Raw genomic sequence first — 72,089 nt, 5'->3', positions numbered from 1 at the left:
CAGTGGGAGCACGCACTCGTGCTCTTCTGTGCATGTGCAGAAGCTTCTGCGCATGCACAGATGACCCATGATAACGTCATGGCAGGTGGGTGGAGCCTCCCGCTGGTTTTACTACCGGTTCTATAGAACCAGACAGAACTGGGAGCAACCCATAGCCAACTAAAGAAACTTGTTAGTCAGAAGCGACCCAGCAATAAAACCCAGTTAACAGAAGCAATCATTCACTCTTTCACATAATGGTTTCACATTACAACAGCTGCAGAACTAAAAGACTTGGTTCACTCCATGGGAAGACGTTGTAAGGCCGTAATTCATGCTAAAGGTTACCCAACTAAGTATTAACTGACGTGATAATTTTTGTATACTTTGGTTTTTTTTATGGTGATCATTTTTGTATATCTCGTTTTTTCTGTGATTCACTTTTCTTCTTTATATTGTAACTTCTATTCTAATAGCAAATCTTTCATAAAAGGATTGTTGTATTACATTCTTGACTAAACTATCTTTCCATTGATATAGAATGGTACTACTCAAAAAAAAAAAGTGGTGTTATTAGCTAGTTTTAGAAAATACACTTTTCCCAAAAGGTTTCCACAATTTTGGCCACTACTGTATTATTTCCAGGGCGCACCTACTTTGGAGATAGAATGCTGAACTAAAAGATTCTATGGCTTGATAGAACAGGACTCTTCTTATGCTGCAGTACTACTACATTTCCTATGAGAATAATGAAAACATTCACAGGGTTTTGTAATTGTCATCTCCTATTTATCAGCCTCTTAAACCCAACACTCAAGAAATAAACAACTGCTGAGAATCAGGCCCTGACAAATTCCTTTTAGGCTAAGCCTCAGGAGAACCTTCCTTGTTTTTAATTGTTGGTACGTATTATACAGAAAGTTCCAATGAGAAGACAGAGTGACTTAATGGCCTCAGAGTGAATAGTAGTTTCAGATCAACAGATCATTATTTTCACAGCAAGCCAAGACTGATTGACTTATTGACTCTCTTTCTGCTTCTCTCTCTTCCTTTGCTGCTGATTCCAGTTGGTGCTGTTTGGAGGGGAAGATGTTGTTCCTGAAGTCCCTCATTTGTGGAGTTCCACAGGCTCTGTTCTCTCTCTTCTCTTATTCAACATATAAATAATACTGCTAGGACACATTATCTGCTAGTTTGGAGTTCAGTATCTTAGTATGCTGATGATACCCAATTTTATCTTTCAACCCCAGGCCAGCTAAGTGAGGCTGTTGAATATTTCTCCCATCCCTGGAAGATGCATGGTCATGGATGTGGAAAGGCCGTCACTGCTTTAATGCTACCAAGACCAATTGACTGAGCCTGTGGTCATTAGAGCCATTGGTTAGAGCTATCTTATTAATATAATATAACAACAGAGTTGGAAGGGACCTTGGAGGCCTTCTAGTCTAACCCCCTGCCCAGGCAGGAAACCCTACACCATCTCAGTCAGATGGTTATCCAACATTTTCTTAAAAATTTCCAGTGTTGGAGCATTCACAACTTCTGCAGGCAAGTCGTTCCACTTATTAATTATTCTAACTGTCAGGAAATTTCTCCTTAGTTCTAAGTTGCTTCTTTCCTTGATCAGTTTCCACCCATTGCTTCTTGTTCTACCCTCAGGTGCTTTGGAGAACAGTCCGACTCCAAAGCACCTGAGGTGCTTTGCACTTCCCCATTCAAGAGTGATGCAGAATCTCAGTGTCTTCTTGGGGTCACAGCTCCTGCTCAATGACATGGCAGGTAGCAGCTATAGCCAAGAGAAACTGCATTATTTCATTAAGTGTGCAACTTGTGCCTCTCCTGGATCAAAAGGCCTTCAGACTGTTACTCATGCCCCACAGTAGTTACTTCACACTTTGACTTCTGCAATGTGCTCTAGATGCAGCGGTGGGATTCAAATAATTTAATGACTGGTTCTCTGCCATAATGACCAACTCGGTAGGCATAGCTGGGTGGTCATGTGACTGGGTGGATGTGGCAAACTCGACACCACTCATGCAGTGGTGGGATTCAGCCAGTTCACACCACTTCGGGAGAACCGGTTGTTAACTTTCTGAGCAGTTTGATGAACTGGTTGTTGGAAGAAATCATTAGGGCAGAGAACCGGTTGTTAAATTACTGGAATCCCACCACTGCACTCACGTCGAGGGGCGCTTTGCCCCACCCGGCCTCTCATGACTGTGGGGATGCTGCAATGGTTGCAAGTGTGAAAAATGGTCATAAGTCACTTTTTTCAGTGCCATTGAAATTTTGAGTGGTCACTAAATGAACTGCTGTAAGTCAAGGATTACCTGTACAAAAATACAAAAAGCTTCTTTGCTTGCAAAAAGCTGCCCAAAATACCAATCATTAGATTAGAAATGGGGGAATACACACTGAAGATTAATGATAGCCACAGCCGTCATGGAAACCTAAACCATTCTGTCTGAATACCTTCCTTTTCATTGGTAATACCTGCAACCTGGAGTTACATCTGTCTAGATGGGCTTCGTGAAGACCACTCAGAAGCTTCATCTTGTCCAGAATCCAACAGTGGTCATGGTGGGCATGGCCAGGGGTTGTGACAGGCAGCACTCAACCTCCTGCACCCCCCTGGGAGCAAAAATGGGCCACGGGGATGTGCTACACCCCTTTGGGAGCAAAAAACAGCCACAGGGATGTGCTGCATTCCTGCGCCCCATTTTGGGCCTAGTAGGCCTCAAGGCAATATTTATGCCTTGATATACATAAACTTTGATGTATGTGTTGCACTGGTTGATTCAAGATGCTGGCTATAAGCTATAAAGCCTTGTATGTAAGATTAACAAACACATGAACAGGCAAAAGAGGGTATAAACTATCAAACAGGAGGACAAAGGAAAGTTAAAGGAGGACATATTGTTTAATATTTGTCTTTACATTCATTGGAGAGGAAGAAATTACAGGTGAATAAACAGGCACACAATGGGAAATACACATTGAGAGGAATTGGCTAACAATGGCTGCTTGCTTAGCATCTCATGGCGGTGAGCTGTTATCAGTGAGGAAGCAAAAGTCTTTTGGAATTCTGTTCTTCCTAAGATCTGGGTGGCTTCCACCCTATTAGCATACCAAAATGACATAAAGATCTTGCTATTCTTCCAGATCTTGGGCTAGGATGGATGGAATCTCTTATGGGATGATTTTTCCCCCCATGTATTGGTCAGATCACCATATGTTCTTTATTGTGTTATTATTTTTATTTATTTCATTATTTATTATTATTATTATTAATATCTCATTATTCATATTATTTTTTCATTGTTCATTATATTATGAGTTGTCCATAGACATCTGGAGTTGGGTGGTACCTAATATGAAAAAAACAAATTGAGAAATTGCATTACATGCAACCAACAGTTCTATCATCCATGATAGACGATCTGCATTACCCTCTTTCTGTTGCTGAAACACTTGATAGGAAAGCTGAAGTTGCAGGTCTCTTCCTTCACTTTCTCCTGATGCCCAGATCCCCCTTCCCCAAGCTTGTCACATTGTTTTCAGAGGTGGTATTCAGCCAGTTTGGACCAGTTTTGGCGAACTGGTAGCTCCAACGATCAGTTGGCCCCGCCCACCCGCCCTCGCTCTATCCTGTCCTTTATTTCCTGCTTTATAGCTCATCTCAGTCGCATGGCACAGCTGATCCCCCCCCCGGCTGTTCTACTTACAGTTGCTGACTTGGAAGGTAAGCAGCTGACTTCTAAATGCTCCACTTTCAGTGCTGTGCACAAGCGCCTTAGGCACGGGTGCGCAAAGCGCACGCTCACTGAACCGGTTGTTAAACTGGCAGTATCCCACCACTGATTGTTTCTGTCCAAATGGATCAGACAGTGGCTCTTCGGGATTTAAAACACAGGTCTTTCCCAGCCCTATCTGAAGTGCCACATACTGGACTGGGAAATTTTTGCTTTCTGCTGAACTATGGATCTTTTCCTCACTGTAGGAAGTGGTCTACAAGCTGCAGATTAAATAACTATAATCCTATCATTGAGGTTGACAGAACAGAGGTTGTTCTGAATTTGCAAGACAGAGATCTTTATTCTCCTGTTGTTCTTGATGTGTTGCCTTTCTTTTTTACCATTTAAATCCTATCTATTCTTCCCTTGCAGCATTCTATAAACAGGCTATAAATACTGTGTGTTGCGACCTAGGTTTACTGAGTCATTACAAGACACAATTAGTCCCAAATAAACCTATTTTATTGTAACAGCTGGGAATTACGTTCATTCCCAGCTGAGTCCCAATTAATTGCAAAACAAGTCCTTCAGAAGAAGTCCTTTGGGATAATCACCAACCTTTATCTTCTTTGACACCCTGCAAAAGGCCTTACTTGGCAAAGCCCCACAAAGTTCAGAAACAAACAAGAGACGCCAACTGGAAACAGAGTTAGCAATGTTGCTTTCCTGCAAAAAGGTCCAAGTGCCTTTGTTTCTCTTTTAAGCCTTATGGGAGGGGCCAATCATCTCCTGGACTTACTCCTGAGTCATCCCTTTTGCTTTAGTTTCTCTTGCTTCTGGCAGCTCTGTACATCTGTGCCCTAGGAACAGGCTCCTCCTTTTCCTCTGCCTCACTACTGTCAGCCTCTGGAGGCTCCGGAGTCCGCACCTCACTCACAGATGGCCCGGGCCCCATCTCTGCCTCCAATGCAGAGCCCTCATCTGGGCCTTCCCCAGCTTCCAGGACTGGCCCATGTTCCTTCCCAGCCTCCTCACTGTCTGACTCCGCTGCCAGCTCCATAGGCTGCTGGTGGACCACTACACTGTGCAGCAAGTTGAGGGATTTTCCACTTTTTTCTACAGCAAGTCCCCTTTTTTTCCCAGTCTTAAATTTCATTTCCACAGAATAATAATTAATACAGTATCAGTAAAAGAGAATGTTTGTAGCTCAGGGTTGAAATAAGAGCTGAAATAATAATTAATAGAATGCGGTACATTTTATATTAAACTAGGATAATGTAGAAAAATGTGCCTGATTTTTTTTTCATTTTGAAGTAATTTGTTTGGGAATTTTATGAATGGTTAAGCTGAATTAACATACTTCTTTTCTATTCAATAAAGCACCCTTCTCTCCCTATCACTTATTCAATCTTCAGAGTGCAGTACTATTAATACAGTAAATATTTGCCACAAAACATAAATATATTTATCTCATGGTATATTTAAATTGTAGTTATCTGGCATGAAATAAGTTGAGATCTTCTTAAGTTTCTTTTTCTTATTGCTCAGATAAACTAATATCCAATATATTGCATGTTCTGCTCAGGCAGAAAAAAGGTACCACAAATGTATGTTATTCAAAATATTTGTCCTGTTGCAAAGGTCACTGAAAAAAAAAAAAGAGAAGCTTTGCAAAAAAAAAAGTGTCGTTAGTACAATAGTAATAGTCTAATCTTACTTTTGTTTCTTGGCCAAACTGAAAATATTTTTATTTTTTTATTTTTATAGAGCAGTTAGCAATCTTTTTCAGGGCTGCTTCACCAGGCAATTGGGTTGTTTTTTTTTGTAAAGTTTTTTTTTATTTTTTACACACAAACAACAACATACAATACCTCTTTTCTGAACAAAATATCAGCCAGGTACATGTTTAGAATAGAATAGAATAGAATAGAATTTTTTATTGGCCAAGTGTGATTGGACACACAAGGAATTTGTCTTGGTGCATATGCTCTCAGTGTACATAAAAGAAAAGATACGTTCATGAAGGTACAACATTTACAACACAAATGATGGTCAATATATCATTATAAATCATAAGGATTGCCAGCAACAAAGTTACAGTCATACAGTCATAAGTGGAAAGAGATTGGTGATGGGAACGATGAGAAGATTAATAGTAGTGCAGATTTAGTAAATAGTTTGACAGTGTTGAGGGAATTAATTGTTTAGCAGAGTGATGGCCTTCGGGAAAAAACTGTTTTTGTGTCTAGTTGTTCTGTTGTGCAGTGATCTATAGTGTCGTTTTGAGGGTAGGAGTTGAAACAGTTTATGTCCTGGATGTGAGGCATCTGTAAATATTTTCACAGCCCTCTTCTTGATTCGTGCAGTATACAGGTCCTCAATAGAAGGCAGGTTGGTAGCAATTATTTTTTCTGCAGTTCTAATTACATCCAATTAGATCTTTTCCAACACTTCTTACATGCTTTCATCAATATATTTTCTCTTATTTTTATTTCCCTATTTGCATTTCTCTTAAAAATCCAATCTTACCCTTCACCCCCAATTTTAATCTTTTATCAAATTATACCTCTTTCCCCCCTTTTTTTCTGTTACCATTTATGTTAAACCCAGGCAATTGTGAAGAGCAGAATGAAAGACCAGGGCCGAAACTTGAGACTGAGAGAAAACTGGACAGGAAATACTTGTTTGAATTTTTAGGGCCGCTTTAATTTAATCTGAAGTTTGGAGTTTCTTGTTGATGGTGTGGCCAACTTTCTGAATCTTATCTTTGAAAAATCCTGAAAAATGTGATCACTGAAAGAAGAGAAATGTTTCTATTAGTGTTACTAAACATACATGCATACATACATACATGCATGCATGCATACACACATACACACATACATATGTGTGTGTGTGTAACTATTACATCTTCATTTCATTAAAACATTGACATAATGCTCCATGATATTCTATTTAGCTACATGTGGGCCAGATGGCATGACAAGTCAATGACTTGGAGGGAGTACGGTTGACACAAATTCTCCAACATTTTAATTAATTATTAAGTTATTCATTTAAGTTTTTAATTTAAAAATCAGATTCACAGTTCAAAGTTGAGATGGAAGCTTGAGGAGATGGTCAAGCTAACAGTCAGAGGTTGTTGGTGTGAGGTTAGCATGCAGGACTTCTCATCATTTACACACATTTGTCCGTTCCAAAAGGCATAACACAAAATTTGACTTCTTTACTGCTATTTAAGAATCAGTGGGATTACATAAAATACCTTAACAGCAATTGCCTGTCTTTTGGTGACTTATGTCATAATATAGTCTGATCACATTATGGTATATACATAGTCATTATTTATGTTTATGTATATACTGTAGGTACATCCATTCCAATGAGTTCACTGCAATACTCTAAGAATAACACAATGTTCTCAGATGTTCTATTTTCAAAGGAAGAAATAGTCCTCTCCCTTCACAGAGGAAAGAGATAGCTTGGAAAAAAGTTGACAGTTTAAGAAAAGTGTAAATGTGTTATATTAAAAGATGGATAAGTCATACTCATATGACTATAAAGTAGAAGAGGTAGCTCAAAAGCTGTCAGCAATAATGAAGCAAAAATAATATTTATGGAAATATGATGCAAGGAATAGCAGGTCTATGCTAAATTGAGTCTTCCTCTTAATTTCTTCTTTTACCACTTTAGGTGTCGATGGAAACTGAGTGCTTTGAATAACAATTTTTGAATCTTTGGGTGCAGCATCTACCTGTTTATTTTTGAACAAATAATTTGACAAAGTAGTGAGGAAAAAGTCTAGTGTGGAAAGGCCAGTACCTGAAGATTTAGTGCCTGCAACATAGGTAATGGAGTGCAATATTGAACTGTGAAACATTCCTTATTTTGTAAATATACACAATTTTTGCAATTATAACATGAAGCAGGTTTTGTACCATCAAACATGGTTTTTATGTTGAAAATCATGGTCTCTCCCACAGTATATTTTCTAGGGTCTATTTTTAAGCAGTTTTTCAAAATGGTACTTTGAAAAATCGATACAGATTTAAACATTGATCTCACTGATATAAGCTGTCTTACATCAGTGAGATCATATATACATTCACGGAGCCAAATCAGTGGAAGCTGAAGAAGTTTTGCATTTGAATCCAGCTTTCCTTCATTTGATGGTATAGTTCATTTGGTCCAGATATTATTGATAGAAGTATGAATTATTCTGATGGCAGCTGTCTAACTTTCTATGCATTGCTACACAAGCCAAGTAGAATTGGTACTCTTTCTTTATTCGGTCACATCGGTATCATTCAGCAATGATATATGGATAGGATGTTTGTCGCTATATTCTTACTTGATAAGATGGATTATGAGATGAATATCTACACTTCAGTAATTTCTCCCATTCCAATGTAGAGCTTATTGATTGTACTTGTAGCCCTGCTTAACAAAGTATTTGTGCTGTTAAGCCATAATGGGAAGCATAGTGGATGGCAGGTTGTTGATATTAAAGACGGCATTTGTGTGTTTTTAGTCTATTGTATTATTACAAGGTCTACTGCCTTATTACCTTTCATATGAATAATGCTTAAAAAACCTTCTAAAGTTTCTTTTCCTTTCTCTATCCCAAACAAGGATTAACTGCCTGTTATTTAGCTTATTGTTCTCATCTTCAGGGATGGAAAAAACACTTCAAACATTATTCTATGCATAAACAGAGGGATAGAATCAAGATCATGTGAAGTGTTAGTGGCACTTTATAATGCCTTGGTAAGGCCACACTTGGAATACTGCATTCAATTTTGGTCACCACGAAAAAAGATGCTGAGACTCTAGAAAAAGTGCAGAGAAGAGCAACAAAGATGATTAGGGGACTGGAGGCTAAAACATATGAAGAATGGTTGCAAGAACTGGGTATGTCTAGTTTAATAAAAAGAAGGACTAGGGGTGACATGATAGCAGTGTTCCAATATCTCAGGGGTTGCCACAAAGAAGAGGGAGTCAAGCTATTCTCCAAAGCACCTGAGGGTAGAACAAGAAGCAATAGGTCGAAACTGATCAAGAAAAGAAGCAACTTAGAACTAAGGAGAAATTTCCTGACAGTTAGAACAATCAATAAGTGGAACGACTTGCCTTCAGAAGTTGTGAATGCTCCAACACTGGAAATTTTAAAGAAAATGTTGGATAACCATCTGTCTGAGATGGTGTAGGGTTTCCTGCCTGGGCAAGGGGTTGGACTGGAAGGCCTCCAAGGTCCCTTCCAACTCTGTTGTTGTTGTTGTTGTTGTTGTTGTTGTTGTTGTTAGATGTTTGTACAGCTTTAGTATTTTATGTTCATAGAACTAAAAAATCTAGTCTGTCCCTCAAACTGTTTTTTTGTCCTGTGGGGAAAACAAAGAAAGAATTAGCAGTTTTTCAAATAGATAATCTGTTTAGATCAGGGTGTCAAACTCGAAACTGCATTAGGATTGTGTTTGACCTTGGGGGGCAGGGAACATGGCCAGGGTGGGCATGGCCAGCTCGACATCATTCATGTCGGGTGCGCCTGTGGTGGCCCGAATGCTCTGCCAGCGAAAATGGTCTCCTGAGCTCCGTTTTCCCTGTGATGGCCTCCCCTCTGCCAATGAAAATGGAGCTTGGCAGGGCTGCACATAGCCCTCCTGAGGTTCCATTTTCACTGGCAGAGGCACCATGAGCCGGTCCTTTGCAATTTCCAGAGCGGCCCTATGGGCCAGATCTAACCATCCCGCGTGTCGGCCTGTGGGCGGCCCTATGGGCCAGATCTAACCATCCTGTGGGTCGGATTTAGCCCCCGGGCCTTGAGTTTGACACCCTGGTTCAGATGATAACTAAAATGGTTACTTCAGCAGGTCTTTCAAAGCAGTAAGGTCTTGGTTTTAAATGATTTAGTTGTGGAACCTTTGTCATGGTCAGATCATTTTCTCCTTCGCCTAGACTTTCTGACCGCTACCCACCATCGCAGGGAGACGGAACCAATGCGTTGGTTCCGTCCCAGGCGCCTGATGGACCCGGAGAGGTTCCTGACGGAGCTTGGGCCATTTCCCGAACACCTGTCCCACGACTCGACTGAAGAGCTAGTTGCGGCCTGGGAACGGGCCACGGCTGGAGCTTTGGACCGTGTCGTGCCTTTGCGGCCTCTGACCCGGCGTCGGTCTCAACCAGCTCCTTGGTTCTCCGAGGAGCTGAGGGAGATGAAGTGCCGGAGAAGACGCCTAGAGGGGGGCTGGAGATCCAGCCGCCTGAGGTTGACCGACACTAGTTAGGTCCTATAGTAGGACCTACCTAGTGGCAATGAGGGCTGCGGGCGTTCCTACGCTTCTCCTCATTGCGCCGGCAGATAACCGCCCGCCGCCTGTTTCGGTGACCCGCCTCCTCCAACAGGAGGGGCGGAGGACCCCTACAAGGCGTGCCGGGGAGTTTAACGGTTATCTATACGACAAAATCGTTCAGCTTCGGGACGGATTGGATCAAAATTGGGTAGATCCAGGCGAGGGTTCCGAGGCCCGCCTTGTTGAGGTGGTTTGGGATGACTTTGATCCTGTGACTCCCGAGGACATGGACAGGTTGCTGGGCAGGCTGAACGCCACCACATGTTTACTGGATCCGTGCCCCCTGGTTAGTACTGGCTACTCAGGAGGTGACACGAGGCTGGCTCCAGGGATTACAAATGCTTCTCTGCGGGAGGGGTCTTTCCGCGGCCTTGAAAGAGGCTGTGGTGAGACCCTCCTCAAGAAGCCTTCCTGGACCCAGCTGTTTTAGGAACTATCGCCAGTCTCCAATCTTCGCCACGGCGAAGGTTGTAGAGTGTGGTGGCATGTCAGCTACCCCAGTACCTGGATGAAGCTGTCTATCTAGACCTGCTCCAGTCCGCTTCCGCCCGGATACAGTACGGAGACAGCTTTGGTCGCTGGTGGATGATCTCTGGAGGGCCAGGATAGGGGTTACCTCTGCCCTGGTCCTATTAGACCTCTCAGCGGCTTTTGATACCATCGACCATGGTATCCTGCTGCGCCGGTTGGAGGGGTTGGGAGTGGAGGCACCGCTTATCGGTGGTTCTCCTCCTACCTCTGATCGGACGCAGACGGTGTTGACAGGGGGCAGAGATCGACCCAAGGTGCCTCATGTGGGTGCCAGGGGTCGATTCTCTCACCCTCCTGTTCAACATCTATATGAAGCCGCTGGGTGATATCATCAGTGGCTTTGGGGTGAGATACCAACTGTACGCTGAAGACACTCAGCTGTACTTTTCCACCCCGGGCGACCCCAGTGAAGCTGTCGAAGTGTTGTCCCCGTGTCTGGGAGCCGTACGGGTCTGGATGGGGAGGAACAGGCTCAAACTTAATCCCTCCAAGACGGAGGGGCAGTGGATGCCGACACTACGGTACAGTCAGCTGCAGGTGTGGCTGTCTGTCGGGGGTAAATCATTTGCCCCGATGGAGAAGGTACGCAACTTGGGCGTGCTCCATGATGGCCGGTTGTCCCTTGAAGACCATTTGGCGACCGCTCCAGGAGAGCATTTTATCAGGTTCGCCTGATCCGCCAGTTGCGCCCTTCCTGGACCGGGATGCCTTATGCACAGTCACTCATGCCCTTGTTACCTCTCGCCTGACTACTGCAATGCTCTCTACATGGGCTCCCTTGAAGAGCACCCGGAGACTTCAGCTAGTTCAGAACGCTGCGCTGGTTATTGAGGGAGCGCCTCGAGCTCCCACATAACACCTATCCTGCAGACTGCACTGGCTACCTGTTGTTTTCCGGTGCGCTTCAAGGTATTGGTTACCACCTTTAAAGCGCCCATGGCTTAGGACCGGCTATCTACGGGACCGCCTACTGCCGGCTTCTATCTCCCATCGTCCGCACGCTCCCACAGAGAGGACTCCTCAGGGTGCCGCCAGCCAAACAGTGTCGACTGGCGGCCCCAGGGAGGGCCTTCTGTGGGAGCTGACCCTGTGGAACGAACTTCCCTCGGACTTCGACAATTACCTGACCTTAGGACCTTTCGCCGCGAACTTAAAACTTATTTATTTCATATGGCTGGACTAGCCTGATTTTTATTTTTATTGGATGGGTTTTTAAAATTGTGTTATTTTACAGGGGAGTATGTTTTTTAACGTTTTGGGCATTTAAATTAGTTTTTTAAGGGTTGTTTTTAAATTATTGTGTGTATTTATATTTTATCTGCCTGTTCACCGCCCTGAGTCCTTCGGGAGAAGGGCGGTATACAAATTAAAATATTATTATTATTATTATTATTATTATTATTCCAATGTAGAGCTTATTGATTGTACTTGTAGCCCTGCTTAACAAAGTATTTGTGCTGTTAAGCCATAATGGGAAGCATAGTGGATGGCAGGTTGTTGATATTAAAGACGGCATTTGTGTGTTTTTAGTCTATTGTATTATTACAAGGTCTACTGCCTTATTACCTTTCATATGAATAATGCTTAAAAAACCTTCTAAAGTTTCTTTTCCTTTCTCTATCCCAAACAAGGATTAACTGCCTGTTATTTGGCTTATTGTTCTCACCTTCAGGGATGGAAAAAACACTTCAAACATTATTCTATGCATAAACAGAGGGATAGAATCAAGATCATGTGAAGTGTTAGTGGCACTTTATAATGCCTTGGTAAGGCCACACTTGGAATACTGCATTCAATTTTGGTCACCACGAAAAAAGATGCTGAGACTCTAGAAAAAGTGCAGAGAAGAGCAACAAAGATGATTAGGGGACTGGAGGCTAAAACATATGAAGAATGGTTGCAAGAACTGGGTATGTCTAGTTTAATAAAAAGAAGGACTAGGGGTGACATGATAGCAGTGTTCCAATATCTCAGGGGTTGCCACAAAGAAGAGGGAGTCAAGCTATTCTCCAAAGCACCTGAGGGTAGAACAAGAAGCAATAGGTCGAAACTGATCAAGAAAAGAAGCAACTTAGAACTAAGGAGAAATTTCCTGACAGTTAGAACAATCAATAAGTGGAACGACTTGCCTTCAGAAGTTGTGAATGCTCCAACACTGGAAATTTTAAAGAAAATGTTGGATAACCATCTGTCTGAGATGGTGTAGGGTTTCCTGCCTGGGCAAGGGGTTGGACTGGAAGGCCTCCAAGGTCCCTTCCAACTCTGTTGTTGTTGTTGTTGTTGTTGTTGTTGTTGTTATTAGATGTTTGTACAGCTTTAGTATTTTATGTTCATAGAACTAAAAAATCTAGTCTGTCCCTCAAACTGTTTTTTTGTCCTGTGGGGAAAACAAAGAAAGAATTAGCAGTTTTTCAAATAGATAATCTGTTTAGATCAGGGTGTCAAACTCGAAACTGCATTAGGATTGTGTTTGACCTTGGGGGGCAGGGAACATGGCCAGGGTGGGCATGGCCAGCTCGACATCATTCATGTCGGGTGCGCCTGTGGTGGCCCGAATGCTCTGCCAGCGAAAATGGTCTCCTGAGCTCCGTTTTCCCTGTGATGGCCTCCCCTCTGCCAATGAAAATGGAGCTTGGCAGGGCTGCACATAGCCCTCCTGAGGTTCCATTTTCACTGGCAGAGGCACCATGAGCCGGTCCTTTGCAATTTCCAGAGCGGCCCTATGGGCCAGATCTAACCATCCCGCGTGTCGGCCTGTGGGCGGCCCTATGGGCCAGATCTAACCATCCTGTGGGTCGGATTTAGCCCCCGGGCCTTGAGTTTGACACCCTGGTTCAGATGATAACTAAAATGGTTACTTCAGCAGGTCTTTCAAAGCAGTAAGGTCTTGGTATTAGCTGAATTGAGTTCAAGGTAACTCAGTAACAGATATAGAGTGCTGCTTGGTCACAGTCATTGCCTTTATCAAGGTTACTTTTTGTCAAGGTCAGTGTTGACTAGTGTTCACAAGTGAGGCCACCTTTGGTCAAATTGTGATGCCTTCAATGTTGACATGACTTATCCTGCCTCCAAAATGTAAACTTGGTCATACAAAGACCCCAATAAAGAAGAGCAAGTTTCTAATCTGTAAGTGCTGTAATTTAAGGATTATCTGTGCATTCAGACAACCTACCAACTTTCCTTTTTACAGGTGTCTACTTTTATTTTGAAGAGATGCGATGGGTTCTTGACACTCTATCAGTCTTGGGGAACTGAGGGTAAAGTGGAAAGAAGCCCTGACTGTTCATAATGGGACTACAAACTTCCTGATAAAGTATCTTCCCCAAAGATGGGCAACTATTGAGATCGAAAGTGGAAAACGGGCTTTATATCCAGTACCTCGCTGTCTGTATCAGGGTTTCCTTGAAGACAGTACACTTTTTCCTGGGCTCACATGGTAACCATTCAATCCCAGATCAAAAACAAACAAACAAAAATACATGTAGATGATTGACTTCAGAAAGTAGCAAGTAGATGTAATCATATATATTTGGAAATTTCATGATTTGGAATCTAAAATCTGATTGCACCTTTGTGTATTGGTTTTGTTGGAAGAAATATCCATTTGGGTTCAGTTCCAAGTGGGGAAAAAGACACTGGAAACATGGGGACTGCTTGGAAAGATGGTTTAATGGTGGTCAGGATCACATGGCTTGAGTTCCTGAACAGAAAAGGGACGAGATCCTGTGCGCTCCCTAGCTTTATGCTTTTTCTGAGGTTTGAACTTTCTGGAGCACAGGAAGAGTATCCTGATTGGTTGTCAGACTCCCAGGGGGTGGGGGTCTTAGGTAGCCTTGCTGGCTGATGTAATCTTCCCAGGTGCCATGTGGTGAGTTTCAGTTGCTAGATGGGTCCTATTAGAATTATTATTATCTTATTAATAAATTACTATTTATTATTTACTACTAATAAATTACTATTATCAAGAAGAGTTCTCCATTCCTCTGAAAACAATAAAATACCTTATCCCACCAGACTTGAAATCCTAGGCTTAGAAAACTTGGAACTCCATCGCCTTCGACAAGACCTAAGTTTAACTCACAGAATCATCTATTGTAATGTCCTTCCTGTTAAAGACTACTTCAGCTTTAATTGCAATAATACAAGAGCAACCAATAGATTTAAATTTAATGTCAACCGCTTTAATCTAGATTGCAGAAAATATGACTTCTGTAACAGAATCATCAGTGCTTGGAATACTTTACCTGACTCTGTGGTCTCTTCTCATAATTCTAAAAGCTTTAACCAAAAACTTTCTACTATTGACCTCACCCCATTCCTAAGAGGACCATAAGGGGTGTGCATAAGCGCACAAACGTGCCTACCGTTCCTGTCCTATTGTTTTTCTTTTCTTCTTTGTATATATATATATATGCTTATACCTCCTTATATTTACTCATATATGTGCTTATATACTATATAATCTTTTTTTATATGATACCTACATATATTGTTGTGACAAAATAATAAATAAATAAATAAATAAATAAATAAATAAATAAATAAATAAATAAATAAATAAATATTGTATTGCAGATGATGGCCCATTGACAAAGGTGTGGAGAATGAGTTTCTACCTCTGACCCATTGACAAAGGTGGGGGGAGTCAGAAAGCTGCTTTGTGTTTAAAACAAGTTTCTCCATTTCTCATCCAGGGAAATATATTCTGTCTTTTAAAATATTTTCTAAAATATTTCATTCTTCTAGGAGGGGGATGGGTACTAACTTCCTACAGTTTAAAATCTTACTGTTCTATTGTGCAAATATCTGTAAATGCAGAGTCCACCTGAAGAACAATAGTTACCGGTAAGATACATTTTCTGTGAAAATAGATTTTATAATTTGGCAAAATTGACGTGTTTTTAATCCATATCAGAACAGCAATTTCAAACAGAGCCCATGAAAAACAATCAAAAGCAGCTGAACATAGAGAGTACATAGTCTGTATCTTCTTTCTATGCTACTAGTTGTTTAACCTAGATTTAAGCTATGTTAGCAGTTTTATTTTTATCTTTCTCACATCTGAGAATTCAGGCCATCATGGTTTAAATGAAGTCAAGATAGATGTGGTGATCACACAAGGGCTGTAGGCACAAGGGAACTCAAGCTAGGCTTTCAATCATAGAAAAAAGAGATTGTGATATGCTGAAAGGTATCTATGCATTTGCCCAGGATATCATGATAGGTAAAAACAGAATGTCAGGCAGAATCAGTGCGTGAGTGAGTGTGTCAGACAGCTCCAGGGCATAGTGAATCTTAGTGAACAGTGAATCAAGAAAACCACAAAGCTCAGAGAACATCAAGAGCCCCCTAGTGAATCTTTTGCATTTGGCTGAGGGAACTTCATTTTATCTTTTCCTGAGAAGTTCCAATTCATCAAAATCAAATTAGACAGAGATGGAGAATAACAACCATGAATAAGAACATTAATGTTAATTGCAGTGAAGTGACTCATATTTGACTCAGCAAACCAACAGATCAATGCAAAGCTAATGTGATAAGAAAAGGAATGTGTGATCAATGCAGCTGGCAAAGAATAAAAGAATAAACTATACAGGTCTCTGTTGAAAGAATTTATTGTCTCTTCACCTGTGTTATGCAGATTCTTTCCTAATAATTCAGATTGAGCTGTACCAATTCAAATGTGGGCATATTGATACGAGTAAGCAAATATATATTCAAATAGCTGTTGAGCCATTGTTATAAATCCTGTAGTTTCACTGGATAAAATTTCAGAAGTGATTGGCCATTGTCTTCTTCCTAGAGCTGGAGAAAGTGACTGGCCCAAGGTTATCCAACTGGCTTTGTGCCTAATGTGGGACTAGAACTTACGATCGTTTGGTTTCTAGTCTGATGCCTTAACCACTACATCAAACTGGTTCTTGATTAGCAAGACTGAAAAAAATTGATGTTAGCCCTTCGAGGTAGTCTAGGTAAGAAGCACAATCAGGACCATCAGCACTATCTATACAACTCTATAGTAATAGTAATAGTAAAAGCATTTAGACTTACTTCATGGTGCTTTTAACAGCCCTCTCTAAACAGTTTACAGAGTCAGCATATTGCCCCCAACAATATGGGTCCTCATTTTACCGACCTTAGAAGAACGGAAGGCTGAATCAACCTTGGGCCTGGTGAGGTTTGAACTGCTAAATTGCAGGCAGTCAGCAGTCAGCGGAAGTAGCCTGCAATACTATATTCTAACCACTGCACCATCATGGCTGTATTGCAAAACAAATAATTTCCCCCTTCTCTCTTTTTAGTTTCTAGAAAACTAGGGAGGGTGCCTTCTGAAACACTTCCCATGACTTTTTTTCCCTATGAGAAGTCACCTGAGATTGACAGCTATATCAAATTAAATATGTGCACATATATGGAATTTTAGTATTTTGAACAGGTGATATTATCTATATCTTCTGTCTTCGATATTATATAGACTAAGATGACAAACATTCAATATCTAAAAGTTACTAAATTGCGTAGTAAATATTTCTTTTTTAAATGAGTAATATTGAACAAAGGTTTTACATTATCTCTCTCTCTCTTTCTTTCACTCTTTCTCTCCCCCCCCCTCTCTCTTTCACTTGCTCTTGCTCTTGTTCTTGCTCTCTCCTTCAGCACTCTATCTCCAGTCTTGTCAATTGGGATTGTAGAAGTTGTAATCTAAAACCATCTAGGAACCAAATGTTATAAAGTCTAACCCCAACTGAATTAGTTTGGTTAATGGTCAACTGCATAAAGTAGATGATTGTTAGGAAATTGTGCTCAAAAATAATTCCTTCAATCTCGAAAGGGATATGCACTCAAATTTACATCTAGATGCTTACAATCAATATGGGTCACCAAACAGGACTGATTTATTTCTCTGCATTTTTGGTACAACTCAATAAGGTGGTCCTGCCTCTTATTTTCTCCACAACAAGCCAGTAGGGCAGATGGGCAGTGAGAGAGCAATTGGTCCCAAATCACCTAGTCAGCTTTCATGCCCAGGGGAGAAGTAGAACTCATGATCGCCCAGCTTTTAGTTCAGCATCTTAACCATTACAGCAAACCAGCTTTCGCATATAATAAAAATACAATAAACACTTCTTTTTATTTATTTTTTATTTTATCGTACAAACATTGACATACTGGCTGTTGAGCCAGCTCTCAAAGTAAGGAGCACAATACCAAGGAGAAATTGCCAGCATTTTACTTAGGGATCTTGGGAGTCTGCTGACCATGGACAATAGAAAAGCAAAGATTTTTCTTTTATTTTCTTTTGTTTTTTTTTAACAAAAGTTGAGAGCTATGGGGCAGAAAATCTTATTTTATATGTTGGGCAGTTTAGGGAAACTGACCTTATCAGGGTACCAAGGGTTAGTTCTATTGTTAAGCAAAATGGGTCCTTCAGAAGTTGGTTGTTAAAGAAGATAGAATATTGAGGTCACTGGGCTGATTGAGGATGGAATGTTGAGGCTTCTCTAGATTGAAATTTCCTTACTAGGGCTGCCCTTTGGGTTGGGTTGTGAATTGTGAGCGTCTATTTTTTGGTTTAGATGGCTTTGCAGGAGGGCTTTGTCTGAGGTCAGGAAAGATCTGATAGGATTAGAGAAAGAGATGAACTGTTTCTGACCCTGATTGTGACCAGAAGTTGGGGGTGGGACATTGCAGTCCATTTTGTTTGTTAGATTTATTTTTGTCTCTATGTGCCATCTTCCTACTTGATAAATTGCTTCCTCTCCTTCTGCTTGCTGGGACAACGATCCCAGGTCATATACATCCTTATTTCCACAGTGCCATTCTGTTTTAGCTTTCAGTTCATTTGCTTGTACAAACACAGCAGGCCGCCTGAAATCGAGGAAAATCAAAGGGCTGCTTTCTCAGGGTAATTCTGTAGTAAAAGAATATGGTTTTGGAAGCCACTAGTTGATTCTCATAAGATACCATCTGAGAATCATTGAAATAAGGATTATTATATGGTAAATCTAGTACTATTCTTTGGAAGACAAAACCATTATTTTATCATTAACAGACATGCATTGTATATAAGTTAATGAGTAAAATTTTCTATTTTTAGGATTAATACATGCATAGATTAAATAAATTGAATTATGCGGTTAAAGATACTAAGCCTGCCAGCTGGAAAGTTGACAGCCTGGATTCGAAACCTGAGTTCCACATGGCAGGGTGAACTCCTGTTACTTGCCCTAGCTCCCACCCATCTAGCATAGTCTCAGCTAGTTCAGCCACAGTTGTGTCAGATGCCGTGAGAAGAAACAAGCCAGCTTGGTTTTCTTTTCCAACAGTGATTTCATTTATTGGGTATGCTACAAAACGGGTCTCAGTAATAGTCGAGGTCTTTCTGTACAAAGTCAGCGCTGAGAGCTTCTGCCTCTCAGCCCCTTTTAAACACCCCACGCTGCTCATGCCCCGCCTCATGGCTGAACTGCTCCATTGATTGGATGCCCGGCCGCTCTCTCCCTCCTTGTCTGACAGCCTCAGCTGCCACATCATCTGCCAAATCCTGGAACTAAAGCAGCTCTTCGTGATGCCCAGCCCTCATCTCCCTCTATCCAGGCTGCCAGTGTGATGATCCCCTCCTCCTGCTTCCCAAACGCAGATCCCTGCACCGCTCGAACAAGTCCTCAATAATTCATCCCTTTGGATCTTTGATTAGGGGCTGCTCCCGTGATCCAGATCTCTGTAGCATCATGTGTTGAGCCGGAGCTGGGCTCGACACATAGAACATAGAATAATAGAGTTGAAAGGGACCCTGGAGGTCTTCTAGTCTAAAACCCTGCTTAAGCAGGAGATCCTATACTATTTCAAACAAGTGACTGTCCAGTCACTTCTTAAAAGCCACCAGTGATGGAATACCCACAACTGAAGGCAAGGCATTCCACTGGTTAATTGTTCCCACTATTAGGAAATGTCTCATTAGTTCTAGGTTGCTTCTCTCCTTGATTAGTTCCATCCATTGGTTCTTGCCTTGCCTTTTGGTGCTTTGAAAAGCATGTAGATATGATTAGATAAATAGGTACCACTTTGTTGGCAAAGTAACAGCATTGCATGTGCTTCGGCCACATGATCGTGGAAATGTCTTTGGACAACATTGGCTCACTCAGCTAAGAAACAAAGATGAGCACTACCTTTAGAGTTGGACACAACTGGATAGGGGAAACCTTTACTTTTATGTGATTTGGGTTTAGGCTGAGTTGTTTAGTTTCTAGTCTGACTTACCAATAGAGCTGCTAATATTTGGAGACAGAGTGGTTTAAGTTTCTAAATATATATATTTCCTCCAAGGAAAGATTGAAGGCAAACAAGGTCCAGGCAGAAGAAGAATGTCATGGCTTGAAAATCTAAGGGACTCGTTCGGACAAAACCCAATAGCACTTTTTCGTGTAGCTGTTGATAAAAATAGGATCGCCAATATCCGATGACTGATATGGCACAAAAAGAAGAATAGATGATAGACAGACAGACAGACATATATATACATACATACATACATACATACATACATACATACATACATACATACATACATATATATATATATATATATATATATATATATATATATATATATAGGTCTTTGGTTGTTCGGGTTTTCTCCTGTGTAAAATTGGAAGTGTCTTGGCGACGTTTCGACGAAGTCTCATTCGTCATCTTCAGGCTTCAGCTTCGTGCTTCTGGGAGCAATGTGTGATCGCAGTGTGATCGCAATGTGGGAGCATTGCTACCAGAAGCACGAAGCTGAAGCCTGAAGATGACGAATGAGACTTCGTCGAAACGTCGCCAAGACACTTCCAATTTTAAGCGGGAGAAAACCCGAATAACCAAAGACCTTCATATATATATATATATATATGTATATGTATATGTATATGTATATGTATATGTATATGTATATGTATATGTATATGTATATGTATATGTATATGTATATGTATATATATGATTGTCTAATCCTATCAGACCCTGATATGTATGTATGTACTGTATGTATGTATGTATGTATGTGCAAGATTTATTTATATCACTTTCCATCTAATCTCAAAATATAATCAGTTGAAACTTGACATTCTGGATTTCTTTTGCTGGCTCGGGAGGCTTTTAAGGATATGTGTAACATATCCATAATATCTTGTCCATTCATTACCAAGGAAACACTGATTCAAGAAAATATATTAATTCATAATGACAATTTCTTATGAAGCATATTGACAGTTCTACTCGAATAAAGCTGTTTATGAAAGCACTTGTAAGATTGTAGCTATATCGCAGCGGGGTGGGGAAAGAAAAAATATGAAACATAAATTTCTAATTGTTCATCCATAATGAATGTTCATAAGTGAGCTGTTTTATTGTTTACTGAGATTTTTTTTTCCTTCAGTGGAAGAAATATGATATGAAATACTCTGGCATTTTATGTACAATGCTTAATAAAGACTTATAATTGGATGTGCATCGTTAAAAAAAAACATTCATTCACCTGGAATAGCATTCATTTAATATTCTTCCATAATAAGGCTGAAAAAGGAAATGAATCATTTATTCATGCAAAACTAACTCACATGAATAATTTATTTACCTATGTTTGATGATGCGGAAGAATTCACTTTTCTCTGGTATTGAGATTGTGGCAGTGATGCTTTCATCACTGCTGAAAGCTGCTTTCTTTTCAGTGATTTATCTGGAACTGGTCTTAAAGAGGCAAAAATGTTCACTTATGGGCATCATTGCCTTCACTTCAATGGGCTTCATTTATCTTGCTGTCAAACTCTTTTGGTTATATAGTATTATGATACCATCACATCTCAATGATTCTTGCATGGATGGGATCAGTCTAGGAAAGTGATGGAATTGCTAACCAGTTTAAATGACATCAAAGCAAATGAAAGGGGGGGAAAAATCTAGTAAAATATGAACCTTCATTATTTTATGTTCTTCATATTTCTGCTACTTTTCCAAAATACTTCTTTGAGCCCAAACTTTAAGATGACACTCTCACATTGCAAAGTGATACATTCAGGTGTCCAAGATATTTTGCCTTTGGTAATAGAGATGAATATATTAAGCATATCTTCAGCCTATCCACCTAGCATAATGATTTACTTTCATACATGATGCTTAGGACCTATATTTGCAAAACACTGTAGATGTGATACCTTTAATAACCAAACAAATTAAAAAAAACAAAAAAACAACAACAGGAGTTTTTCAAAATTATTGTACATTTCATCTAAATGATTGGAACTGATATTTCTAAAAAAAATCCTAAGGTCTTAAATCCATACTGTTTCTTTCCAACACACTTTGTGAAAACATTGGTGGCACCTAAAGCCTATTTTAAACTTGATAGGTAACCTAATACTTTAAATTTAAAGGAGAGTTGAGGGGTATGGTAACATTCTTCAAGCGGTCAAGGTCGGATGGTGTTCACATCTGCAGGAGGAGTGGCGGGAAGATATTCGAATGAACTGGGAGAATGTGGGACCATGTGACCAGCAAAGGGGTTAGGCGGGTGGGACTCTTGGGGTTTGTATAACTGGGAAAAGAATCCGGAAGTTCAGTTTTGGAATTTCACTCATCGTGTGCCAGTTTCCTCATGCTAGTAAAGAACTCTGAAAGACAATGGCTTCTGAGGTTTTTTTATGTAGAAGAGGTTTTTCTGGAACCTTGACAACAGAATGTGAAGTCTTTCCATCACTCCAGGTAAACTGTCTCTCTTTTGTTAACTAGGTTGCTTAATGAAAAGTTCTTAGAGCTCAAAATCTTGCAACAATTTTGTAAAACTAATTGACCCAATACAATACTTCTATGGGTTTTCTTCCCTACCCATAGTACAACAAAGTTACTATTGTGCTTTTTATTAATGTTTTTATTAACTTTTCTATTTTGAGTTACAGGCATATGGAATATGATGTTATTAGTAATGCTAATCATGATGGCTTTGAGAAGCTGTCTTTGTGATTCATGCACATCACTATATACAGTATAATCCAGTTGGTCACCAGTTCTTGAGACACAATGGATCCCAAATTATAATTTTTGTTGCCTAAATCATGATTGCTAACTAAGCACAAATTTATTGTCCAAGAAACAGAGGCATCATTGTGTGAAGAAAATAGCAAAAGTTTGTGATAAGGCCGAAGGACTTTTTCTGAAGGACTTGTTTTGGAATTAATTTGGACTAAGCTAAGAATGAAGTAATTCTCAGCTGTTCTAATAACATAGATTTGTTTAGGACTGATTGTGTCTAGTAATAACTACTTGGGCCTAGGTCACAACAGGTAAATGACATTGAGTATATCATGATTTGAACATGTAAACTGATGCAAATAATGTACTTACATCATTTGTCTGATGACATCACGTTACACTACATGAGAAAAGGATCTGGTGTCATTCCAGTCTCTCTTGTGCATATCAGTGCATACCGTTCCATCATTCCCTTTCCATTCTCAATACACCAAGTGAGATTGCTGAGAAAAGTATGAATGAATGATCCCAAATAGCCAGGTATTAGCTGAAGGGCAAATTATGGTTACAACACACATGGAGGTTAGAGGCATGAAGAGGTGTTCTTTCCCCACTTGTAAATCTCAACTCATTCAACAAATGTCTAAGCAAAGGTTTATATCTGGAATTTGCCTTCCTAATTACAAAGCCAATGCAGGCTATATACGCCAACATAGCTGTCATAAATCTGTTATTCTCCAGAAATCCCACTGAAATCCTAAAAGGTCAAAACTGCATTGTAGTTCCACATTAAAAAAAAAAATCTCCTAGCTAATGCTGAAAGAAGGCTCTTACCAGTTGTATCCACATATTTTTAATTAGGCCAAAAAAGCAATTAAAGATTACACAGATGCCTTCATTTGCCTTTACTGACAAGAACTTGTCGAGATTCCAATTACTATTAACCATGTGTTTTAAAAGAATGATTTAAATGAACATAGAAACACTCCTGACTAAGAGCATCCCTGGCCAGTGATATTAAAGAGAAGAGCAGTTTTATTTTTATTTATCTGCAATATTAAAAAAAAAAAAAGAGTAGTGGCAGAGTGGCTGTACATCAAGACAGAGGGCATACCTACACCAAGCAGCAGATTTTTCAATGATTTATAATTTCTAAATTTAATTTATTATAATTTAAATGGGTCCAGACATAGTCACACTGAGAACACTTCTGTGCTGTCATTGTTGTCATCCCTTATTTTTTAAAGCAGTATAATGCCGGCCTGTCACTGTACGCTTCACCACCAGCATAAAAAAATGTAATACTTCCTCGAGCTGGTCGACATGAATATCAAGTCATTCGTCTGAGATCAAGTTGCATTTAAAAAAAAAACACCCTGTGAAAATGAGGAAGAGGAGGAGGAGGAGGAGGAGGTTTGCCTAGATGGGAGTTGCAAGTACACTATGCCATCAGCGCCAGTGCATTCCTCCCATTGCCTCCTTCCTAGGCCCAAGAGAGAGGGACTGCTGAAAGATTATCCATCTGGCTTTGTGCCTAAGGCAGGACTAGAACCCAAACTCTCCTGGTTTCTAGCCTACTGCCTTAACCACTACACCAGGGGTGTCAAACTCAAGTTCATTGAGGACTGCATCAGGGTGGTGTTTGACCTTGGGGGGCTGGGGTGGGTGTGGCCAGCTCGACTTCATTCATGTCAGGAGAGCCTGTGGTGGTCCCAGCACTCTTCCAGCAAAAACGGGCTCCTGAGCTCTGTTTCGGCTACAACGGCCTCCTGCAACCTCTACCAATAAAAACACTATTTCCAGGGCGGTCCTGCGGGCCAAATCTAAACACTCTAGGGGCCAGATCCAGCCCACAGCCTTGAATTTGACACCCCTGCACTACATCAAACTGGCTTTTAGTACAAAATGAGAAGTGTACATAGTTTAAGACAGGGGTAGTCAACTTTTTTATACCTACCGCCCACTTTTGTATCTGTTAGTAGTAAAAAATTTTAACTGCCCACTGGTTCCACAGTAATGGTGATTTATAAAGTAATGAAGTAACTTTACTTTATAAAATTTATAAGTTTACAATTTGACAAAACCCCTACCACCCACCATGAAAGCTGGAACACCCACTAGTGGGCGGTAGGGACCAGGTTGACTACCACTGGTTTAAGATCTTCAACCACTTTGAAATATTTGTGACAGAGCAAGGAAACCAAAATGACCCAGGCCCATCAATGCCTGTGGTTAAGCGTTCCAACCGGGGTGAAATCCAGCGGGTTCTGAAAGGTACTGGAGAACCGGTAGCAGACATTTTGAGCAGTTCGGAGAACTGGTAGTGGAAATTTTGAGCAGTTCAGAGAACCTGTAGCAGAAATTTTGAGTAGTTCGGAGAACCGCCAAATACTCTGGCTGGCCCCAGAGTGGGGTGGAAATGGAGATTTTGCAGTATCCTTCCCCCAGGAGTGGGGAGGGAATGGGGATTTTGCAGTATCCTTCCCCTGCCACGCCCACCAAGCCACACCACACCCACCAAGCCACGCCCACAGAACCGGTAGTAAAAAAAATTGTATTTCACCACTGGTTCCAACCAAGAATACATGTCACTGGGGCTCTGCCTCACTGCACCTCATTATATGGTGGACTTTTAATAAATGTATTCTAGGTGTCTGGATCAGAGAAGTAGAAAATCTCTTAGAAGGGAAGCCCTGTTCTACCTTTACCTTGAATTGCACTTGGAAACACACTGATACCCAGTACATCATTTCCATGGTGTAATGTGACTGGCCAGGAAGCATATAGGCTGCTGCATTTTGAATCAGCTGAAATTTCAATGAGACTGAAGTATCTAGATGGGGTGCGATAACTTTGTCACGCAGAGCCCTAAAGGTAAGTGGTGGTTTATGTATTACGATTCCTTTGTAAGAAACCATGTTAGCATTCAGCAAAGAGAGAAGAACAGAACTCAGTAACAAAGAGTTCCTGAGGGGCTCAACTGATGATGAGCCCCTGAAAAAAATACAGGACGTTGAAGCCTGGTAGGAATAACTCCCTCAAACAATCAAGATATGATTGAAAAACTCTACTCCGATTGTCTCCACCTCATCTTGGATCGAATCTGTGGTTTCTTTAGTGCCTCCTCTGCAATCTTAATTCTTTTTATATTTATAATTGTTTTAGATTGCTATTTTTTCTTATTACTGTGCAAACCTCCCAGAGTCACTTTGGACAGCAAGATGGGTGGAATATGATATGGTATGGCATATGGTGTTGGGATATGATCTGATGTGATATAATAGTATAATAATACAAAACAACATAATTTAAATCCTTCTCCAGTCTAAGAATATGGGAATCTGCAGCATTAGAGATTAATAGTTTTGTCCAAGCTCTTTCATCTTCCCTTTTCTTCAACCACTAAGCAACTGTAACAGTAACAGAGTTGGAAGGCACCTTGGAGGTCATCTAATCCAACCCTCTGCTCACGCAGGAAACCTATACTAGGGATTTGAACCGCCGAACTGCCGACCTTTCTGATCGACAAGCTCAGAATCTTAGCCACTGAGCCACCTAGCCAGGTTTCTGTTCAATGGAACATTCATCAGATCTACAAAGCTAATGCTAATACTTCCATGTTTTTTATTATTGACAATTTGACTGGAAACAAAATCTCTTTAAATAATTATTAGCAGTTCACAAGGCCTTGCTTAAAAAGTCATTATTTCTTTTAATGTTAATTGCATTTTTAGTTTAGCTTATACATTGGCATCCTTTAATTCAGCTAAACGTATACCTCAGCCTAATGAATGCAACAGGGAATGAGAACCTGAGGCACAGATGAGCTCATCTTAAGGTGGGAAAAATGGGTGGTCACCTTGCTTTGAGCTCTAGCAATAAAGCTACTTATTGTTCACTAATTTTATTTTTATACTTTGGTTCCAAGCATTCTGGCTTTGAGGTAAACAGGCAGTTTGAGCTAATGTACATACATTGCTAAATCTGATTTCAGCATTTGTTTCACTTTTGCAAATATGCTACCTAATAAAAATGCAAGCACAAAGTGTACATGGCTTTTGTGATTTAAATAGCAGAACCGTGAATTCCTGAATATCACTAAAAACAGCTATGGGAAAATCAAGTTTAAATATTTCTCACTCCGGTCCTGTAAAAAAATCCAACTCCCTTGAATATCCTGTTTGCATTTCAAGGGAACTTCCTGTTTATTTGAAATGAACAACTTTCTCTGAAATGCAAAGAGCAGCTTCAGAGAGGCAGCGTTTGTCTAAATCAGGAATCAGTTTTGCTAACTGAGGGCTACCCCCTGATTGAGAGAGGGTTGCAAGATGCTTTCTATTGGCATGGTGAATTGACCAATTTTGGAAATGAAATGGGATTAGTCAGAATTTATTTCATTCAAAGTTGCAAGTCATACAGAGTTTGGACCAGGAGTCCTGAGACCCAGAATAGAAAAGGTAATGTAGGAGATGACCAGGCTGAACCAGAGGGAGGAGTCAAATGTGTCATCAGTCTAAAGTCCCTTTGTAACTATAAGAGATATAAGTCCAACCCACTTTGAATTTTATTGATTCAATAGATTCCATTGTAAAAGCTATAGTGGCTTACTGGTTAGAGAGGGCTGTAAGTAAAGCACTGTGAAGCAGTAAATAAGTCTAAGTCAGGGGTCCTCAAACTACAGCCCATGGACTAAATATGGCTCACTGAAACCATTAATCCGGCCCGCATGAGATCACGAGGCTGCCCTGCCTACCCAGTGGTCCCCATCCGCCTTGTGGAGGCCAAAAATAGGTCTGTTTGTGGCCTCCCCAGCCTCCAGAGGGAGAGAGGGAGGGAGGGAGGGAGGGAGACACACACACACACACACACAGAGGCGCACACAAACAGAAGTCCCTCAACCCCGCCCCCAAGGCAGCCATATCCCTTCACTAACTTGCCACATCCCTTCACTAACCTGCACTCCCAGGAGCATAACAAATTAAAGTTTAATTTGTGTGTATTGTTTAATAGACTGCTAAATTGGCCATGCCCACCCAGTCACATGACCATCTAAGCCACACCCACCCAACCAGTCCATCCCACTCCCCCAACAGTCTGAGGGACCTTGAATTGGCCTCCTGTTTAAAAAGGTTGAGGACCCCTGGTCTAAGTGCTATTGCTATTCTTATCTACCGCCAATTTTCTTTGACTGTTAATAATTCAGATTCTTGCAGAGAGAATAAACTGTTATATTCATCTGAACTGCCTGGATTTTTTGATTTTCCTGCGCTTGACAGTTTCTCTCTAAAGTAGGAAGGTTTTCTTATTTATTTATTTACTTATTTAAGTGAACTTGTCCCAATCAATTGTTACAATGAAAAACTACTATGGCTGTCTTGATTTGTTAAAAGAAAATGCAGAGAATATTTTTATTTGTTTATTTATTACATTTATTTGCTGCCCATCTCATTTTGAAACAACTCTGTTGCCCCTGTAGTACATATTTCATAAATTCCATTTAATTGATTTTTTTATGATTCCCCCAACTTATTCTGCTGAAAAACTGTGAGCTTTTAAAGCTTTGTGGTCTTGCTTATCAAATAATATTGCTCAGTGAAATCTAACATTGAATTGCAGGAGAGGAGAAAACTAATTATGAAGAAGGAAGAAAACTTGCTCTGAAAAAAACCTTTAAAGACATCTGTTCCTATTTCTGCATGTGTTCATTAGCTTATTCCACTGTTTGCATTAAATAAATGATGCCGTTGGCTTGAGGTGAGATGACAAATTTGATGCTTATTACTTTGTTTGATACGGATTTGAAGAATGAGTCACCAGATTTCCCAGGCTCAAAGGCACCATTTTAGAAGAAGAGAGGTTAGTAGTTCAATATACTCCACACTCCCAATTTCATGGCCAAGTTAATTATTCCAGGGAAGCCTATATTCCTTATAGACTCACTAAATGAGTTTAGTAATGTATGCTAAAAAGGGGAGAGAAAGAGTTTGACCTTCCCTTTTATGCTCTGTAGAAGTCATTGGGTTATAGGAGACATAAAAATCAATACTGCTAAATTTGACCAAAGGTGTCTCTAGCCCAGCATTGTCTCCCCACACTACCAACCTGATGAAACTAGGTTTTCAAGTAATACCTTTATTTATTTATTTATTTGACAAAGCTCTTTTTTCTTTGAATATACTTAAGGATCAATCTGTATACATTTTATTATTTTGATGAAGAAAATGACACAGTGACTCACTCTGTTCAGCACTTGGCTTTATTATTCCTCAAATACCTTGCTCTTACTTCTGTTTAGCATGCTTGGTAGCTGCAGTTGGAGCAGTAGTCAAGGTTTTGATGGAACATCTAGTCATACATTGCTAAGCAACTATATTGTCTGAAACTAGCCACTAATTACTTACCAAGCCTTGATTATCCACCTACTCTTCTAAATCCTGTACACTCTATTACACATACTATATAATGCTAACATTGACTTTGAAAGCAGTGTTTGGTTCAAATCATGGTGCAAAGCAGCCTGTTTGAGTATCTGGAAAAATACTTTTGTCTGTTTTTTTAACTTCCCCTTTACAATTTCATTCAACATAACTGATGATCACATTTGATATCAGGCAGAAAGAGTGAGGGGTTTTCCAATACGGACAGAAGCTATTTTCTGTTTTCAGACAGATCTATGAAATAGTACTGATTTCCCCTAAGGAACTAATTAGGGGAAAGCCTGGTTAATAAACTCCCAGAGTGAAACAGAAGCTGCTGGTCAGTAAAGAGCTATAACAACACTACAGACATCAACTAAACGTGGTACTGAAAACATGAATAAGTTAAATTTTTAAAAAAGGGGGCAAAATATTGAAGGACAAACGTGTTTCCCAATAAAGAGTTATTGTTTGATACAAGAGTTTATTCGTCTGCCTCAAGATTAATACTCCATAACAATGTATATTTTTAAATGCTGAAATTGAAATTCAGATATATTATGAATTTTTTTTATTACTTCAAAATTTTTACTGATTCTAAATGTTAGTCTGCTATGATATAGGAGAACTACTTATATACTGTGTTTCCCTGTCTCATATTTTTTTGAACCCCGAAATAAGTGATTGGCCTTATTTTCAGGGAGGTCTTATTATTTTGGGGTGCATGGAGAAAGACGGGGCTTCTCTTGCTGTTTTACCTGATTTCCAGCTCTGTCTCCCTAACCCTAACCAGAGGAAATGGTGGGGACCGGCTGCGATGTGTTTAAATATTTTCAGGAAGTGCATGTTTTAGCACTTATGCTCAAACGCCTGATTGGGCTTATTATCCAGGGAGGTCTTGTTTTCAGGGAAACAGGATAGTTCTTATAAAATAAAGAATTATTTCAATAGAAGAAAATATATATAGCTCAGGGTAAAATTATGGAGTCCTTCATATTCTCTGAGGTACTCCGACACTGCTTATCTCCAGTGGCTGCTTAAGGACGAACAGTCCATAACTACAACACAGGCGTCTAGATTCTGCACAGCAGCACTGGGGATTTGTGGGAAACATGTATCTAAACCACCATAGTATTTCATACAACAAATGTGGCAAACCGGTTGCACTACTTATTCCTTTCCCTTTCAGTATTAAACTGACTACGGGCCACACAGTTTATTTATTTATTTATTAAATTTTTATACCGCCCTTCTCCCAAGGGACTCAGGGCGGTGTACAGCCAAAAGATAAGAAATATAAAAAATATACAATTAAAACAACAATTTAAAACCGAGCAAATTAGAAAAAAATGGCCAGTATTAAAAAATTTAAAATTTAAAATTTCAAACCCTAAAATGATAAAACCCCAGTTAAAATTTAAAAATATTAGGCCAGTCCCGCTTGAATAAATAAGTGTGTTTTCAGCTCACGGCGAAAGGTCCGAAGATCAGGCACTTGACGTAATCCAGGGGGAAGTTCGTTCCAGAGCGTAGGAGCTCCCACAGAGAAGGCCCCGCCCCTGGGGGCCGCCAGCCGGCATTGTTTGGCGGACGGCACCCTGAGAAGACCTTCTCTATGTGAGCGTACAGGTCGGTGGAGGCATAAGGTAACAGCAGGCAGTCCCGTAAGTACCCGGGCCCTAAGCCATGGAGTGCTTTGAAGGTGGTGACCAGGATCTTAAAGCGCACCCGAAAGACTACAGGAAGCCAGTGCAAGCCGCGCAGGATTGGTGTTACAACCCGCGCAGCTGCATTCTGGACTAGCTGCAGCCTCCGGGTGCACTTCAAGGGCAGCCCCATGTAGAGAGCATTGCAATAATCCAAACGGGAAGTGACAAGAGACCGTGCATAAGGCATCCCGGTCAAGGAAGGGGTGCAACTGGCGGACCAAGCGTACTTAGTAAAAAGCCCTCCTGGAGACGGCCGCCAAATGATCATCAAACGACAGCCGCCCATCCAGGAGGACGCCCAAGTTGCGCACCCTTTCCATTGGGGCCAATAACTCGCCCCTGACAGCCAGCTGCGGCTGCAGCTGGCTGTACGGGGTGCCGGCATCCACAGCCACTCCGTCTTGGAGGGATTGAGCTTGAGTCTGTTTCTCCCCATCCAGACCCGTACGGCTTCCAGACACCGGGACAGCACTTCAACAGCTTCGTTGGGGTGATCCGGGGTGGAAAAGTACAGCTGCGTATCATCAGCGTACAGATGGTAACTCACCCCGAAACCACTGATGACCTCACCCAATGGCTTCATGTAGATGTTGAACAGGAGAGGCGAGAGAATCGACCCCTGCGGCACCCCACAAGTGAGGCGCCTCACGGTCGATCTCTGCCCCCCTGTCAACACCGTCTGTGACCGGTCGGAGAGATAGGAGGAGAACCACCGATAAACGGTGCCTCCCACTCCTAAACCCCCCAACCGGTGCAGCAAGATACCATGGTTGATGGTATGGAACACCGCTGAGAGATCTAATAGGACCAGGGCAGAGGAACAACCCCTATCCCTGGCCCTCCAGAGGTCATCTACCAACGCGACCAAAGCTGTCTCTGTGCTATGACCGGGCCGGAAACCGGACTGGAACGGGTCTAGATAGACGGCTTCATCCAGGTACTGGGGAAGCTGCCATGCAACCACACTCTACAACCTTCGCCACAAAGCGAAGGTTGGAGACTGGATGGTAATTACCCAAAATAGCTGGATCCAGGGAAGGCTTCTTGAGGAGGGGTCTCACCACCGCCTCTTTCAAGGCGGCGGGGAAAACCCCTTCCATCAAAGAAGCATTTATAATTCCCTGGAGCCAGCCTCGTGTCACCTCCTGAGTAGCCAGTACTAACCAGGAGGGACACGGGTCCAGTAAACATGTGGTTGCATGTAACCTCCCAAGCAACCTGTCCACGTCCTCGAGAGCCACAGAATCAAACTCATCCCAAATAACCTCAACAAGACGAGGCTCCGTCATCCCGCTTGGATCATCGCAATTTTGATCCAGACTATTCTGGAGCTGAATGATTTTATCGTATAGATAACCGTTAAACTCCTTGGCACGTCCCTGTAAGGGGTCATCCCGTCCCTCCTGATGAAGGAGGGAACGGACCACCCGAAACAGGGTGGCCGGGCGGTTATCTGCCGATGCAATGAGGGTGGAAACGTAAGAACGTTTTGCCTCCCTCATTGCCACTAGATAGGTCTTAGTAAAAGACTTCACTAGTGTCCGATCAGCCTCGGAACGATTAGACCTCCAGGTGCTCTCTAGGCGTCTTCTCCGGCGTTTCATCTCCCTCAGCTCCTCAGAGAACCAAGGAGCCAATTGAGATCTACGCCGGGTCAGAGGCCGCAAAGGCACGACACGGTCCAAAGCCCCAGCCGCAGCCCGTTCCCAGGCCGCGACTAGTTCTTCAGTCGTGCCGTGGGCAAGATCCTCAGGGAATGGCCCAAGCTCCGTCTGGAACCTCTCAGGGTCCATCAGGTGCCTGGGACGGAACCAACGCATTGGCTCCGTCTCCCTGCGATGGTGAGCGGCGGTCCAAAAGTCCAGGTGAAGGAGAAAATGATCTGACCATGACACCGGTTCTGTCACTAAATCTCCTACTTCCAGATCATTAAACCACTGTCCAGAGATAAAAATCAAGTCTAGTGTGCCTCCCCCGATGTGTGTGGGGCCATCAGTTACTTGAATCAGGTCCAAGGCCGTCATGGAAGCCTGGAACTCCTGGACCACCGTTGATGACAAGCCGGCCGATGGCAAGTTGAAATCCCCCATGACTAAAAGTCTGGGAATCTCAACCGCCACCCCGGCAAGCACCTCTAGTAGCTCAGGCAGGGCTGTAGTCACGCAGCAAGGAGCCAGGTACGCGATCAACAAGCCCATCTGATTCCTATGGCCCCACTTCACAAGGAGGGATTCACAACCAGCTATCTGAGGCACAGTGGACTCCCTCGGTTCTAGACTTTCTTTAATCACAACCGCCACCCCCCCACCCCTACCTTGGGCCCTCGGCTGATGGAATGCGCGGAAACCTGGAGGGCACAGTTCAACCAGGGGTACACCCCCCTCTGTGCCCAACCAGGTCTCCGTAATGCCCATAAAGTCCGCGGACTCCCTCTGAATAAGGTCACAGATCAAGGGAGCCTTATTAGCCATGGACCGGGCATTGCATAACATCAGTCGAAGACCCAGGCTCTGAGGATCCTGACCATCCGGGGAACGAGTAAGGACTGAGGGGCCGGAGCACGTGATCGCTTGTAGACATCGACCATGTGCTCCCAAAGAACGATACGGCCCCTTGCCTCCGCCATATCTGCCTCTCCCACTTACCGTACAGATGGAATAACACTCTACACTCGGAACACCCCCTTCCCCCCCCTGTCTTCGGACCAGATAAAGTGCTGCCGTGAGCTGGCGCTGGGACTGGACATACCCTCCCCAACGGGCTTCTCCCCCTACCCGTCACACCCCTCCCCCCTTTAAAAACCCCTTATTTAAAAACCTATTAAAAAAACCCCAAAGGTTCTTCTTCGATGCATGCCATCTCTCTGGGTCCCAAAACCCGTCATTAAGATAGGCCCCCAATAACGTAGAGGGCCATTTCTGCGAGGCGGGGGCACCTCGCAGACGACGGAGTTCCAACGGAGAATATCTCATATCTCATATCGGGCATAACAAGAGTTCGTCCAATGTCACCTGATACAGCAGTCGTTTTTTGAGGGCGGGAGGCGTGAAGCCCACAGAAGATAAGATGATAAAACAAGATGATAAAGGCAGGATAAATGCTCTCAAAGCAGTCCTTGAGCATAATCTCTTCCGCAGACCATCGAGGTGGAAAGGTAGAACTAGCCGGTCTAATAAACATCCCAACGGCCCAGATGGCAACCTCCACTCCACAGGGCCCGTGGGGGGGGCCTCGACGGGATGCTGAAAATCTGTAGCTTAAACCAAAGTTAAACCCAGGTTAAGCCAGGATTCCTGAGTCGAGTTCTTAAGGGGCAGTTCAAGACAACCCTCATCCAAACTGCAAGTACCGTCGCCCCAAAAGGCCGGAGAAGCTGGGATAAACGCTGCCTAAGAACGGGCCGGAAAACAGGCCGGACGATAGGCCAGGCATCACCGCCCCACCCCATCGAAACCGCCGCCATTTCACCGCCCCGTTTCCGCCGACTCTGCTCTGTTCCTGGCCCGGAACTCGGCGACCACAAATACCTTGAGGGCAAAACCCTCCCATGGTCGCCAAGCAGATCATCCATCCAGCCAGGCAGGCAGGTCGGCCCGATCAATTTCCAACAAAATACCAGCCTCAGCAGTCAGCGAACAGGAAATCTCCGCCAAGAAAGAAGGCCGGAAAAGCAGGCCGGAGCCTCGCAGCCCCGCCCCAACAGAGCCGACGCCATTTCATCGCCCTTCCGCCCTTCCGCCCTTTCCGCCGACTCGATTTGACTGGCTCGGCACTCAGCAACCGCAAACTCCTCGAGGGCGAAAAACCCCTCCTGCGGTTGCTGAGTAGATGATCTATCCGGCCAAACCGAGCCAAGTCGGCTAGAACGTCCAACGCTGCTTCTGGACACAGGACATCTCGCCAGCGCCCACTCCGAGACCTCGTTAGGCGGCCATCTTGGACATGGATTGTAATTTTAGCATAGTTATATAGACCATGTATAATTGACAGACTGGGTTTTATCATAGATTTTGCATTGAATTGAATCTCTGAGGTTGGTTGTTTTCTTGCAGATAGTTTATTATCCAGTTAGGCAACATCATCAGTGCTAGTGAGTATAAGATTTGCTCTTTGTTTATACTTGCCCTACCAATAAGGATAAGAATATGCTTTTCTCTTTGTAAGTTCCTTGATTAGCTTCTTTTCCTTTTTCCTTCTCTTTTTTTTGGAATGGTGGTTATTTCTATAGTCCATTGATGGTTAATTGGTCTGAATGTCAAACTCCCACAAAAACTGAAACATTTTTGGATTCAGTTTGATCTAGGATGCTTGGTTTCTCAGTTGAAATTATGATTAAATCTATCCATGTGTTGTCAACTCAGGAGTTTTCATCATGACTTCTGACTGCCAGTTGGTGTTCATGAATGCACTCTGCTAGTCTTCTGCTTATCTGTCCTACATAATGGCTGTTTAAGTCCTTACATTGTATGTTGTAGATGACTCCTATTTTTTCTCCTTGGCCTACTCGGTCATTTGGTTTACTTAAGATATTTTGGAGGGCTTGCTTTAGTTGGTTTGTGTGCTCTGTTGATGCCTGGTGTGTGATTTAATAATCTGTTGGTTGTTTCTGACATGTTTTTGATATTTAATAGTGTTATCTTTTTTATAGCTCGTGTTGATTGAATTGCTGTGGGTTGAGTGGCCAGGCACTTTTGGATAAAATTGCATAAGTATCCATTTTGTTGGAAGATGTTGTGTAGGTGGGCTGTTTGTAGCCATCTGAATAACATTCTTACACAGCTCTGCTTGTGGGAGGTTGGGTTGTTATTCTGACAATGGAACACTTTGTCAGTCTGGTTTGTTTGTTTTTAATACAGATTAAGCCACTGTACATAAACAGTGTAAAATTAATCTGCAAAGTACTTACTTCTATGTAAGTAGAAGCCATTAGTTTATAGAATTCCAATAACACCATATCTCTCAACCCTGCCTTCACTTTCAAGGCAGTATTTAATGTTCTACAGTTTTACAGTAAACCATGAACTCCGTATTAAGGTTCCTTATTTACAACAGCAACTTCAGTGGGATGCATGCATTCTAGATTCTGCACTATGACTAGTAGCTACTTTAAGAAAATCTACCCCTTAGCTTATTTTTATGACATGTGTCTCCTTTTATTAAAAATTCAGGTTCAAATAGCATGCATAATTGATCAGACTAGCACCATCATCATCATGAGCAGAAATCTTTAGGAAAGATGAACTGTCTAGTGAAGTCACTTTTTGAAGCTCACTAATCTTTCAATCTATACAGGCAAGTAACAGCTGAACTGTATAAGCAACAATACATTGGCCGAATTGATTTTTCTCTCTTGTTTAGTTCTTAATGTTTTGTGCAAATGCTTTGTGAATCATCAGAATGTCCAGTAGTCCACAAGGATTGGAGATTATTCTGTAATTGATGATTAGTGGTATTGTATGGCCTTGCAATATGGGCCATACAATACTATATGTTTAGATGACAACCGCTATGTAGGACAGACAGACAGAAGATTACTAGAGCATATCCATGAATACCAATTAGCAGTCAGAAAAATTCACAACACACGGACAGACTTATAAATAAAATAATTGTTCATGGCTCTAGGGCAGTGATGGCTAACCTTTTTACTGTTGTGTGCCAAAAGCTGGGGGAACATGGGGGGGTTGCGCAAGTGCCCAAACCAGTGGTGGGTTTCAAAAATTTTACTGCCGGTTCTGTGGGTGTGGCTTGGTGGCCGTGGCATTGCTTGGTGGGCATGGCTGGGAAAGGATACTGTAAAATCTCCATTCCCATCCCTCTCCAGGGGAAGGTTACTGGAAAATCCCCATTTCCTCCCAATCAGCTTGGATTTGGGAGGCAGAGAATAGATGGGGGCTGGGCCAGTCAGAATTTTTACTACTGGTTCTCCGAATACTCAAAATTTCCTGGTTTTCCAGAACTGGTCAGAACCTACTGAAAACCGCCTCTGGCCCACACCCATAATTCAATGTGCCTTGCCTCCCCACATATGCCCGTGACCCCCCTGCACTCCCCCCGCTTTTGGCATGTGATGGCATTATGGGCCTGGTAGGCTTGTTTTTTACCCTCCCTAGACTCCATAGGCTTTCTTGGAGCCTGGGGAGGGCGAAACAGCCTTCCTCATCCCCCCCCCGGAGGTCCTCCAGAAGCTGGAAATGGCCCACTTACTGACTTCCAGTGGGACCAGAAGGCCCAAAAATCAACTGGCCAACACATGCATGCATATTGGAACTAAGCTAGGGCAACACTTGTGTGCCCACCGATATGGCTTCGTGTTCCACCTGTGGCATGAGTGCCATTGATTCGCCATCACGGCTCTAGGGGAAAAGTGTGATTTAATACCAGTCACTGTTTTTCCATTTCAGTTATGGTTGCAATGAAAACTTACTTGTAACTTCAGCAAACATGCCATTTTGACTTGGCCTTGACTAGCCAATCTCTCTCCCCTCCCTTCTTCTTTGGGATTTATACATCTGCTGTCCAGTAAGTTTCTATTTCATGTTATAATAAAAGGGTGGAAATCGGTGGTGGGATGCTGCCGGTTTAACAACTGGTTTGGTGAATATGCACTTTGCATGCCTAAGGCGCTTGCACACAGCACTGAAAATGGAGCATTTAGAAGCTCAGCTGCTTACCTTCTAAGTCAGCAATGAGTAGTAGAACAGTGGGGGGCGTGCAATTGAGATGAGCTACAAAACAGGAAATAATGGACAGGATAGAACAGGGTGGGCGGGCGAGGCCAACTGATGATTGGCGCTACAGGTTTGCCCGAACCAGTCTGAACCGGTGAATACCACCTCTGGTGGAAATGCAACAACAATATAATAAAATGAAGCAATAACATAAGAGTAACAGCCACAAAAATGACCAAAGAAGAAAATACACCCAACCTTAGTCTGAGAGGCAGGTTCTAACTTATCCAACATTCCCTCCTACAATTTTTTTTAAATTTTGGCATTTTGGAATTCCCACCAAAACCTGCTGCATTCTACAATTGAGGGTGGAATTCAAGAGCATTCCCATGTACAGTTAATTTCAATACTCCATACAAATGGTGATTAGGTTATGAGATTAGCTATTAATTCAAGCATCACTGCCATCAGACAAGAGAAGAGGTAGCAAGCTGCACTACATAAACCACACAGCAGTGACTTATTTCTAGTGAAATCTAGAACAAGATTCCAAACTGATTCTAAATGCTCAACCACCATATTTACTCTTGTCTCTGAACTTAAACTTCAGTCAATTTGGTAGTGAAGGTGATGAAAGAGATTGAATCATGAGTTAAAGATGAAATTTTAAGCAGGGAGGAAAATAAGGTGAGATACCAAATGAGGACAGGAAATTGTGTTACAGCAATGTTTTCATTGCTTGAGGCAGCCACAGGAAAACAGTTCTGTAATTTCTCAGCTTCTTTGCTATGTTGTGCTTTGTTACACTTACACAATTATGGAATATACTCACTCTGCACCAGAGGTGGTTTTCAGCAGGTTCTGACCAGTTCTGGAGAACCGGTAGTGGAAATTTTGAGTAGTTCGGAGAACCGGTAGTAAAAATTCTGACTGGCCCCATCCCCATCTATTCTCTGCCTCCCAAGTCCCAGCTGGGAGGAAATGGGGATTTTGCAGTAACCTTCCCCTGGAGTAGAGAGGGAATGGATATTTTACAGTATTCTTCCCCTGCCACACTCACCAAGCCATGCCCATCAAGCCGTGCCACTCCCACTAAGCCACACCCACAGAACTGGTAGTAAAAAAATTTGAAACCCACCGCTGCTCTGCACCTTCTGTAACTGATCTGTAAGCACAGAATAATGTCTGTATTGCTGCATATCTATGAAAGTGTAGCAAGATCAGGCTAGCCAGTACCCAGCATTCAGCGAAGAATTAGCCTTCCTGGTAATCTTATTTCTTTATCTTTCTGAAAAGTTTTCTAGAATAAAAGTATACTGAAAATATGAAAATTTGTAGGAAATGCTATGTAAAATCAACAAAGCCAGAATAGACCAAGGCTTCCCAGTCTAAGGCCTATTTAGCATTATTTCTCTTGATTCTCAAAGTCCAAGCTATAAAAGTGATTTGCATGTAATCCAGCTGTCCAGATTTACATATAAAGCTTTCCTCTTTCTTCAGGTCCAAGGTAGATCATTTTTTATGTGTATCAACATATCATTACTAGTTTAGTATATACTGTAGTTATGGCAAGGTATTTCACCAGACCAATTACCTCCCAAGCAGGACAGCCTGGTGTAAATGAAGCAAGGTCTATTTATTACATAAATTATGCACATTATTTTTACTGGCACTCACCGCTGCCATCTTCTTTATAAAGTAAAGGTAAAGGTTCCCTTCACACATACGTGCTAGTCGTTGCTGACTCTAGGGGGCGGTGCTCATCTCTGTTTCAAAGCCGAAGAGCCAGCGCTGTCCGAAGACGTCTCCGTGGTCATGTGGCCGGCATGACTCAACACCAAAGGCGCACGAAATGCTGTTACCTTCCCACCAAAGGTGGTCCCTATTTTGTCTACTTGCATTTTTACGTGCTTTCGAAACTGCTAGGTTGGCAGAAGCTGGGACAAGTAACGGGAGCTCACCCCGTTACACGGCAGCACTGGGGATTTGAACCGCTGAGCTGCCGACCTTTCGATCAACAAGCTCAACGTCTTAGCCCCTGAGCCACTGCGTCCCTTTATACAAGTACACAAAACTCTTATAAACCAGGCCATGGAGCCCAAAGAATTTAGTACATTTTAGTTCCTACATCATGTGGGAAAAGACCAGAATGAACACTTATAAAAAGGCACATTCCATCAGGGGTTCTCAGAAAAAAATAAAATTTGCTTAATGACCTTTAAAAAAAAGGATCTTAAAAACAAGTCTGGTCACAGGGTGACACACTTTACAACCATCACCATTTATGACTTTAATGGACAAGCTCCACTACATTTGTCGATGGAGATTCTCAGTCATGCTTGTCCGAAAGGTGCTTTTTCAAGAAGCCACTGGACTTTCTTTGATTTTCCTTGAAGACATTTTGCTTCTCATTCAAGAAGCTTCTTCAGTTCTGACATAATGGTGGGAATGCAAGGAATATAAATCCTCCCATTCCCACATTCGGTCAGACCTGAAGAAGCTTCTTGGAGGAGAAGCAAAGTATCTTCAAGGAAAAACAAAGAAAGTCCAGTGGCCTTTTGAAAAAGCACCTTTGGGACTCCATTACATTTGTAAGTTGAGGACTACCTGAAATTAATTTGTACAAAGCAATCTGCCTACCAGGATGCCTATCAAGAATTTGAAAATAGTATTCATATACAACAGAATGACCCATCTTAATACCAGCCTAAATAATTCAAAATTCATTGTTAAGCAATGCTTTACGGTGGATTAACCATGATGTATAACAACATAATTACGTTTCAAACGCTTCTGTAATGTGAAGAAATATACATCACTACATGACCATTAAGCAAGAAGAGTGACAAGGGCAATTTTGTAACTGTTGGCCTGGAGGTTCTCAATAAATTCAACAAGATAACTTACTCAAGGCCTAAAGGACTCCTAAGGAAAGCTTTTTATCAATCTAACTTTAACAAATGACAATGGCGTAGCAAAGTGATATTTGCACTAAAGTTCATGTAATATTAACACATCAGAAGTAAATGAAGATAATTTTTGTGTACTTTTCATTTTTAATTTAATTTAATTTAATTTTAATCTATTTAAACCAATAGATTAAATCCTTTTGGGATTGCTTCAATTGATCAAAATGGTTTGTTGTATTTTTATTTTATTTTTGTCTTACAGATATGTTCAAACCAAGATAATTATGCTATTTATTAAGTTGCAATGATTGGTATTTGCCATCAACCACAAAATGCATTTATAGAACATTCTCTAATGTTTCCCTATTTATTCATGAGGGCATCTTATAAAAGAAAATATGGTTGAACTGTAGGGCCCTTGGTGTTCTCTGAGCTTGGTTGTTTGCTTGCAGACAATTCATTACCCAACTAGATGACATCATCAGTGTGAGTGGGGGTTTTGTTTCTTATTTATATACAGTAGCATGCCCTGTCAGTTTCGGTGTAGTGGTGTTTTGGTATTTCCTTCATTAAGGTATTGTTTTCTGCTTGATTTTTTGTCTAGCATTAATCCCTGCTTACTTGGGTATTGCTTGCTGGAGCGGTTGTGTTCTGGTCTTTTGTTTCCTTCTTAGTTTTTATTGTCTGTTTTGAATGGTGTGTAAATACGGTTTATCTTTGATAAAGCTAAGGCAAAGCAAGCTACTGTATATAAACAGGGAACAAACCCCACACTCACTAGCACTGATGTTGTGTAGTAGGGTAATGATGTATCTGCAAGCAAATTATGCAGCTCAAAGAGCACTCCACCTACATTTCTTCTTGTCTTTGAATGACACTAAGTTTATATATTGCAGAAATTGCAAAATAATAACACAAAATTCTAGGCAAAAGAAAAATAGCTTTTTATTGCCACTGCTAATGATGAGTGCCAGCCCTGAGAAATTTCTCTCCCTGGAAAATTTCGTCGCTGCAAAAATGGTAGAACATCACCACACAGCTGGACTTCGGCCTATATTGTAGGTTCAAGCTGACACTTCAACCAGTGTATATGTTTATCATTTGCTAGTCTGTGGAATATCATTTGAAAATTATTTTTGAGGAAAAGATCATGCTTGGATTGCATAGATTTGTACAGCGATATTTATATTTATATTGCCAATAATACTGCCTAACAATGTGTTCTATATTTGTTGGTAGCCAATGTAATTACTGCTGTTCATGCCAATAAACAGTAAAAGCTTTAACTGGAATATTTCACTAACTGTTACATCCAGAGTTCAATGAAAAAAGGTAAAATTTCATTTGCTTTCAGAACATAATCATAAAGTTCTTATTTTAGCACGGTCTTTACATTTTAATGAACTTATACAGTAGGGAGAAGTTTTTTTCAGAGCATATTGCTCAGGGCAAAATTGTTTTGGAGGGGCATGGAAGAGGGAAAATCAGCAATGGAAGATTGTTTTCCCCTACGGTTTTCCAACAGCAATATGGGAAAGGGAAATTAACGTGGTTGTGAGTTGCCTGCTGTTTGGCTGTCTTTCTGCCTGTCTATCTTTCTGCCCATCCATCCCTCATTTGTTCATATTATTTCAGTTCCACCTTTCTTGATTACTTTTCTGAAAGCATAAAAACAGGGGTGCATCCCTTCCCAGGCATTTCCACTGGGAGCCACAAAAATATTCACACACCCTCCCCACTGATAGCATTGGACAATTCATTTCAGCAGTAGAAAGAAAATCAATACACCTGCAGTTATTCTTTATTGAGGAACACTTAAAGGCCTAAAAAAGGCTTTGAATCACCAATGAATGCCTGCTTCCTCTTCCGTTGTCCTCAGAATGTTGCTTTTCTTCTTCCTTCCCTTTATAGAACTGCCCCAGTTCCAATGATACCTTTAGATAAGTTTAAATCTATCTGGATTTATCTGTCTTACAGGAAGGAAGGACTCTGTTGGATATCCATTTTATTGTAATCTTTTATCTTGCTGATAAGGTCTTGACCTTTGATTTCTTAGCAACCACATGGAAGTCCTTTTCTGTTACTGCTTTCAACTGTATATCCTAGTGGGGGAAATTAAAAACAACATTAAAAGGTAAAGGTAAAGGTTGCCTCTATCCAGTCATATCTGACTCTAGTAAGCGATGTGTCAGGCCTGGAAGCCATCTTTTTTATTGGGCCTTCAGACCTGCCACATTTACTACTGTGGGAAATTGGGAGGTGGGATTGTGAAGATCATGGGTGATATGTAGCCATAACAACATTCTTTTCTCAGAGGTTCAAAGACATCTTGCCCTGCATTTGGGAGGCTGGATTTGGGAGGCATCTCCAGTTGGGATGGTGCCTTGATTGGACCATGTGATGGACTTGTGGGTGTTGAGTTTGAACTTTCCTTTGCCTAGGGAAACCTGAAAGCTTTTAGACTTGGGTTTTCCCAGATGTGCCAATATGAGATCTCTAACAAAATGTAACTTTGAGGAAACTCAAACCTCGGAGTTTTCTTTCATTGGGGGTGTTACTTGGAACCTTGGCATTGTCTGAAGATCCACATGGCCATATGGCCAGTGTGACTATACATTGAGATGCATGGAATGCTGGTACCTATTTATCTACTCACATTTACATGCTTTTGAAATGTTAGGTGGGCAAAAGCTGGGGCAAGTAATGGGAGCTCACCCCATTGTGCAGTGCTCAGGTATCGAATCCAGGTTGTCAGCTTTCCAGCTGACAAAATCAGCTTCTTAGCTGCTGAGTTATCATGCCCCCAAAACAAGGGGGCAACACTTAGAAAGTGTCAATGGCAAAAACATTTTTGGCGTAATCATAGTTTGTACCAGGTACTTATGGCTTTAGCTTCATTCAAAAGTATTATGTACAGTTCAGTATCAATTTAGTGGTTAATTTTTGTAAGTTAAATTAATACTGTTGCCATATTTCTGATTGTATTTAAAAATAACCATGGAACAATGCATACTTATGTAACAAAAAGGATAGCAACAATAATTGATTAGTCCACATTTTTGTTCATAAATGTTTTCTCATTCTGCAGGATCATAGAATTCTATCCATGTGTTTCTCTTCTTTCACTTTGTGAGCAACTTAGAGTTACTGGGTGTAACTTCAAGCAGTGTACTGAATGAATGAATGAATGAATGAATGAATGAATGAATGAATGCTTCAATTCCAGGTTATGTGGACATGAATACAGGTAGTCCTTGACTTATGACCACAATGGAGCCCAAAATTTCTGTTATTGAGATATTTGTTAAGTGAGTTTTGCTCTATTTTATGATCTTTCTTGCCACATTTATTAAGCAAATTACTGCAGTTGATAAGTTAGTAACCTGGTTGTTAAGGAAATTTGGCTTCCCCATTGATTTTGCTTGTCAAAAAGTTGCTAAAGGTGATCACGTGACCTTTGGGGCACAGTAATGGTCATAAGTCATTGAACCAGTTGCCAAACATCTGAATTTTGATCACATGATCATGGGGACATAACTGTAAATAAACTGTTGTAAGTTGAGAACTACCTATAATTGTAGATTCCTTCAATTGAGCATTGTATAATTTTTTGCAGTGCCCATTTCGTTAAAATTGAAAAACTTGATGCCAAAATAGTTGTTTCACTAATTTTCATTAAGTGGACCTTTCCTGAACATTCCTAAAGAAATTTTACGAAAAGTTGTGTCACTGTAGCGGGTTAGGTTCCTGAGATAGATGAGCAAAGAATGTTGGTCGTGGTGTCTGTGTGGATGATAAAGTATTATGTACAGTTCAGTATCAATTTAGTGGTTAATTTTTGTAAGTTAAATTAATACTATTGCCATATTTCTGATTGTATTTAAAAATAACCATGGAACAATGCATACTTATGTAACAAAAAGGATAGCAACAATAATTGATTAGTCCACATTTTTGTTCATAAATGTTTTCTCATTCTGCAGGATCATAGAATTCTATCCATGTGTTTTTCTTCTTTCACTTTGTGAGCAACTTAGAGTTACTGGGTGTAACTTCAAACAGTGTACTGAATGAATGAATGAATGAATGAATGAATGAATGAATGAATGCTTCAATTCCAGGTTATGTGGACATGAATACAGGTAGTCCTTGATTTATGACCACAATGGAGCCCAAAATTTCTGTTATTGAGATATTTGTTAAGTGAGTTTTGCTCTATTTTATGATCTTTCTTGCCACATTTGTTAAGCAAATTACTGCAGTTGATAAGTTAGTAACCTGGTTGTTAAGTAAATTTGGCTTCCCCATTGATTTTGCTTGTCAAAAAGTTGCTAAAGGTGATCACGTGACCTTTGGGGCACAGTAATGGTCATAAGACATTGAACCAGTTGCCAAACATCTGAATTTTGATCACATGATCATGGGGACATAACTGTAAATGAACTGTTGTAAGTTGAGAACTACCTATAATTGTAGATTCCTTCAATTGAGCATTGTATAATTTTTTGCACTGCCCATTTCGTTAAAATTGAAAAACTTGATGCCAAAATAGTTGTTTCACTAATTTTCATTAAGTGGACCTTTCCTGAACATTCCTAAAGAAATTTTACGAAAAGTTGTGTCACTGTAGCGGGTTAGGTTCCTGAGATAGATGAGCAAAGAATGTTGGTCGTGGTGTCTGTGTGGATGATAAAGTAATATGCTCACATATATACATTTATATTTGTGTGCATTTTTACATATAGGGTGGGACTGGAATTTATTAAGAAATGTCCTCCTTTTCCCCTTAAAGTGCAGAAGAGATATTATCCTTCAGAGAGAATTCAAATCTTAATTGTTAAGTGTTGACCCCCCATGTTTGGTGATGCTGTTATATTTTTCATAGACAAAGTTACCTTGATTCCAGAGCATTCTGCATAATAAGCATTTTATCCTAGTTTTTCAAGACTTTTCTTTTTTTTTTTTTTTGCATCAATAGAGGTAGCTCTTGAGGGAATGTAGGTGAAGGGCAATTTCTAGCAAGCTGCTGCAAAAAAACAAGAATAAACATGGCATTGTTATTGCCCTTTTCAGCCTGTTATATTCAAGATGCATGAAGGCTTTTGGAAAAAGTCTCCCTTATTATTAATGAGCTGTTTGGAAGAAAAGCATAATCTATCCTCTAAGGCTTGTATAAGCTTAGACAATCAATTCAGTTGCTAGATTCAGACATCGCACTAACCTTCTGTCAATTTTAACCATGGTTTGTGAAGCAAGTTAAAATGTCCTGGTTCACACATAATGCTAAATCATAAAACATGATGCATATGCTAGTAGTTGAGATCTAGACAGTGTATTATTAATAAAATAAATAATGCTTTCCCAACTCCAGTGACAATGTCAACATATCAGCCTAGGCTCAAAGTAATATGTGAATCCAACTACAGTGTGACATTATCTTCAGCTTTACTTCTTTACCTAATGCTAAACATGGGAGGAACTAGGGTAATGGCTATCGTCTGTCCTATTTTGATACAATAAATACAGCCCCAAGTTTTTATTTGCTTTTTTATATGATTTTAGCCTGTTTTTATGAAAAGCAGTCAGAAAGCAAATCCCAATACAATCACAACTTTTGTACTAAAAAACAGGATGGCACAACTGCAGCAGCACCATAAATGACACAGAAGCAAAATTCAGCTGAAAGTCTGAATGGACAGGTAAATCTTTCCCTGAAATTGAAAGCTAATAAAATCTGGTGCCAACCTGGCTAAATAGAAAAGACATTCCATAATCAGGAGCAACTTCTGTCAGGTTGCTATTCTGCCAATTTCTGACAAATGTAGCAGCATTAAGAGGCCAACTTTGCTCAAGCTTCATGACCAGACAAGTAAATTCTGGATAAGGGAATCTTTAAAATATCTTAATCTAAATCTGTATATGCTAGTTCAAATACAGTGAGTTTTTCTTAAGGTGCATATAGTAGTAAATGACAATAAGTGTAAGCGCTATATGGGATAATATAGCAATAGTACTTTGAACTGACTACACCTTCTGGGCCATTTCCAAAGGTACTCTGTATAGACCAGTGATGGTGAACCTTTTCTTCCTCGGGTGCCGAAAGCGCACACACATGTGCAACAGGGCGCACGCGTGTGCCAACACCCATAATGCAATGCCCCCCGCAGACCCCCTTGCACATGCACGTGTGAATCCCCTATGCATACACAACCCCCGTTTTGGTGCTAGCAGGCCTCCCTGAAGCTTCCTAGAACCAAAAACAGGGCATGGGGGGGCACCGCAGCCCCCTCCCCATGCATGTGCATGCATCGTCCAGCAGAGACCCCAAAATCAGCTGGCTGGCGGGAGCCACACAGGTATGCGCAGTGGAGCTTATCTGGGCATCAGCAAATGTGTCTGCAGAGATGGCTTGCCATAGGTTTGCCATCACGGGTATAGACTGTATGCAGATTAGTACAAACATAAGGCTATCACAAGCTATCACAGTGCATTGATTTCTATGGGAAGACTCTCCCTTCCAGGGACAATTGCGGTTGATAAACCAGTTGGGGGTGAAAAAGACACTTCTAAGTCCAGAGAATACTTGAGTGTCTATTGATAATTATAATGCAGTCATCTCTAACTTAAAAACCTCAGATGAGTTGGAGGATTCTCAGTCACCATGACCAACATAGTCTTAATATGTAAGAAATCAGACCATCTGAACAGCCAATCAACAAGAGAACCAATCAGCTGCTCAGAATTTAAATATAGCTCCAAATGAACCACCAATCAATGACCAACTGACCACACTGGCACTCAAGACACAGGACAAGAAATTTCTGCTGATAATGTTACCTAGTCTGGTAATGAAATGTTCAGAAACTAAATTGAAAAAAGCTTGGAGAGCAAACCACTGCCAAAATCTAAAACCCGAGCTACAAGTATTTTCTATTATTTCAACGTAGTCTTACCATTTCTTAAATTTAGGCAGATTGATTGGAGTAGCGATAAACCCAGAATTGCTGACACTAATTTGTATTCATTTCAAGTACCTAGTAGACAGGAAGGAAGAAAAGATAGAGAGTAGTCTGCGGATGGTGGTGAGTGACACTGTGAGTTGAGTAGCAACTGAACCAAAATGCATGAGCAACTTGCTTTTCCCATTCCAAATTATTTAAAACATGCAAACAGGCAACTGAATCAATCAGATGTTAACACAGGAACTCCTTACCTAATGAGATTAAGTGGCAACCAGGTCGATCTATTATAAGTGCTCACAGAAGCACTTGATTGGTTCAGTTGCTTAACGTTTTCCTTTTGAATAATTCATTTAAATGATACTACTGTAATTTTTAGCAGTTATACAGCAGCATGCTTTTCACAGGTCATCTCTAATTATGTCCTGATAGTGTGGCACTGTTGGCAACAGGTTTTTCCATATTGACAAAAATGTCCATATAGACAGTAAAATGAATATGGATGAAGACATCATTTGCATGATTATGATGCATGTACTGAATCTGACAAAGGAGAAGGTGCCATGGAATTGCTAGTTTTGCCACAACAGCCTTATACACTCTACCAACTACAACCCGTGATATTGAATGGTACATATGAAATTGAAAGAGAAACCCTAATATAGATAACCCCAAGATCAGATATTACCAACTTGTATAAAAGTCAACGTGTCACTTAGAAAGCAGAAGTATACCATTGGGCAGGTATATGGTATTGCAAGCTTTCGGGAAAGTGCAGAAATATTTCTACAAACTGTTCTTGTAACTATGTGACAAAGAGGAGGGGGCATCGAGAGTAACACATGTATCCAGAAGGTGTATGATAAGAGTAGACCATATATAGACCATATATAGTAGACCACGGTCGCAGACGGTGTTGACGGGGGGACAGAGATCGACCCCAAGGTGCCTCTTATGTGGGGTGCCACAAGGGTCGGTTCTCTCGCCTCTTCTGTTCAACATCTATATGAAGCCGCTGGGTGAGATCATCCGTGGTTTTGGGGTGAGTTGTCATCTATACGCTGATGATAACCAGCTCTATATTTCCACCCCTAACCGCCCCAACGAGGCTGTTGAAGTGATGTCCCAGTGCCTGGGGGCCGTACGGGTTTGGATGGGGAGGAACAGACTCAGACTAAATCCCACCAAGACTGAGTGGCTGTGGATGCCGGTGGCCCGGTACAGTCAGCTAATTCCATCACTGACCATTGGGGGCAAACTATTGGCCCCCACGGAAAGGGCTCGTAATCTGGGCGTCCTCCTGGATGCACGGCTGTCTTTAGAAGATCATATGATAGCTGTCACCAGGGGAGCTTTTCATCAGGTTCGCCTGATACGCCAGTTACGCCCCTTTCTGGATCGGGCTTCCTTATGCACGGTCGCTCATGCCCTTGTTACATCCCACCTGGACTAATGTAATGCTCTCTACATGGGGCTCCCCTTGAAGGGTACCCGGAGACTCCAACTGGTCCAGAATGCGGCTGCGCGAGTGATAGAAGGAGCACCTTGTGGCTCCCGTGTAACACCCCTCCTGCGTAGTCTGCACTGGCTCCCGGTGGTCTTCCGGGTTCACTTCAAGGTACTTGTTATCACCTTTAAAACGCTCCATGGCCTAGGGCCGGGATATTTACGGGACCGCCTACTGCCACCATTAACCTCTCACCGACCAGTGCGCTCTCACAGAGGGCCTCCGGATACCGTCAGCTAAACAATGTCGGCTGGCGACCTCTAGGGGGAGAGCCTTCTCTGTGGGGGCCCCTACCCTCTGGAACGAGCTCCCTCTGGGGCTTCGTCAACTCCCCGATCTCAGGTCCTTTCGCCGCGAGCTGAAGATGTTGCTGTTTCGAAGAGCAGGACTAGCTTGAACGTAGTTTTTAAATTGGGATTTTTAAAAAAGGGGTTTAATTGAGGTTGTATTTAAAAGTTTTAGGGCATCAATTGAATTTAACTGTCTATTCTTTTAGCTGTTTATATGTATTATATGTTTTCTGTTGTTTTTTGGCTGTGAACCGCCCTGAGTCTTTCGGGAGATGGGCGGTATACAAATATAATAAATAATAATAATAATAATATATGGGCTTTTGTTTGTTTCAACCAATTAGGATAACTTCTTCTTTTTTCTTATGGCAATGTCTGTAACCAAAAGTATAAAAGATTATGCTTAAGCTTTGCTCGAGGCTCAGACCTTTGTTTTCCACGTGAGTGGGGGTCTGTGTCCTATTTGCGCAAATAATAAATCAATTCTTGTTTCTCAAATCCTTCGTGGTATTGTCTCCTTGCTTTAAGATGTAAGTTTTCTACAACAAAATGATTTATTTCCAAACCATTTGTGATCATTTCTAAGCCAAATTGAGCTAAGAAAAGTTAGTACAGGTAGTCCTCGACTTACAACAGTTAGTTTAATGACCAGAGTTACAATGGCACTGAGAAAGATGACCTATGCCCATTTTTCACAAAACCATTGCAGCATCCCCATGGTCACATGATCAAAATTCAGACGCTTGGCAACTGATTCATATTTATGATCACTGGTGGGATGCTGCAGGTTTAACAACTGGCTTGGTGAGCGCATGCGTGTGTATCTAAGGCTTTTGTGCGCAGTGCTGAAAATGGAGCATTTAGAAGCTCAGTGTTGTGACCCAGGCCCAAGTAGGTAGTAGGAAACTCAGTCAGTGAAAAAACAAACAAACTTTATTCGACCAGCTGAGAATTACTTCATTCCCAGCATCGTTCAACTTGAATTAAAACAAATTTCTCTCAACACAAATTCCTATTGCAAACCTTGGTCTAATTAGGCAAACTGCCAAAGGCCTTTTTTGGCAAACGTTCAGAAGTCACAGAAATAAATGCAAGACGTAGACGAAGAAGAAGACAAAGCCCAAACATCGTTTTAAGCCTTATGGGAGTGGCCAATCATCTCTTGGCCCTACTCCTGAGTTGTCCTCTCTGCTTGAGCTGCTCTTGCCTTCTGGCAGCTCTTCTCATGTGCGCATTAGGAACAGGCTCTTCCTGTTCCTCTGCCTCACTACTGGAGGCTCTGGAGTCCATACTCACTCCCTGATGGCCGTGGCCTCACCTCAGCCTCATCGCTGTCTGACTCGGTTGCCAGTTCCGCAGGCTGCTGGCAGACCACAACACTCAGCTATTTACCTTCCAAGTCAGCAACAGTAAGTAGAACAGCGAGGGGGGGGTGGAAATCAGCTGTGCCACATGATTGAGATGAGCTACAAAGCAGGAAATAAAGGACAGGATAGAGCGGTGGCAGTTGGGCGGGGCCAACTGATCATCAGAACTACCTGTTCACCCGAACTGGTCTGAACTGGCTGAATACCACCTCTGTTTATGATGGTTGCAGTGCCTCAAATCATGGGATCCCCTTTTGCAGCCTTCTTACAAACAAAGTCAATGGGGAAACCAGATGCAGTTAAAAATCATGTTACTAATTTAACAACTGCAGTGATTCACTGAACAGCCGTGGCAAGGAAGGTTGTAAAACACACTTAACAAATGTCTCATTTAGCAATATAAATTTTGGGCTCAATTGAGGTCATAGTTTGAGGAGTAACTGTAACTCAATATAGTAAATGTACTCTTGCACATACTGTAACTCATGTTTCTTTTTAAATGCCACGTATGAGTTTCTAATGCCTATGGAAAATTTATTCTATGAAATTATCTGCGCAAAATATCTAGTACCCCCAAACAGCTATTTTTGTATTATATCACTGTTTTTACACTTATCTATTTGCCGCACTGACTTTGTTGGGGGTGGGGAAGTACATTTATCTTAACAGCTTGAATATCTTTGCCATTCTCCCTTGACAAAGGAAACAGAAGCTTCAGATATAGTCATTCTTTCCCAATTTCCAGAAAGTTAAGCTGAATTATTTTTGCTAGCTGGGAAGATAATTCTCAGTGATCGTATTTAATTGGTGACAGCAGCTGAGTTTTAAAACACATAAATGTTAGCATCCATGGAAAAATAGAAACAGCAGCATTGCATTTTCTTGAAGAAGAAAACGAACATACACAACAGCATTGGACAGTGTGAAATAGCAGACACTAACAAAAGAACAGCAATGAGATGCTAAAAAGCTGAGCTGTGTGCTTTCCTCAGACAATCCTCTGTTGTGTGTCCATCCCACATAAAACCAATTGACCCAGATGTTCCGATCTGTCATCCAGTAACATTTGTAAAAAGAAGTAAAATTTAATTGGTGGTAGGGCCCATACATAGAATAGGAAGGGCATCTAGTCTTTAGCCTGAGACAGCAAAATGGTGCTTATTAAGAGTCAGGCTGGAATTAAAATAAACTACCAGCAACAATAAATACCCATTTTAGTTATTTGTGGTAGCATTGTCTGTGCATTGATTGTGATAATTGACTATAGTTCCTGATAGCCACATGTTCGTTTTACTACTGCTGGAAAGAATTATCCCAGTTAAACTGTACATGTTGCTATACACTGTATATAGTATGTATCATGTTATGTACATATGATATATACCAATCTACATCCTTTTACAACATAGCATTTCTAATGTCAACCAAAAATCAAAGAAGGGTTATTGATATGACTTGCCTTGCAAGGTAAAAATAGAAGTATTTATATGCTGTCACCTTTGGGGATAATACATTTTAAAGCTGTTGGGGAAGAAACTAAACTAGTCCATCTTTGATCATTGTTTTCCAGATGTCTTCAAGTTTAAGAACTGAAATTCTGGGCAGTTATATTTAGAAGTACTGAGAGTTCAAATCTAACACATCTTGATGCACATTAAAATGGGCTATCACAAAAATTCAAGAATTGACTTGGGTTGGTGGTAATAATGGCAGAGAGTAGCTGGAATTGTGCTGTTTCTGTCTTAACAAAGAACCATTTTACTGACTTGTCCCTGGTTTAGTTAGTTTGCCTATTTGGATTAGGTCAAATTTGGTTTATTTTTGCCAATATAGTCTATTGTGCAATCAAATTCCCGTAAAAGCAGAACATTGCTCTTATAAAGAATTAATATGCATAGGCCAGTAATGGAACCACTGAATAATTGAGATTTACTTCTAATTCTAAATTTCGTATATCATTTCAGCCATGAACAAGGTATTACCCATTGTGCCCAGGAGAAGATAATATGCAGGCATCAAATGTGTAATTACTGAGCTCCTACATGGTTATCACAAAAGTCTTTTGCTCTAAAGAACAAGATAATGAGGATTAATGTGTCATAAGACAGCTATGGGGGGGAACATTAATATTGATAAAAAACAATGATCTTTGAGGAGTATTTTGAGCAGATACCATTACAGACCATTGTTTGCTAAAAGCCATGCATTTGGCAGGATACTGACAATTTGGCAAAATTTTAGGTGAGAGAAAGTGGAAGCAAAGCTTTTTGCTGCACTGCTAAACAATATGAGGAAAAGCTGGCATTATTTGCCTGCAGCAAAGAGAAAACTACTGTATTAGTTTGTTTCCCATTTTAGATATTGCCATTTCAGATCCCAAGGAATATCGTCGTTTTAGAGGAACTGATGCTGTGAATATGTGTCACGTAATATGTTCTTGAGAAACAGTTTTGCAGATTGCAAGGGGTATTTTCACACACTGTCTCCAGGGGAGATTTTGTGTTGCTTATACTGATTTCCTGTGTGGTATTAAGCCTTTTCCGCATTAGCTAAGCTCACATGACTGGTCTCACAATGGCAAATCACTCAAACTATTTAGAGAAAAAGGCCAGATTTTGGAAAACAGAATGGAGGTATGGTATAAAAATAGCCCAGCATTAGGTGCATAATGTTATATTGATGACTGGATTTTTAAAATAGTTTTTCAGTCAAATACAGGAAGATATCTGTAACTCAGGATTGAACTGTGGGGTCCTTGGTGTTCTCTGAGCTTCGTTGTTTGCTTATAGACATTTCATTATCCAACTAGGTAATATCAGAGGTGGGTTTCAGCAGGTTCTGACAAGTTCTGGAGAACCAGTAGTAAATTTGGAGTAGTTTGGAGAAAATTTGGAAATTTGGAGTAGTTTGGAGAACTGGTAGTAAAAATTCTAATTGGCCCCGCCCCCATCTATTCTCTGCCTCCCAAGTCCCAGCTGATCGGGAGGAAATGGGGATTTTGCAGTAACCTTCCCCTGGATTGGAGAGGGAATGGAGATTTTGCAGTATCCTTCCCATGCCATGCCCACCAAACCACGCCCACCAAGCCACACCCACAGAACCGGTAGTAAAAGAGTTTGAAACCCACCACTGGGTAATATTACTAGGACAAGTGAGGGTATGGTTAATCTTTCACTTTATATCTTATGAAAGTAAGATCATAATCAAATTAAAAAAGAAATGACAATCACAACAACATCCACAATCGTAAGGCGGAGCAGACTCATTTAATTAATAACATCTGGATAGCAGATATACACATCTTCCTGACTTAGTGCTTGTGGGAGGAGAAGGTCTTTAAGGCTCTCTAAAAGGACAGTACAGCTATGCAGGGTGGGTTTTTGGGGGTTCGCAGGGATTCGGGAGAACCTCTAGCTAAGATTCTGTGCAGTTCGGAAAACTCCCAAATCCCACTCCTGGCTGGCCCCGCCCACCCTACCCCTCTCCTCCCAGGAATCCCCATGCAGCCTGTTTTGGATGTAGGTAAGTGCAGGGCATGCGCGGAGGGTGAAAAACGGGCCTACCAGAAGTTCAGGAAGGCCGGAACAGAGGGCCTCCAGAACCTGGGGAGGCCATTTTCATGCTCCTGGAGGCTCAACGAAAGCCTCTGGAGCCCTAGGAGAGTAAAAACACCCCCCCCACCATGGCCATGCCCAACCAGCAACCGGGCAGAGAAGCCCTTGCTAAAAATTTTGAAGCTCACCCCTGCAGCTATGACCCCATAGACCTTAACCATGGAGGTTAAAATTAGTGCAAAGTACTCATTTCTAAATAGTATGTCACTTTTAAAAAAAAAAATGGCACCGGCTATCAGAGTGCTTCTGATCCACTACTTAGTGTTACAGCATCTTATGAAGACAAGGCTATTCACCCAACCCCCTGACCCTGGGTAAAAGCAAAATCGGTTTGCATTTCATTTTTATCTACAGTATATTGATTTTGTTTTGTTTTGTTGTTTTGTTTTATATTTTATAATTTTATGATTTTTATCTTGTTACGGATCTACTGACATAGAGTGGTTATAAATATTTCAGTAAAATAATGAATCAGTAATGAGTAACAAATAGCATATATGCCTCAGTGCACAAAAATTACCCAGATAGTTACAGTAGAACAAATAAAAGCACAAGAGATAAACGTATGGAACAATAAAATAATATTAAATCATTAAAAGAGCATTAAAACCAGTCATGGCAATTTGAAAAGTCAAATTAAACGACTGTGTCTTAATTCAATTCTGAAAAAAAAACCCAAACTTTTCCCCTAAGAGAGGAAGCAAAACTCAATTCTCATGTTAAATTAAGATATAGATTTTCCAACTAAAAAATTCCCTACTCACCTCTATGGGTGACATGACTTTCTCAATCTTGGATCCTGTACCAGAAGACCTGGCGTTTAAGGGTTCTGTGCAATATCTTAGCACTTTCTAGGGCTGTACCCTTCTGGGCAGAGAGTTCTCGTGTTCCCTGGGGATCTGGTAGAACCACTCTCCCAGGTTAGGAGTCACAGCCCCGAGTGCTCCTACCACCACTGGGATCACTTTAGCCTTTACTTTCCACATTCATTCTAATTCTTCCTTCAGGTCCTTGTACTTCTCCAGCTTCTCATATTTCTTCTTTCTGATGTTGCTGTCATTTGGCACCACTGTAGTCTATCACCAGTGCAGTCTGCTGGTTCTTGTCTACTACCATGATGTCTGGCCAGTACTTGCCTGTCCATCGGGATCTGGAAATCCCAGGATCTTAGCCCTCTTATTCTCCATGATCTTCTATGGGATCGCCCACTTGGACTTGGGAAGGTCTAGTCTAGTGGTAGTCAACCTGGTCCCTACCACCCACTAGTGGGCGTTCCAGCGTTCATGGTGGGCGGTAGGGGTTTTGTCTGATATAGAAGCACTTTCCTTTTTTAAAAAATTTTAAAATTCAATTGACTTTTTAAAAAAAATTCATAGCATTATTTAAACACATTTTCATTAGGTTTTCATAAAACTTTAAATTTCTGAAAATATACTATTTGTATCGCCCCCGCATAAGTTTAGTTCATGTTACATAAGTGAAACTAAATGGCGCTATAGTGCGACCGCAAACAAAAGAGCCTCATCCCAGAATAGCTCATGCATCTCCCCCCAAACAGGTAGGCGGTTAGAAAATTTTACTACTAACAGAGATACAAAAGCGGGTGGTAGGTATAAAAAAGTTGACTATCCCTGGTCTAGTCCATATTCTGTACAGCTATTTGGTTGGGCTGGTCGGTGCATGCTGTTCCTATCTGAGTCTTATAACCTGTATTTTGGACTGTCCCTGAGGCCTCTCTACAATAGTCTGCACCATGACTCCTGTCAAGTGCGGTAACCTTTGTTTCTATGGATCTGGTGCTTAGTGTCTGTTCTTGTGCTGCTATGATCAGTTCACCACAGTGCTGTCTTTTTAGTTTCACCCTTTCCAATCACTGATATAATTTCCCAATGTCTGTCACTTCACTATCTGTCGTGATCTATCCCGTGCCATGCCACTTCCTCTGCTAGATTTTCCTCCCATGTTTGCTGCTGCCTCAGGCATTGTCTCAACAGGACATCTTTGGGTTCCATCTCACTGATATACTCCTAGATACTCTTAATTTCATACAGGACAGTGGCTTTCTTGCTCAGTCATCTGCCCTCTCTCAAGTTGCTGTACAGTTTCTGAGCATTGGTCTTTGGGTGGAAACCTCTGTAAATAAATTTTAGCTCTGTAAAGCAAGATAAAAGTCTTCCTGACTAACCATTGAAAACTGCACACTTACCTGTAACTGGCTGTCATTACATCTTATGGGTAGCTTTATTGAACTATGTACTATATGAAAAAAAATTCTTTGATCTGTTCTGAAACAATTTTAGTTCAAATTCAGTGAATGTTTTTCGATTCTATGAGATTATCCACATTAGTGATGAATCATCATAGTGATGGTTAGGTGACACTATAAATCTCTAATGTGGATAGCTAAGCCTATCCAATTTTTCCACACCATGCATAATAATATATCCCTTTCTCATAGGAGAGTTACTTCAGTTTCTTGATCATTTTGGTTGCCCTTTTCTACAGGTAAACAATAATCATCATTATAAATTCTTGATATCTAGAATCTAAAATTATTTTACTGCACCATTGACTACATGGAAAATCTTGCTCTATTTTCTATATATTTGTGGGATGTTATTAATATTTTTTTTTTAAAAAACCCTCTGAGTCTCATCCATTACTTTGTGATTCCATTAACCTTTACTTGCTTACTCTTAGTTCGTTAGAGCACCTTGGCCTATCATATCACCGCCAACCCTCTGGGTGGATGAGATCAATTTTGCTTCTTCACAGAAACAGAGAAATGATGGAAACTGTACATTTGAAAGCTTGCAGCATTTTTATACCCATATTCTGCATCCAAAATCCAGAAAGTCCACACTATGCATCATTAACTCAGAAAAAAGAATCCATGTCTGCAAAACACTGCCTTTTGTTAATTAAGCCTCTTCTTGCTGGAGAAAATGAAGAATCATTAACTGCTGATACCGCCCCAAGGGTATGGAGCTGTCTGCTATCCCGAGGGATGCTACGGATAAAAAGCTGTTTATTTTCCTATCTTAGTTAATCCAATTATTTTAAGTAGAATAACGCCCAAGGAGGTTTGGCTAGAGCCAAATGAGAGAAAGACTGCCCTTCTGGGGTCCTTTCTGAAAACCCCCTCAAAGCATTTCAATTCTGTGAAATGCAGATGATGCCGTTAAACATTTATTTCCCTGTAAAAGCCTAAGCGGGGGAAAAAACCCCAGGGTTCTGGTTTTGTTTAGCAGGTTTCAAGATCTTAATATTAAAGACGACAAAGCTTCAATGTTTAGGTGAGTTTTTCCATATATTTCATACAGTAGTGGGTTTCAAAAATTATTACTACTGGTTCTGTGGGTGTGGCATGGCTTGCTGGGCATGGCTTGGTGGGTGTGGCAGGGGAAGGATACTGTAAAATCTCCATTCCCACCCCACTCCAGGGGAAGGATACTGCAAAATCCCCATTTCCTCCCTATCAGCTGGGACTTGGGACTTGGGAAGCAGAGAATAGATGGAGGCGGGGCCAGACAGAGGTGAAATTTACTGGTTCTCTGAACTACTCAAAATTTCCACTACCGATTCTTCAGAACTGGTCAGAATCTGCTGAAACCCACGTCTGATTTCATAGTCTGCCAAGGCATGGCAACTATTTGACATGCATGCCTTCTGCAAAAGAAGGGAACTTGAAAGAAGAAAAGAAAATAGAACCCCAGAATTATAGAATAGGAAATGACTATTTAGGCTATCAAATCCCTGCTCGCTCTAGGAATTTAAATTAAAGCCTATCTAGAACACATTAAATGAAATGAAACTTATTCCCAATATTCTACAATCAATACCCTTCAAAACCTTGCATTAAGCATTGACCATCATTTTTTGCTTTTGTTTGTCCAATGATATAAATGAAGATATTTTTAGGTATGTGCATTTTTAGATTAGAGTGGTAGATCGTAATCAAAATCAAGGGCTTATATGTGTAGAGAGAAAAATATAGGTTATAATTTCCACTAGAAGTACCTAATAAGGAAAGGAGCAACATTCCTGCCCAGATAAAGTATGTGCTTTCCTCCTTCAGGAAATCCTATATACCAGCCTTTTCCAACCAATTTTTTTAGCTTAACTTGGCACTCAAGCTTAGAGTAAGACTATGATCAGTAAAGAAAATTGGGCCTTTTGTTTTACAAATAGAACTGTAATTTGGGGAGGCTTTGAGAGTTCAACCTGAGTAGCAAGCAAAGGGCTGCTTACCTGTTTGTAATGTGATGATATTACTATTATAACAGAATATTAGAGTTGGAAGGGACCTTGGAAGTTTTTCTAGTCCACTCTCCCCTGCTCAAGCAGGAAATCCTATAATATTTCAGACAAATGGTTGTCCAATCTCTTCTTAAAAACCTCCAATGTTGGAGCACTTATGTCTCATTGATGGTCATATTTATACAACTGCCAGAACAATTCCAAAAATCAATGAAGAGAAGGAACCAGAGCACTCAAAACAAGATGTGAGTTAATCAACATGAGAGAGCATCTTGACATAACAATACGAACTCCATCCCATGTAGTTTTGTGTATCAGAATCACAATTACAAAATAACTGGACACTTCATTGCCACATTCATTTTGTCATTTGGCTCGCCTTTCCCTTCCCTTTGGATCCTCATGGAGGGAATTCAGAATGGCATTTAAGATAGTTACTCTGGGCAGCTGTACCTGGTTAAAATCAGGATAAATTTGTTTATCCTGATTTTACTTCCAATATTTTACTTCCTGAATCTTTCAGATTTTGGCCTGAATACAAACTACCATTCAGAGAAAATATTCTCTGACTAAATGGACTAGATTCTCTATATTAATGTAGAATAGCTTTATAGATATAGTGGAAATGAAATATAATAACAAAACTGTGGCAATTTTATGATTCGTTTATGCCCTTGATGATATTAATTCATAAAGGCCAGACGAGGCAGTGTACTTGGATTTCTTTCATATAAAATGTTCAGTTACTGAGATCTAAGAGTGGTCAAAGATTTGAAATGCACTATAGCTTAAGCAGAAGTTGGAAATTATCAAGCTTTAAAAATGGCAACCTTTTTTATGCTGTTGTTTTAGAATAATACATCTGTATAAGAATTGTGAAAGGGTGGCAGGCCCTAGAAAATTTTAATTTTGGAAAATGCTTGGAAAGAATTTTAGATCTGGTCCTGTGTTGGGCACTCTGGTGGCATAGAATTGAAGTCTCTATGAAACTCTTTTTTTAATGTCCAGGAATCTCTTTGTACACATATACACATACATACACATACAAGAACTGTGGTGGCGCACTGGTTAAAGTGCAGTCTTGCAGGCTAATTCTGCCCATTACTAGTAGTTCAATTCTCACCGACTTAAGGTTAACTCAGCCTTCCATCCTTCCCATGTCAGTAAAATGAGGACCCAGATTGTTGGGGAAAATTTGCTGACTCTGTAAACTGCTTAGGGGGGGCTGTAAAGCACTGTGAAGCGGTATATAAGTCTAAGTGCTATTGCTATTGCTACTGCTATTATTATTATTTATTTTATTTATTTATTTATTTATTTATTATATTTGTATACCGCCCTTCTCCCAAAGGACTCAGGGTGGTTCACAGCCAAGGTCAGAAGGTCCTGAGGTCGGGGAGTTGACGAAGCCCCAGAGAGAGCTCGTTCCAGAGGGTAGGAGCCCCCACAGAGAAGGCCCTCCCCCTGGAGGTCGCCAGCCGACATTGTTTAGCTGACGGTATCCGGAGGAGGCCCTCTCTGTGAGAGCGCACTGGTTGGTGAGAGGCTACTGGTGGCAGTAGGCGGTCCCGTAAATATCCTGGCCCTAAGCCATGGAGCGCTTTAAAGGTGATAACAAGTACCTTGAAGTGAACCTGGAAGACCACCTGGAGCCAGTGCAGACTGCGCAGTAGGGGTGTTACACGGGAGCCATAAGGTGCTCCCTCTATCACCCGCGCAGCCGCATTCTGGACCAGTTGGAGTCTCCGGGTACCCTTCAAGGGGAGCCCCATGTAGAGAGCATTGTAGTAGTCCAGGCGGGATGTAACAAGGGCATGAGCGACTGTGCATAAGGAAGCCCGATCCAGAAAGGGGCGTAACTGGCGTATCAGGCGAACCTGATGAAAAGCTCCCCTGGCAACGGCCGTCATCTTCTAAAGACAGCCATACATCCAGGAGGACGCCCAGATTGCAAGCCCTTTCCGTGGGCGCCAATAGTTCGCCCCCAATGGTCAGCGATGGAATTAGCTGACTGTACCGGGCCGCCGGCATCCACAGCCACTTGGTCTTGGTGGGATTGAGTCTGAGTCTGTTCCTCCCCATCCAGACCCGTACGGCCTCCAGGCACTGGGACATCACTTCAACAGCCTCGTTGGGGTGGAAATATAGAGCTGAGTATCATCAGCGTATAGATGACAACTCACCCCAAAACCACGGATGATCTCACCCAGCGGCTTCATATAGATGTTGAACAGAAGAGGCGAGAGAACCGACCCTTGCGGCACCCCACATAAGAAGCGCCTTGGGGCCGATCTCTGCTATTACTACTATTATTACTATAATATTACTACTACTACTACTACTACTACTACTACTACTACTACTACTACACACACACCCACACACACACACATACAAATCTCAACAAAATTCAGTTACTGATATGGGTTTAAAACAAATAATTTATAGGTGACTGAATATTGTTAAAGTTTCTGTTTCTGCCTTTCCTCTACTACCGGTAAGCTGGTTTAGCTCAGCAGTTCTCTTGTGAGAAGATAAAATTCAACTTGCTGGTCATAGAAAAGGAAAGCTGTGATGATGCCATACAGATATGTACCCTGGAAGTACCACATTGGAATGAAAATAAGCTGGTGTGAAGGAAGAAGTGAGCCTGCAGGGAAGGAAGGAAGGAAGGTAGAGAAGAGTACTGTTCAGCATGGGAAAACCATGGACAAGTAAGCAGAGAAGAAAGAAAGTTGAGCAGCAGAAATTGAAAAGAAACGTCAGTAGCCCTGGCAACAGGCCTATTTGGGCAAGAGGTGGTGAGGGAGTCAGAGCAGCTGCTCAGAAGTTCTGTAAAATGTCATTTCTTCCGGAAGCTTCTTGATACTAATAAGCTTAGAATTGTTACTTAATGACAGTTCTGTAAATAGACACCAATGTAAATATAAGCACATAGATTAATGATTGAATAAGAACAGAGAATATATATCGATACAGCAAGCTGTAAAATGATATATAATGTAATGTTATGTTTGTTACGTGTTTTTAATATGTTTTTGTTTTTTTGTTGTATTTTTCTTTACTTTGTTTTTAAAAGTCAAAAGTTTAATAAAATTACGTTAAAAAAAAGAATTGTTACTTCAGCATGCTTTTCATAAGAGATGCTGTCATGATCTTAGGGCTATTCTATTGTGTGTTCAACTGAAAAATCTTTTTAAAATACACATTCTTTAATGACAGGTGATTTCTTCATGGGTCATTCTGGAATTGTTTCAGCATCAGTGCTTTTTTTTTTAAAGCCTTTTTTCCCTCCTGTATGTCTCTTACAACTTGTAATATAGGCAAATACATGCTGGTTTTCCTGTTGATAATATAAGTATTTGAACTGCTAGGCAACAAGTAGATGAATAGGTACCACATACAAGCATGTGGCAAGGTAACAGCGTTCTGTGTTTTGCTGTATGCTCTGTGCTGCTGCAGCATGATATCCTGCTGGCCACATGATCACAGAAATGTCTCCAGACAAAGCTGGCTTAAGAAATGGAGATGAGCACCACCCACTAAAGTCTGCCACAATTAGTGGGATAAAAGAACTGTAAGTGTCATGATTCCTAGGCCATCCATCACTGAAATAACATTGGAATGTATTCGCTGTAAAAGTGACCAAAAGGAAACATCTGAGAACATTAATAAAACTAAAGGAGCCGCGGTGGTGCAGTGGTTATAGTGCAGTACTTCTGCTGACTGCTGGTTGACTGCAATTTGGCAGTTCAAATCTCACCAGGCTCAAGGCTGACTCAGCCTTCCATCCTTCTGAAGTCAGAAAAATAAGGACCCAGATTGTTGGGGGCAATATGATGACTCTGTAAACTGTTTAGAGTGGGCTTTAAAGCACTGTGAAGCAGTATATAAGTCTAAGTGCTATTGCTATTGCTAAAGGTTGATAGGAGACAAAACTACATAAAAATGAAGAGATGTGATCCAATTGAAATATTCTCCAACTATGCAGAATCGGTTTTAATTTAAAAAATTTCAAATTTCAAACAGTGTACATCTATAAATTTATATGCATCTCTCTCTGTATAGACTATAGAGTCTATAGTCTATAGTGTATAGACTATATATATATTTCTAGCAGAGCCTGACTAGGACATAAAAAAGAGAATTCAAATGGGATCAAAATTGCTGACCTTATCTGGACTAGACTGATAGTAGACACCAGCAGCGAGTAGAAATAAAATTGACAATTCTTTATTCTCTGGGTGATGAGTGAACAGAAAAAGCAAACAGGAGTGCCAATGGATTTCAACAGGAAGAAAAGATAAGGAAGAGAGAAAAATGGTCAGAGAAAATCTGCTTTCTGGTGGATTTTGTAATCAGCTATGAGGAGCAAGTGCCTTTTGCTGAGTAAACAGAGGCAGTAAGAGGAATATAAGACATCCAAGTTCTAGGAATAAGAGGTAGTTCAAGTCCTGAAAGGTTGCTTGATCTTGGATAGACCATTTAATTTTGCGACCTTTTTTCAGAAGTTGAGTGTTTTTCTGAGGTTTTCAACATTAGAGATGAGCTGTGTATAAAAATTGGTAAAACTCAGAAAATGTTGAATATCTTTCAAATTTCTAGACACTTTCTGTGTGACAATGGCTCAATACCTTTACAGGATCCACTTCTATTCCTTTTATTAGAGATCAAATAACAAAAGAGTCCAACTGGAGAAAATTAAATGCACATTTCTTAGGAAATACTTTGTACCTGCAAGGACATTCTTGGAAGTTTTGTCCCATGTACAAATGAGTCGTCTGAAAAAAATCCATATATCATTCAGGTATACTACTACATATTTGTATAAAATATTGGAAATATTCCCTTGTTGTTAAGTGAATCACTGTGGTCATTAAGTGAATCCAGTTTCCCTTATTGACTTTGCTTGTTGAAAGCTGGCTGGGAAGGTCACCAATGGTAATCACCTGACCCCACGAAGTTGCAACTATCACAAAACACATGTGAGTTGCCAAGCACTCAAATTTTAATCACATGACAATGAGGATTTAATCACATGACAATGAGGTTGTATGTGTAAGGATTGGTTATAAAAAACTTTTTTCAATGCATTTATAACTTTGAACAGTGCTAAATGAATTGTTGTAAGTCAAGGACTACTAGTAACTCAAGGTTGCTAGTAACTTTCTGGAATGCAAGAAATTGCTTTGCCTATTGCATGAGTGTTGCCCATGTGAGAGAAATCTGGACTGTTTTTTTGGCATGGCTCCATTTCAACCTACGTGAGTGATGAATTTAGAAAATGTCTAGTTATTAAGAGTTATGGGAACAGATAATTAATTTCACATTGGACTTCTTGAATCATCAGGATTATATTTTGCATACCGGATTCTATTAATTAAAATTACCGTTATTCCATTGTCAGTGGAATGTTAATGAATGTTAGTATTCCAAACAAATTTTAATCAAACAATTTTCTTTTGTGCTCTCTAATCGACAAACACTCCAAGAAATATTAACTCATAGTTTGATTGCCCATATGGAACTGATGGATTGTGTTTCTGTGTTGATTGCTAATGAAAAAAACCAGTGAGGAATGTTAGAAGGAAGGAAGCTGTACATAAAAATGGATGTGAAACATCTCTAGAAACATTCCTGGAGCTTCTGCCTGATTAAATCAATCAGGAATTTTATTTCATGTATAAGGTGAAAAATTGTCCTTCTCTAAAGTAAGACAAATGACCACATATTATTTTCTTGTACTTTTTCAAGTAAAAACATATGGACTACACATCTTGATCAGGGCAAAGCAATAGACGCAATTTACATAGACTTCTGTAAAGCCTTTGATTCAGTGGTACATGAAAAACTACTTCTAAAACTAAAATCTTATGGCATTTCTGGACTCCTGCATAAATGGACAGCTGCCTTCCTGTCAAACAGGCAACAAGTGGTCAAAATAGGAAACGCTCTATCAAACCTTGTACCTGTTAACAGCGGTGTTCCCCAAGGCAGCATTTTAGGACCAACACTGTTTATATTTTACATAAGTGACCTTTGTGTTCATATTAAAAGCAACTGTGTTCTCTTTGCTGATGATGTAAAACTATTCAACACCACCAACAATGCTGCTACCCTTGAAAAAGACCTGGTTAAAACCAGGAAGTAATGAGATCTGGGCGGCAGGTGTCACTAGTGGTTAGGCAATCGCTACCAGATTGCTGAACCACCGGCCATGATCACTACCGGATCGTGAGATCCAGTCAGAACCGGGAGCATTTCACCCCTTGTTAAAAGTAATAAAACAATAACAATGGGAATCAAGTTTGTGACAGAAATTACTTAATCAGATAAAACTGCATTTATTTTGAAAGTTGAAGAAGTTTGTTGGCACTGTATCATCTGATTTAAAATTGGAGAAAAACCAGAGGTTGTTTTGGGGGGAACTTTTTTTTTCCTGTGACAATGTAGCTGTACGTTCTCAATGTAGCTGACAATTGTACTGTCATTGGCAAGAATTCCTATGTTGCCTCTCCTCCTGACTATGATGTCTAAAGAGGAGATTACTTTTTCTTTCCCTGGTTCACGTCTAGAGGGTCAGCCTTTCCTGGACCCTGAGGTATATATCTGTCTCCCAGCTCTTCCATTCCAGCTGTTTATTCCTTGATGAACCTGTTGGGATAAGTGTCTAATTCATATTAGTCAACTAAACGGAACCCTGATTATGGTACTTCATCTTTGTAACATCATATGTCAGCTTCTGTGAAGACCTATGTGTACCGACAAAGAACTTGCGAATATACAGTAACAACAAACCTTAGTTCACACCTAAACTTAAGCAGCTATGTCAGCGGTTCTCAACCTGTGGGTCGGGACCCCGTTGGGGGTCGAATGACGATTTGCCAGGGGTCGCCTAAGACCATTGGAAACATGGGAAGTATACTTGCGAGTCGAAGAATCGTGCTCCAATGGTTGACTCCACAAGTCAGCTGCAGGCTCTTCAAATTGCTAGCTGAATTCGGCTTCAGGCGCGATGAATTAAAAAAGAGAGAAATCTTTGCTCTGATGTCTCCCTCTCAAGCCAGCTGCAATCGTTCCCAATCGCTAGCTTAATCTGGCTTCAGGCGCGATAAACTTAATAGGGGAGGAGTCTCCGCTTTAATGCCTCCATCCTCAAGGCAATCACAAGCAGTTCAGATCGCTAGCCAATATGGCTTCAGGCGCGATAAATTCAAAAAATAATTTTATGGTTGGGGTCGCCACATCATGGGAAAATGTATTAAAGGGGTCGCCACATCGTGGGGAATTGTATTAAAGAGGTCACCACATCGTGGGGAATTGTATTAAAGGGGTTGCAACACTATAAAGGTTGAGAGCCACTGAGCTACGTCATTCCAAAGAGGAAGCCTACAGAAAAGGTGATAAAATGCTGTACAATCAGGCCAGAAATGTACTAACAAGGGAGATCAGAGCAGCAAAAAGAAGCTACTCTGAAAAGCTAAAGAATCAGTTTTCAGCAAATGAACCAGCAAACATGTGGAAAACTCTTAAAAATATCACCGGCTATGGCAAACCTCCCTCCCAGGCTGAAGGAAATCAACAACTGGCAAATGACCTGAACGTGTTTTACTGCAGGTTTGAAAGAAAACTACAGTTACCTATCTCCATAACCTCCATCTCAGACACACCAACAACAGCCAAGCCTCCTATAACTGACCCCATCCCATTGGATTCACAACCTCTAGTGATCACAGAACCTAGTGCAGGACCTATTTCACAGACAAAAGCCAGGAAAAGCTCCAGGCCCAGACATGACAATTCTTTCTTGCTTAAAAGTCTGTGCTGACCAATTGGCCCCCATCTTCACCCATATCTTCAACAAATCCCTAGATATGTGCTATGTTCCTTCTTGCTTCAAATGCTCTACCATCATCCCAGTGCCGAAGAAGCCCACTATCAAGGAACTGAATGACTACAGACCAGTTGCTTTAACATCTGTAGTCATGAAAGCCTTTGAAAGGCTAATGCTTTCCTACTTGAAAACGATCACAGATCCACTGTTAGACCCCTTGCAATTTGCATACCGAGCAAATAGATCAACAGATGATGCTGTTAATATGGCTCTGCACTACATCTTACAACATCTTGAGTCTCCAAAGACCTATGTAAGGATCCTCTTTGTAGACTTTAGTTCAGCATTCAATACCATCATTCCAGACATTCTCCTAACTAAGCTAAACCAGCTACCTGAACAGACTTGTAAGTGGATCACAAGCTTCCTAACAAACAGGAAGCAGCAGGTAAAGCTAAGCGGAATCACTTCAGATACCTGTACAATTAGCACAGGATCCCCCCAGGGCTGTGTGCTCTCCCCACTTCTCTTCTCTCTGTATACCAATGACTGCATCTCCAACGATCCATCTGTTAAACTACTGAACTTCACAGATGATACAACAGTGATTGGTCTCATTCGAGACAATGACGAATCCGCATATAGATGTGAGGTCGAACGACTAGCCTTGTGATGCGACCGTAACAATTTGGAACTGAACACACTCAAAACTGTAGAAATGGTGGTAGACTTTAGGAAAAACCCTTCCATACTTCCACCTCTCACAATACTTGACAACACAGTATCAACAGTAGAAACCTTCAAACTTCTAGGTTCTATCATATCGCAAGATCTAAAATGGACAGCTAACATCAAAAACATCATCAAAAAAGGACAACAAAGAATGTTCTTTCTGTGCCAACTCAGTAAGCTCAAACTGCCCAAGGAGCTGCTGATCCAGTTCTACAGAGGAATTATTGAGTCTGTCATCTGCACCTCTATAACTGTCTGGTTTGGTTCTGCAACCCAACAAGAAAGACACAGACTTCAGAGGATAATTAGAATTGCAGAAAAAATAATTGCTACCAACCTGCCTTCCATTGAAGACCTGTATACTGCATGAATCAAGAAGAGGGCTGTGAAAATATTTACAGATCCCTCACATCCTGGACATAAACTGTTTCAACTCCTACCATCAAAACGACACTATAGAGCACTGCACATCAGAACAACTCGACACAAGAACAGTTTTTTTCCCGAAGGCCATCACTCTGCTAAACAAATAATTCCCTTAACGCTGTCAAACTATTTACTAAATCTACACTACTATTAATCTTCTCATCGTTTTCATCACCAATCTCTTTTCACTTATGACTGTATGACTATAACTTTTTGTTGCTATCATTAAGGGTTAAATTGCAACCTATGACCATCATTTGTGTTGTAAATGTTGTACCTTTGATGAAGGTTTTTTTTTTCTTTTTCTTTTATGTACACTGAGAGCATATGCACCAAAACAAATTCCTTGTGTGTCCAATCACACTTGGTCAATAAATTCTATTCTATTCTATTCTATTCTATTCTATTCTATTCTATTCTATTCTATTCTATTCTATTCTATTCTATTCTATTCTATTCTTTCAGTGTTGTTACATCTTTAGAACTGAAAACCACAGGACTAGCTTCAAAATAGTTTGGAGAATTGGGAAAACTGCAATGTGAAAATGCTCACGTCTAAAGTATAGGCTGCTTTGTGTAGGTTTCATGTGATCCTAGATGTTGTCTTGTTATGTTTTATTACTTAGTGTGAATTGTAAACATAGCCAATTAGGGTTTAATTTTGCTAACAAACCATGAGATGGGTCCAAGTTATCTAAGAAACTGGCTCACCCTGATGAGATTAGCCTACCTTGTGCCAGCAGAAAGGGCATGCTGCAGACCCCGTCAGCCAAGGAATTTTGACTGGTGGGGTCCTGTAGAAGAGCCTTTTCTGATATGACTCCTGCCTCCTGGAACGTCTTGTTCCCTGAGGTCAGACCCTCTCCTACCTCTTAGGCTTCCAAAGGCCTTGAAGACATGATTTGCCAACTAGTCTGGGGGTTTGGCGTGTTGGAGGTGTCTAATGGAGTATAGAGCACCCTGCCTCTTCCCTGGGCACACTTTGCTCCCTCTCTCATCATCCTGCTTAGTTTAATTTTAATTGAATTTTTAAATTTAAGATCTTTATTGTTTTTAATGTTTTATATTCCATTTTATTCAATGTCTGTAAGCCACATAAAGTTGCCTTTGGCAAGATGAGTGGCATACGAGTTTGATAAACAGATGTTAGAGAGACAGGAATAGAGATAGAAATGATAGATAGTTAGATGAGAAAGAGAGAAAGAGAGAGAGAGGAGGCAGACATTGTCTATTGTGGACCTCACCCCATTCCTAAGAGGTCTGTAAGGGGTGTGCATAAATGCACCTGCATGCCTACCGTCCCTGTCCTAATATTCCTTTTTACTTACTCTTTTCATGTATCCAAATTATGTTTATACTTTTACCTGTTATATATGATTGACAAATAAATAAATAAATAAATAAAATATGGTTTTGTGCAATATGTTAAAATACAGTGCTGGGATCTGGGAAGACTAATAGAAAAGATTGGATACTGATAGAGGAATTATTTCAAGCTCCACTTGAATTTTAAGGAGAAAACAGATTTTGAATTTTGTGAGTTCAGGTTAGAAAGTTTTCCATATCAATTATCCTTACCACTATTTCAACTATACTGTATCACAATATTGCATAATTATTGCTGATAGCAATTGTTTCACTGCCATTGGCTTTTTTGAATAATTTACAGCATGGAATTTTGCTTATATATACTGATAGGTATGCAAGATCAATCTTAAGAGCTTTCATTATCATCAAGCAAACAGAGTCACGAATGGTTGTACTCCGTGCTATTTTGGACTTGAGAATTCATTGAGGAAGAAATAGAGATTCTCTTCTCTATTATTCCTTAAAATAGCTCCCAGCTGGGCTCTAACACTTACACTGGAATTCAGGGCTCATTCCTTGTTCATCTTAAACTCTGCTTAATTTCTAGGCAGTCTCTTTAGATCACATTTCCTTGCTCTGGGCAATAAATTGGCAAGTATTTCTCCCTGGTTGGTAGCGATTAAAGTTATTCTTTTATAGAATAAATGTTACTGGTGAACTAAGTGAGCTTCAGTGTGACAGGTTTAAAAGTAAATACCGTATATACTCGAATATAAGCCGATCCGAGTATAAGCCGAGGTCCCCAATTTTACCCCAAAAACTGGGGTAAACTGGGGACTCGAGTATAAGCCGAGGGTGGGAAATGAGGCACCTACGGTTGAAACCCTCCCTCCCCCAGCTGAGAAGGCTGGCGGCCCCCCCGCCCCGCCCTCTCACTGCACCGGCAGGGCTTCAGTCCGGTAAAATGTGAAAAAAAGAAAAAAAAAAAACTCGAGTATAAGCCGTATATACTCGAGTATAAGCCGAGGGGCTTAAAAAAAAACAAAACTCGAGTATAAGCCGTATAGACCCGAGTATAAGCCGAGGGGACGTTTTTCAGCACAAAAAATGTGCTGAAAAACTCGGCTTATACTCGAGTATATACGGTACTCACTGTTCAGCACTGCCCTTTTGCTCAGTTAGGGATGAATAACAATTTCCAGATGATACTGAAGGCTCTTCATATTGGTCTGGCACCTTTTCAAATTCGTATTAATCAGTATAGACCAGGGGACTTCAAACTTGGCAAATTTCAGACTAGTCATGCTGGCTGCGGAATTTTGGGAATTGACGTCCCCAAGTCTTAAAGTTGCCAAGTTTGGAGACCACTGGTATAGACTAACAGAGATCTTCCTAAAGTGTACGGTTAGAACTCCTTGTACGCTCCAGCTCCCAAAGTAAAGAAAAGGAGAAACATTTGCCATCTGCTTAAGATATTTCAAGTTTCTCTAATGAGTGTTTTGGTGTTGTTGAACCACTGAGGAATACATAGCAACAGCTGAAGTCTCTCTTGGGCATGTCTGTCAACCTTGGTGACTCTAAGATATGTGGACTTCAATTCCCAGAATTCCCCAGCCAGCATTAGCATTAGAAACACTGATCTAGATTATGCATTGCAATGAACATCCATATCCATCACTATCCATAGCCAGGGAACGCACATCAATATATTGTGGTAGATGGGGAGGGGGGGTTGTATCTTTTTTTTAATAAAAGTTTTTTATTTTTATTTCTCATAAAACATAAATGTACAATCTCTTTAACCATTCTTATCACACATTTTATCTTTTGGGTTTCCATATTGGTTCATTCTTCATTTTAAAACTTTAAAATATATTCGGAGTTGCTCTTCTACCATTCCATATCTCCCTTTTCCCACAACAACCATTCCTCTCCTTCTCCCCTCTTACCCTTCCCTCCCTTCTTCTATTCTTTTCAGCTTTCTTCTTTCCTCCTTCCCTTCCGTCTTTGAGACAGTCACTCTGTCTCAGCCCAAGGAAACTGGCAATGACTAACCACTTTCAAACATCTTGCCAAGAAAATTGCAGGGGTTGTCCAGACAATTGCCCCTGAGTCAACACTGACTTGACAAGCACAAAAACTGAAAAAATAACCCAGAACCTTCTGAGAAAATATGCTGCCCAATTTTCATACCTGGCAGAATTTTTCACTTTGGACAGCGAGATGAGTGGCATATAAATAAATAAATGTTAAAAATTCATTCAATGGCAGAAATTTAGAAACATTAAAAAAAAAAAAACAAGCTTCCTTATCCCCCTCTCTCCCCTATCTACCTATCATCTATTTATATCATATCAGACTATATGCTCATGATTTACCTTTTTCTCCAAATCTTAGTTATATTTCTTTTGAAAAGGATGCTATTGTATAATTCAAACTTTTCAGGGACGGCATAGGTTTGAGGAAGCTTCTCCAATGAATAGCTTGCCATACTTGAAAGGCTAACAAATGTTAATTTCTGAGAAATATTGCCTCCTTTGGCAGATGCATCTGGCAGTGTGGATAATAGGATAAAAGCTCAGGGCAGACTCTTTGTTCCCTGTATGTTTAACAAATGCTAACTAGCTACTCGTCTTGAATGCATCCAGTGAAGGAAAAGCTTTGTTCAAAGGTGCCTGATTATTTTCAGAGAGGCCGAAGAGTTGCAGGCAACAATTCAGAGGCTACTTTACTCTTAGGAAGCTGCTTAGGACACAATTCAGCAAGGATAATGCTCTGCTACCCTGGCAGATGAAAGGTTGCTGGCTTTTTCAGGCCAAGAGTTGATTCATATGCTCCTTTGCCATCTGAGCAGGAGGGGTGAAGGAGGCAGGATTGGCCTGAGGCTGGAAGAAAAGATAACAAGCAAGAAGGTGAAGAAATGACCATGAATGAAATCTTTCAAAATTTAGGCTGAATGAAAAAGCAACACATGAAAAATCTGGTTTGCAAAGTCACATCAAATGTGGTCTGATTGCAAGATAGAATGACATATGTACACTACCCTTCCAGTAGTTCAACCTACATATTAAGTTTCTGGCAAAAGGTAAAGTACAGACTTTGGATTATTCTCTGGAAAGCTCTGGCGCCAATTTCCTCCAGGGAGATTTTTAGACTCTGAAAATCTGTTTTTACATGAAGGGAAAACCCCGGAAAGGGAGCATTTATTTAATTACACACATAAGCCTAATTTTAGAAATATGTACTTAAGTGCTAGAAACATTAGAATACATACTGTAAATATTTACATTGCTGAGTCAGCAATATAAAAGTAATATTTTGTTCATTTACAGCAGGGTTGTCAAACCCAAGGTCTAGGGGCAGGATCCAACCCAGGTGGTACTTAGATCTGGCCCATGGGGCCACCCTGGAAACCCCCATTTTCTCTCGCAGAGTGTCGGACCATCACAGGCACCCCTGACACAAGTGATGTTGAGCTGGCCACACC

Source organism: Ahaetulla prasina, chromosome 2, assembly GCF_028640845.1.
Source record: "Ahaetulla prasina isolate Xishuangbanna chromosome 2, ASM2864084v1, whole genome shotgun sequence".
NCBI classification, from domain to species: Eukaryota; Metazoa; Chordata; class Lepidosauria; order Squamata; family Colubridae; genus Ahaetulla; species Ahaetulla prasina.
Note: the sequence above shows the minus strand (reverse complement) of the source record.